This window comes from Ictidomys tridecemlineatus, chromosome 8, assembly GCF_052094955.1.
Source record: "Ictidomys tridecemlineatus isolate mIctTri1 chromosome 8, mIctTri1.hap1, whole genome shotgun sequence".
NCBI lineage: Eukaryota > Metazoa > Chordata > Mammalia > Rodentia > Sciuridae > Ictidomys > Ictidomys tridecemlineatus.
In genome coordinates this window covers 127,753,107-127,825,195 of record NC_135484.1, presented here as the reverse complement: position 1 = coordinate 127,825,195, position 72,089 = coordinate 127,753,107, and the positions used below count along the sequence as shown (strand labels likewise).

The 72,089-nt window shown below is 34.9% G+C and overlaps 2 pseudogenes; one reads left to right on the top strand and one right to left on the bottom strand.

Moving 5' to 3' along the window:
• The first annotated feature begins 36,707 nt into the window (after positions 1-36,707).
• Positions 36,708-37,645, top strand: LOC101977818 (olfactory receptor 2B11-like; annotated as a pseudogene).
• A 33,632-nt stretch (positions 37,646-71,277) lies between these two features.
• LOC101977539 (actin-related protein 2/3 complex subunit 1A pseudogene) overlaps positions 71,278-72,089 on the bottom strand; it is a 1,145-nt pseudogene continuing 333 nt past the window's right edge.

Below are 72,089 nucleotides of genomic sequence, written 5' to 3'. Positions count from 1 at the left end.
AAATCCTTAGCAAGAAAAGTCACACAGAAAATAATACTTTATCTTAAATTATACTAAAGATCTATAGTAACAAAAATGATATGGTATTGACACCAAAAAAGACATGAAGACCAATGGAATAGATTAGAAGACACAGACAAACTCAAATGAATACAGTTGTCTCATACTAGACATACATTGGAGAAGAGCTGGCCTTTACAAGAGGTGCTGAAAAAATTGGAAATCCATATATAGCAAAATGAAATTAAATGCCTATCTCTCACTCTGCATAAAACCCAACTCCAAGTGGATCCAGGACCTAAGCATTAAACCAGAGACCCTTTGCTTACTAGAAGAAAAAGTAGGCTCAATTCTCCGTGTCAGCTTAGGAACTTACTTCCTGAGCAAAACTCTTTAAGTGTAAGAAATAAAATGAAGAATCAATAAATGGGATGGTATCAAATTTGAAAATATTTAAGCAAAGGAAACAATCAAGAACACGAAGAGAGAACATATAGAATGGGAGAAAGTCTTTATCACCTGAACCTCTGATTGATCATTATCTCCAGGATATACAAATAACTCTAAAAACTTAACACAGACAAAAACCAAATAACCTAATCAATAAATGGCCAAAGAAATTCAACAGGCACTTCAATGAAGAAGAAATATGGATCGTTAACAAGTATAGGAAAAAATATCCAGCATCCCTAGCAATTAGAGAACTACAAATTAAAGCTACACTGATACTTCATTTCACTCCAGTCAGAATGGCAATTATCAAAAATATAAGGAATAATAAATGATGGTGGTGATGTGGTAGACAAGGTACACTCATACATTGCTGGTGGAACTGCAAATTGGTGCAACCACTCTGGAAAACTGTGTGGAGATTCCTCAGAAAACCTGGAATGAGCCACCATTTGATCCAGTTATCTCACTTCTTAGTATATACGCCAAGGACTTAAAATCAATATACTATCATGACATGGCCACATCAATATTTATAGCCACTGAATTCACAATAGCTAAGCTATGGAACCAACCTAAGTGCCCTTCAACAGATGAATGAATGAATGAAGAAAATATAGTAGAATATTACTCAGCTGTAAAGAAGACTGAAATTATAGCATTTGCCAGTAAATGGATGAAACTAGAGATCATCATTCTTTTTGAAACAAGCCAACCCCAAAAACCTAAAGGCTGAATGTTCTCTCTGACAATGTGGTTGTTGACATACAATGTGGGGTAGCGGGATGGAAGAATAGAAGTTCATTGGATTAGACAAAGAGGAATGAAGGTAAGGGTGGTGGATGGAAAAGATAGTAGATGAGTCAGACATAACTTTCCTATGTTCACTTATGAATACATGACCCCTGTAATACCACATCATGTAAACCACCGAAATTGGAAGTTATGCATCATATATCTGTTTTATGTCAAAATGCAACCTACTATCATATATATCTAAAAATAACAAAAAAGTTAAAAACAAAACAAAAAGAAACAAAAAACTAATAAGAAATGGGTGCAGTCAGTCTAAGGCATTTTCTAACTTTGGAGCATTCTCAACGAGAGCACTAACACACTAAATCTTGACAGAAAACCATAGTAAATCCCCAAAATGAATAAATCATGAGGTTCAAGGATACCAAGCAGGCCCTAAGCTGAAGACACAAGATGCTTCCTTTCTTATTGGAGCACACATGCATTTCATGAAATAGATTTTTTTAAAAGGCAAAAAGTTTATCTTTTGACTGGAATCTTTCTTTTTTAACTTTATTTTTTACTTTAGGTGGACACAGTATCTTTATTTTTTTTCTGTGTGGTGCTGAGGATTGAACCCAGTGCCTCACACATGCCAGGAAAGCACTCTACCACTGAGCCACAACCTGAGTCCCTGGAATATTTCTTTTAAGAAAACAAAAACTGAGAAAAATATATTACCTAGTAACATTGTCATAGAGAATGCCTTTGAAATGAGCCGACAGTAATTTATGTAGAAGAATCACTGCTAGCTAAAGTTTGCCAAACCTCATTCCTCTAGTGCTGACCCGGAGACTGGGTTGGAGCAGATCAGAGATCAAGTCACTTTTGAGGCATTGGGCACCAGCTCTCTGGAATCAAGTGCCCCAGATGTGGGACACAGCAACACAATCCCCATTAATCAGCAGAAACATTCCTGTTCCCCAGCATCCTGGTGGTGCTGTACAACACAGAAGTCCCACAGACTGGGGCATTGCAGACCTCACTGCTGAGTATATATAATGCCAGTCAACAGAAACCAAGTCTAGGTTGTAAGGCAGAAGCCTGGAAAATGTGCAGCAGCCAGCAAAGGTCCAATCAAACCCCCACCCCAAGCAGAAGTTTCTTATAGCTACTTGCTCCTGCTCAGTACTCATAGTTATCAGCCCACTGACAGTGAGTATGGTAGCTGACAGAAGTCTTGGGAACCACAGCAATTAGGGTAGAGGTACCCACTCATCCCCCACTGGCACATTGCTCCTCATAGCTGCTTGCTCTCACCAAGTGCATGAACAGAAACTGACAGCATGGTCCAGGAGTGGGTATAAGTTCTGTGATTTGTAGCAGTCAGAGGCCCCAGTGCCTAGCAGACTACAGATAGCATGCATACATGGGCCTCACATCTGCTGACCTCTTCCAAGTATCCATCCCATTAATAGCAAGTTCCAGTGGTGGGTGAGGGTCCTGTGATCTGCAGCAGCCAATAGAAGCTTTGTGCCCAACCCCTCTTGCCCCAAAGAAGCAGTCCAAGACAGCAGCTGCCACCCAAGTGTATGTAGCCATGGACCATGAACAGTCGACAGTGAGTGAGCCTGGGTGGCTGGCAGAAACTGTGGAACCACAGCAACCAATGCAGAGGTTCCCAAGCCCCAGCAGGGCTATGAACCACACAGAGATCCCACACGCATGGGCCCCATGACCACTGGCAGCTACCAAATGCATTCAAATGCATGACTATGGATGGCATTCTCTGGCAGCAAGAAGAAACCAGCACAACCTCCACACCTCAGTAGCCAGTGAAAGTCCCCCATACCTCAGCAGCACAGTGCATCCTACTGAGGGTTTCTATAGATCACTGCACAATGTACTAGACACAGGCCCACTAACCTGTGTGCCCGAGCAGGAACATCATCCCTGCCACCCAACAATATTATAGCTGAATCACTGTATCACTGCCTTAGGCTGCTGCTCCACAAACCATGAAATCAAAACAGGGGAGCTAACACCTTATTTGACAGCTCTGGGCAATGAAGCCTTTCTATGGGTCTACATTCCTAACTGGGGAGAGACCTGACTACAAGGATAAATGAGTGTTGTCTTTCTTGACCCATCAGAATGCTATTTAATGCCCAGATATACCAAAGAATGAAGGGAACTTCTTAGATTTATCAGATATGTGCTGGTGAGACCGCTACCTTCACACTCAGAGAAATTTAGAGATTAAGCTGAGAAGATGTGGGCATTTACTAATCTCCCCAAACCTGATAAAGTCCAAATTGGGAAGATCCAATAATAGTCTCCATCTCAATAGCTCAGCATGGAATAATATAAATCTTTTATGTCAGTTCTGATCTCACAGATAGTTTTCATATTGATTGATAGATTTTTCTTTATTATTTCATATTGACTTCCTCAATTCAATTTGGTATATTTCCTTAATGTTTTAAAGCATTGATTGGAATTATTTTTTCCATCTTTTCTTCTCGCTCATGTTTATATTACTTCCTTTTTTGCCCTCTTGCATTATCTGTTTCTGTCTCTATTCCCTGATCTTTCATCTTTTTTTTCTTATTTTCTTCAGGCATGATATAATTTAATAGTAATTTAATTTTTTAATACTTAATTTCTCACCTATTCAAGAACATTACCCCTATTTTCCACTTGCTAGTAGACTTGTGGAAAATATTTTCAATAAGAAGATTTTTTTTTAGTATGTGGCTTTATTTTTAAATGTTTGCAGTTACAGGGGATTAGTATCTCATCTCAAAGTGGTACAAGAGACTGAAAATAGCAGCAGGCTCATGTTGATTTGGAGCACTGACACTTAGCTATATGACCAGACTGGTGCATTTAGTAAAGAGAAAGCAGATTGAAAAAGTCTCTTGTAAAACAGTAGAAAAGAATTTTCCCAGCAAATGAGCAAAAATCAACATAGAAATATAGGTAATATGAGAAAGTAAGGGACTAAGATGCCTCTACAATTTTGTTCACAGTGCTTCAACTACAGACCACATAGACACTGTACTGGAGGAAATACCAGATAAAGAATTTCAAAGTTGAACTGAAATAAAACCTAAGGAATGAACTAAGGAGACACTAGGAGTGGATTAGGCAGAAAATGTAGGATATAAAGAGCATTTCAATAAAAGAGATAGAGAAAAATAAAAAATAAAAGAGATAGATTCTGTAAAATAACAAAACCAAAATCCTGTAAATGAAAAACTCAATAAATAAAATACTAGATCATGATCAGAATATTCAAGAAATCTGGAATGATACTAATAGACCAAACCCAAGAATTACTGGGATTGAAAAGGAATCCAAGATACAAGCTAAGGTGATAGATAAATTATTTCAGTGAAATATCAGGAAATTTCCCAAATCATGGGAATAGACATCTAGATACAGTAGGTTTCAGAACCCTAAATAAACAAAATCAAAAGGATGTTTGTCCATTAACATTGTATTTAAAATAACCAATATGAAGAACAAGGATAGAATTTTATAAGCCTCAAAAGAAAATAGGTCACATTTAGAAGTAAGCCAAAAACTTCTGATGTCTTAGTGCATATATCATCATGTTGAAAGCATTTGCTGCCCAACATAGACTCAGGTAGACCCTAATACATTAGTAGTGGAATATTATAATATAGCTCTCTCACTAATAGGTCACCAATAGGTCATCCAGACAAAAAAGTCATTAATGTCCTAAAACCACTCTAAACCAAAATGGACCTAACAGACATTATTAGAATATTTCACTCAACAACAGCTGAATTCATTTTCTTTTAAGCTACTCATGGAACTGTCTGAAAAATAGACTATATTTTAAAACACAAATCAAGTCTTAGCAATTACAAAACAGCATATATGATAAATATATGCGCCAGGTATGAGGGCATATACCTGTAGTCCCAGCTACTCAGGAGGTTAACACAGGAGAATCATTAGAAACAAGGAATGTAAGACTAGACTGGGCAACATAGCAAGATCCTGACTAAAAGTTTTATAAATGGTCTGGCACAGTGATGCATGCCTGCAACCCCAGCAACTGGGGAAACTGAAGGAAGAGGATCCCACATTTAAAGCCAGCATCAGCAACTTAGCAAAGCTCTAAGCAACTTAGTAAGACCCTGCCTCAACGTAAAATGTAAAAAAAGGCTGGGGATGTGTCTCAGTAATCAAGTGCCCCTGGGTTTAATCCCTGATTATAATTCCATTTATATAACTTTTTTTAATAGTATGCAACCTTATGGGATTGGACTTTTTTTACCCTCACTGCTGGAGATTAAAACAAGGGCCTCTCCCAAGCTAGGTAAGCACTCTACCACTGAACTATATCCCCCAGCCCAGGACTGGAGTTTCTCAATCAGAAATTTATCCAGGTCATTTTTGTGTGTGTGTGTGTTTTAATATTGGGAATTGAATACAGGGGTCCTTTAGTGCTGAGGCTCATCTCATGCCTTTTTTTGGGGAGGAGGGTGAAGGTAACAGTAATTGAACCTAGGGGCACCTAACCTTTGATCCACATCCCCAGCCCTTTTCATTTTTAAATTTTGTTCGAAGAAAACACTTTTGAATGATAAACAGATCAGAGAGAAAATTAAGGTAGAATTTTAAAAATTCCTAGAATCCAAGGAGAATTGGATGTTACATCATAACAGTTACCTAATGTTACATCATAACAGTACCTAGAACTGCCTTCATACAGTTTCCTAAGAGGAAAGTATCTAGCTATGAGTGTCTATATTAAAAAAGGAAAAGCCAGGTGTGTTTGCATATGCCTGTAATCCCAGCATCTTGGGAAGCTAAGACAGGAGGATCCCAGTTCAAAGCAAGTCTCAGCAAAAGCTAGGCTCTAAGCAACTCAGTGAGACCCTGTCTCTAAGTAAAATACAAAATAGGACTAGGGATGTGACTCAGTGGTTGAGTGCCCCTGAGTTCAATCCCAGGTATTACCTGTTCCCTCCCCTGCATCCCCCCTCCAAAAAAAAAAAAAAACAGGAAAAGATCTACATCTCAAGGCCATAGAAAAGCAGAAAAAAGGGAAACATTTCCTATAAAACTGAATGGGACAAGAATGTCAACTCTCATCACTCCTTTCAATATCTACTTGAAATTTTAACTAGAGCAATTAGACAAGAGAAAAAATTAAGGGATACAAATTGAAAAATAAGTCAATTTATCTGTTTGCACCATAGGATCTTTTACTTAGAAGACCTCCCCAAAACTCTACCAAAGTCTTTTAGAGCTTATAAATGAATTCAACCAAGTAGCAGTATTAAAAAGTCAATAGACAAAAATCACAATGGAGTATTTATCACTCAGTCATAATGACTTTATGACATTTGTCAGCAAATGTATGGATCTGGAGACTCTCATGCTAAGTGAAATAATCGAGTCCCAAAAGATCAAAGATCAAATGTTTTTTCCTGATATGTGGAAGCTAATTCACAATAAGCATGGGGATGGGTGCCTCAGTCCCGCTGCAGCAAAATAACCTGGGGGGTGCGGGGTGGGGGGGTTGTGACGAGCAATTTGTGTAGATTGATACAGCAGGAGTAGGAGCCCTTTATTGTAGGACAACAGAGGTATTTATACATTCCACACAGCTTATCTTAATTAACATATACTAGATACAACAGTCAACCAATAAGGAATCTCCACACTTAATGGCTCGCTGGCATTACTTCACAAACCACTCCCTCTGGCATTTTGCCAGGCACCATCCATACTTGTTTACAGACTCTAACATTTCCCCCTTTTTGTTTAATTTAAATAACGACCATAGTGGTTTTTACACAAACACCATAAATAATCTGCTACAAGCAGAAGGGGAGGATACAAAATGCCATAATACCAAGCCAATTGATGGCTCCATGCAAGAAGCCCTTGGAAAAATTATACCAGCAATGACACCATTAGCAAAGATACGGAGTTACAATTTGTTGTAGATTACAGTTTGTTGTCTCAGTCCAGGTAAAGCAGTGTCTCAATACATTAACTCACAGTCCAGGTAAATCACAGTCCAGGTAAGTTCTGCAGGCAGCTAGCTTGATCCGAAGTCTCACCCGTTTTTCAGCCGAAGTCTTGTCTGGTTCTCAGCAACACTGGAAATTCTTCCACTTTCATCTTCACCGGCACTGAGAGGAAGACAGGAATTCCGGATGGCTAAAGAAAATCCTGTAGCATTTCACTAAGAAAACAAACTTCTGAACAATTTAGTACATTATTTCAAGTTTTTTGTTTTGTTTTTTTTTTTACATTTAAAATAAGCCTTAATAGTGTTCATTACTCATTAGCTTCTAGGTGTGGGAGAACCATTGTAGTTACTGGCCTTGGAAATGATCAAACTTCAGGGACACGGGCCATCTTCCACCTGAAGTGTCCTAGGCAGCCCCAGATGGCCCTGGGGAGTGTCCCAGACTCAAACTGCCACTGGGCACAGGGAGCAAAAGCTTATGAGACTGGGCCTCCAGGTCAGGTCTGGATTTGGGCTCTCAGTGGTGTCTGGCTCCCCGGGTGGTGGGCGGGGAAGAGCCGGCTGCAGCAGCTTGGAATGTCTTTGCTTCGCCATGACCGGCTCGCGCACGTGACCAATTCACGCACTCTCCGGTAATGAAAAGTGTTTAGTAGTAGCCTTTTGCTGCAACTTTTTTCCTGATAATCCTTCCTTCTCTGAACTTTCTTCTTTCTGACTAGAGTTCCTGGGCTTCCATCAACACATGCCCTAACTGCTCTTGGTTCCACTGGGGTGCCTCCTTCCCTTAGTAATTTACTTCTCACCCCTTTCATATTTTCATCATAAAGACAATACAATACACTGAGACAAAACAAGACACAAACATACTGCATCAATCCTCTCCATTTTCTCAAAATGACCATTTTTCCTCTCACCCTATCTAGGGACGAGCAGATTTGCTCCCGTCCTATCTATGGACGGGCAGCTTTTTTTCGTCACTTGCCCCCGAGTGTCCCGGGGCTCCCCCCAACGTGCCACCATCTGCCACTGTCCAGCTGCAGCAAAATAACCCGGGGGGTGACGAGGAACTTGTGTAGATTGATACAGCAGGAGTGGGAGCCCTTTATTGTAGGACAACAGTGGTATTTATACATTCCACACAGCTTATCTTAATTAACATAAACTAGATACAGCAGTCAACCAATAAGGAATCTCCACACTTAAGGGCTCCCTGGCGTTACTTCACAAACCACTCCCTCTGGCATTTTTTCAGGCACCATTCAGACTTGTTTATGGACTCTAACATTTCTCTGGCAAAATGCCAGGCGCCATCCTGACTTGTTTACAGACTCTAACAGATGGGGTGAGGGGAAGAATAGAAATGCAGTAAATTAGACAATTGAGTATGAAGGGAAGGGAGAGACATAAGCAAAGGAAAGACAGTGAAATGAATTTGACATAATTTCTCATGTACATATATAAAAACAAAGTGAATTCTACCACCATGTACACCCATAAGAACGGGACTCTAACTAGAATAAGATATATACCATGCTTGTATAATTATATCAAAATGGATTCTACTCTCACATATAGCTAAAAAGAACCAATAAATTTAAAAAATATCTTTTATATGCACCAATAATAAACCCAATGGAAAAAGAAATCAGGGAAACAATTCTATTTACAATAGCCTTACAAAACCAAAACAGCAACAGCAATAACAAACAAGCAAACAAAAAACAAACCTCCCAAGCCACTGAGGAATAAATCTAACTAAGAAGGTGAAAGACATTTTCCATAAGAATTATAGAATAAGGGGCTGGGGTTGTAGCTCAGTGGTAGAGCACTCTCCTAGCACATGCAAGGCACTGGGTTTTATCCTCAGCACCACATAAATGTAAAATAAAGATATTGTGTCCACCTAAAACTAATAAATAAATAAATATTTTAAATAAATGAATAAATAAATAAAATAAAGGTATTGTGTTCAACTGCAATTTAAAAAAAGAAAATAATAAAAAATTGAAAATCTTAGACCCTAAAGGATAAAAATGTCTCCCATATTCTTGGTGAAGTAGAATTAATACTGTCAAAATTGTCTTATTACTCAAAGCAATCTATATATTCAATGCAATACCCATCAAATACTGATGATATTTTCCCAGAACTAAAAACAAAGTCCTAAAATTCATACAGAAGAATAAAAGACCCAGATGGGACTGCATATTTGTACAACCAATCTGAAAAAGTATATGAAGAATTTCTCAAAGGACTATTAATAGAGCCACCATAAATTGATGGAATGGGAGAACACCATGCTGAATGAAATAAACCAAACTCAAAGTCAAGGGTCCAATATTTTCTCTTATATGAGGGAGCATAGACCAAAATAGGAGAAAGAAATAAAGTAGGAATCCCATGGAAATAGAAGGGATATCAGTGGAGCAGAGGAAAGGAATTAAAGAGGAGGAAAAATATTGAGAAGGAGAGCAATTGTGGAATGTAACTAAACAAATTATTCTATCTATGTATATGAATATACCACAGTGAATTTAATATATGTATATATATAAGGCACTAATTCAAAAAACACCATAAATAAATAGAAGAAGACCAGTAGAATAAAGAAAGGGGAACAGAGAGAGAAAGAAGGTGAAGGAAAAGAGCTACTAGGGACTGAAGTGGAATAAATTATATCCTCTGCATGGATGATTATGTGAAAATAAACTCCACATAATATGAAAGTGTAATTTATTAAAGAGAAAAAGAAAAAAAAACAATAGCTAAAACAGTTCTGAGCAATGTTAACAAGCCTGATGATATTGCAATACACAATCTCAAGTTATAGTACAGAGTTGTGGTAACAAAAACAGCATGGTATTGAACAGACATGAAGACTAATGGAGTTGAAGAGAAGACACTTAGGTAGTCATTTGATTGTTGATAAAGAGCCAAAAACATATATTAAAGAAAAGATAGCCTTTTACACAAATGTTAGGAAAACTGGATGTCCACATGTAGAAAAATAAAAGTAGATATCTATCTTACCCTCCACAAATGTAAACCAAAATGGACCAAAGACCTAAGAATAAGAGACTTCACAACTGCAAGAAGAAAACATACACTCATCACTGCAATCTGTATGCACAAGCATCAACTTCCTTGACAACACTCCCAAAGCTCTTTAGCTTTTATTTCTTTAAATAAAATCAAGAATTATTAAATTGGGTGGCATTGAACTAAAAATCTGCACAACAAAAGAACCAAAAGCACAAAGATAGAGCCCACAGAATCTGAGAATGTCTTTGCCAGCTACTTTTCTGATAGAGAATTAATATCTGGAACATACAAAGAAATGCAAAGCTTAATATTGAGAAAACTACCCAAATAGTTTAATCAATAAATGGACAAATTTACGAGACATACATTTTTTCCAAAGAAAAATACAAATGGCTAACAAATATATGAAAAATGTTTAACATCTTTAGCAATAAGGAAAATGCAAATCAAAACTATCATCTCACAAGAATCTAAATAATAAATTCTGGCAAGGATGTGGGGAAAAAGAACACTTATACATTGTTGACAGAAATTTAAATGAGTGTAACCAGAATGGAAATCAGCATGGAGGTTTCCAAAAGACTAAGAAGGAAACAACCATATGATCAGCTATTTCACTTTTTGGTATTTATTCCAAAGAGGTATTTAGTATACATAGTGATACTTGTATTCCAATGTTTATAGCAGCACCATTCATAATAATCAATTTATGAAAACATCTTATGTATCTATTATCAGATGAATGAATAAAGAAAACATGGTGCATGATGCAATGGAGTTTTACTCAGCTGTGAAGAGGAATGAAATTGAGACATTTTCTGGATAGTGGATGGACCTAGAGAAATCATGCTAAGTGTAATGAACCAGACTCATGAAGTCAAATCATGAATGTCTTCTGTTATACGCATATGAGAGAGAGAGAGAGAGAGAGAGAGAGAGAGAGAGAGAGAGAGAGAGAGAGAGACAGAGACAGAGAGAGAGAAGAAAAAGTGGCTCTTCTAACAATCAAAGGGAGAACAGTAAAGTAGAGGAATGGAAATGAGGGAAAAAGAGGAGATGATGGAAAAGAAAAATACTGGGTGATGAAATTGACCAAATCATGCTATGTGCATGTATGACTAAATCACAATGGAATCTCATTTCTAGGTATAATCTGCCAATTAAAAAATTAATAGAAGGGAAGTCAGTAGAGTAGAGGAAGGAAATGAGGAATTACGAGGAAGTACTAGGGAATGAAACTAAGCCAAGTATATCATATGTAAATATGTCACCATGAATTTCATTATTATGGAGTTTGCCTGAGCAATTATCAGTTTATGAATATATAAAAAATGCGATACAATCAAATACTTTAGCCATTAAGATTAATGAAATCCTTTTTTTGGTGACAGCATTAATTGCCCCCCAAAACAATGTGTTGTGAAATAAGCCAAGCACAAAACACATATTGCATTATATTATTTATATGTGGATGCTAAAATGTTTTTGTTACACAAAAGAAACATTAAAGTTGTGATAATTGTGATTATTGGAAGATAGGGTACTTAGGGATCATTGGTGGTGTGGAAGTTTGCCAAAGTATTAATAATTATAGTGAGAAGAAATGAATTCAAGGTATCTATTTTCCAGTATACTCATTATAGTTAATGGAAATATAATGTTGAAAAATACTGAGTAAATGTTTTGTAAGGATTCTGGCTGTGGAAATGTACAAGACAGCAAATTTCCTCTGGTGAGCAAACTCCTGGTGGGTAACAGGTGCCCTGTTTTCCACACCTAGAATATTCTGCAGTTTCTCCCTGGAACCAGTAAGATAACTAATACATGTGCAATGCCTAGCTACTGTAGTAATGTCCTTTGTGAGGAGGCTCTGTGCTATCATCTTATCAGCTTTGACCTTGATCTCAGACACTCAGTTTCTGGGAATAGAGGAACTCTCTTGATAGGCAATCACAATGTTTCACTGCACCTAAACCTGTCCACATAACAGTAACCTTATAAAATGGACTTTCTTGAGAGCTACACAAAGCTCTTAACATTGCACATTGTAACTAAGTATGTATTTGAGGAATAAGCTGCATAATGTTGCTAACTCTGGAACCTGCCTGGTGATATAATGAACAATAAGTACTAATGATGCCAATGACATAATGTAACCTATCGATATGGCAGCTCAAGCAAGCAGCCTTTGTTTGCCTCTGTACTTTTCTTCTGTCTCCTTTTGCTTTTCTTGCAAATGTTAACTATTCTCACTACAAAAATGATAACTATATGAAGAAATAAATTTCTTAATTAGCTAGATTTAACTATTTCACAATGTATATTTACATAAAAACATATTTTACACTGTACATATAGTTTTAGTTATCAGCTTCTAAAATAAATATTAAAAATAAATGATATAGAACAATAAAAAACATGTAATTCTTATACAGTTGACCATGTATATGCCCTGTTTTCTGGTACTGGGGATTGAAATCAGGTGTGCTTTACTTCTGAGCTACATCCTCAAATCATTTTTATTTTTATTTTAAGCAGGGTTTGCTAAAGTGCTGAGGCTGGCCTCAAACCTTGTTGCTGGGATTACAGGTGTGTACCTCTGCACTCAGCTGTATATTCTATTTTAATGTTAATTTTACATTTGTTATCAAGAAGTTAATATCAATAGAATTAGATTACTTTGTATTAAAAATAGCTTGGATTGTGCAGAGGGGAGTGAGGGGTGGGGTGGAGCTGTGGGAATGGGAAGGATGGTAGAATGAGACAGACATTATTACCCTATATGTTTGTATAATCACATTACTGGTGTGACTCTGCACCATATACAACCAGAGGAATGAGAAGTTGTGCTCCATTTGTGTACAGTGTATCAAAATGCATTCTACTGTCAAGTATAACTAATTAGAACAAATTTGAAAAATAATAGAAGGGAGACTAGTAGAATAGAAGTACAGGAAAAGGGAGAGAAAGAAAAGGGAAAGGGGAGGTACTAGGGAATGAAATTGATCAAATTATACTGTTTTATTATGTGCATGTATGAATATATTATAACAAATTATAATGCACCAATAAAAATTAAAAATGCTAAAATATCTTTTGAAACAAAATTTTATAAAGTCTAGAAAAACTTTAATTTGTAGCCAAATTATAAAGAAGACATTAATTACTAATAGAAATGAATTGTAATTGCAAAAATGGAGACTAGGTATTTATCAAAAATAATCTGATCTATAAGAATGGATGTAAAAGAATTTATAGCATTTATTTCTTGTATATACTAAATAAATTCAATCAATTAATAAGATATAATATCTTGGATAAAAGTTTGATGCATGGAATGCTTTGCTGTATTATACAATATATGAATTAATATGAATTAATATAGGATTTAGAAAGTTGGATAATACTAGTTTATACAGACACTTCTAAGTCGAAGACTTCTATATCAATTATCTTCTCCTTGGAGAGTTCTCCACAATGAATTAAACATTGCTAGTGTGATGTGTGAGTGTGAGTGTGTGTGTGTGTGTGTGTGTGTGTATTCCTGTATGTAAAAGAATTCTAAAATCTGCCTACGAAATAGAAGTGTGTTTTCTCATGAGTTCTTATTTTTTAGGCAATTGTAATATTCATGTTTTCCAATGAGAGAAAAGGCAAAACAATTATTGTAAGCAAAAAATGATTATAATAAAATTATTTCTTATTTTAAAAAAACTAACATCAGCTAGTTTTAGAATTAAGGTTCATTGTGTATATGTAATGTGTAGGCTACTGAGGAGGTACAAAGGCCCAAGGGACACTAAGAGGCATTGAAATGCTTTGTCAGGTAAACTATTAAAAATTTTCTTTTCTTTCATGCCAGTAGGCTCCCACTGAGCAAAGTTAATGATACCTTGGGGATTTTACCTCATTCTACTATAAGTGGATTTATTATCTCAGATTGGATTTTAAAAAATTCATAACACATTTAATGTGGAATTGTATGAATGGCACCCTCATTCGCCATATTTTTAAAATATTATAAGTACATAAAATAGCAAACATCACTGAAAATTACTAAGTGCATCAAATCTTTTGGTTATCTCTCTCTAGAAGCTCTTTGAAAGAGACTAAATGTGAGTTTACTAAGTGGTCCTTAGGGGAAAGGAAACAGTAGGGGTAGTCAGTAGTTAATTTTAACTGCTTGTTGAGATGGCTTAATAGCTATTAGAATATATTTTTAAATATTAAACAATATTATTGTTGCTAATTTTTTAATGACTGTACTCCATTATCATAAACCCAATTCTTTGTATGAACATTATGCATTATTATAAGATTATATTTTAAAATTAGTAATTACTATTGAGTGACAATATACATGTCATTCATATATGTCATGTATGTCATAATTTAATTCTTCTTTATGGCTGAGTAAAACTCCATTGTGTATGTACACCACACTTAAAACATCTATTTCTTTGTTGATGCGTACCTAGCATAGTAAAATTACTTGGCAATTGTAAGTTGTGCTGCTATAAACATTGATGTGTCTGCCTCTCTATAGTATGCTGATTATGGATCTTTTTAATGTATACTGAGAGGGATAGCTAGACCAGATAGTGGTTCCATTCCCTACTACTGCACTTCCCTGCATTTTTTGAAGAATTTACATATTGATTTCCAGAGTGGTTGCATTAATTTAAGTCCCACCAACAATGTATGAGTGTATTTTCCCTGATATCCTTGCTAACATATATTATTATTTATGTTCTTGATAATTGCCATTCTGACTGAAGTGAGATGAAATCTTAATGTAGTTTTGATTTGCAATTCCCTGATTGCTAGAGATGTTGAACTTTTTTCCCCTATATTTATTGGCCATTTGTATTTCTTATTTTGAGATCTGCTTAGTTCTTTTGCTTATTTCTTAATTGGGTTATTTATTTTTTGGTGTTAAGATTTTGAATTTTTTATACATTATGAATATTAATTCCCTATCTGAGGAGCAGATGACAAAGATCTCCCATTCTTTAGACTCTCTCTTTATGCTTTTGTTTCCTGTGCTGTGAAATTTTTAATTTTATGCCATTCCAATTATGATTATTGGTTTTATTTCTTCTGCTTTGGAAGTCTTATTAAGGAAGTTGATGCATGTGCCAATATGTTGGAATGTTAAGCCTGCATTTTCATTTTGTAGTTCCAGTTTCTCTTCTAATTGTTAGATCTTTGATGAACTTAGAATTGACTTTTGTTCAAGGTGAAAGGTAAGCATCAAGTTTCATTCTTCTACATAGACTTATCCAGTTTTCCCAGTGCCATTTATTTAAAAGGCCATTTTTCCTCCAATGTAGTTTTTTAAAAAAACCTTCTTGAGCCTCAGATAACTGTAAGTATGTAGGTTTTCCTCATTTTTTTCTATTCTGTTCCATTGGACTTTATGTCTATTTTGGTGCCAATAATATATATTTTGTCTTAATATAGCTCTGCATTATATTTGAGATCAGGCATTATGATGTATCCAGCTCACTCTTGTTCAAAATTGCTTTGGCTATTCTAGGTCTCTTATTTTTCCAAATGAATTTTAAAATTACTTTTTCTCTGTGAAGAATGTCATAGGTATCTTTTTAAAATTTTTTAAATTAATTTTTTATTTGTTCTTTTTAGTTATACATGACAGTAGAATGTTTTTTGATATGTTATATATACATGGAGCATAACTTCCCATTCTTGCAGTTGTACATGCAAGTTACACTGGCTGTGTATTCATATATGAACATAAGAAAGTAATTCATTCTACTGTTTTTCCTATTCCTGTCCCTCTTCCCTTTCCTTCATTACCCTTTGTCTAATTCTAAGTACTTCTATTCTTCCCTCCCCATCTATTGTGTGTTAGCATACATACATCAGAGAGAACATTGGACCTTGGGTGTTTTTGGATTGGCTTATTTCACTTACATGATGCTCTCCAGTTCCTTCCATTTATCGGTGAATACCATAATTTCATTCTTCTTTATGGCTGAACAATATTCCATTGTGCATATATGCCACATTTTCCTTATCCATTTATCTGTTGAAAGGCACCTAGATTAGTTCCATAGCTCAGCTATTGTGAATTCAGCTACTATAAACATTGATGCAGCCAGATCACCATAGTATGTTGATTTTAAGTCATTTGAGTATATACCAAGGAGTGGGATAACTGGGTCAAATGGTAGTTCCATTTCAAGTTTTCTGAGGAATCTCCATACTGCTTTCCAGAGTAGCTGAACCATTTTGCAGTCCCACCAGCAATTGTTATCAGAAGTATTTTGTTGGGGATTGCCTTGAATGTGATTAACACTTTGACAGTATGGTTATTTTGACAATATTAATTCTGCCTATCTAAGACCATTAAAGTTCTTTCTGCTTTTCAAGATCTTTAATTTCTTTTTTTAGTATTCTATAGTTTTCATTGTAAAGATCTTTTTCTTCTTCGGTTATATTTATTCTTAAGTACTCTTTTTTGAGTTTATTGTGAATGAAATAGTTTTTCTAATTTCTTTTTTTAGCAGATTCATTATTGGAATATTGGAAAGTAATTGATTTGTATATGTCAAGTTTATACTCTGCAAAATTTGTTTATCATCTCTAGAAGTCTTCTGATGGAGTTCTTGAATCTTCTAATGCAGAATCATGTCACTGATAAGCATATCCTTTTGCTGCTGCTTTTCCAACTTCTATCTGAATGTAACCTGTCATTTTTCTCTTGCAACTTTTAAAATTAATATTTCTTTCTATTATTCCTTTTCTGTACATTACACAAATTCATTGTTATGTGTTTTGTAGAAGTTATTTTTTGATCCTGCTATTTTTTTAAATAACGTGTTAAGATCATATTTTTGCTTTGAAAAAGAGTGAAGTTTAATGTGCACTTTTTGAGCATTATATTAATTTTAGTAATTTCTCCTGTTTTAAAAATTTTTATTGGTTTTTGGTTATACAAAATAGTAAAATCCATTTTGATATAATTATATAGATATGAAATCTGTCTTATTCTAATTAGGGCCCCCTTCTTGTAAATGTACATGATAGTGAGATTTACTGTGATGATATGTCTCTTGTACTTAGATTTCCATCTTGTTCCTAAGATTTGGAAAAATTTCTAGTATTAACATATTAATTGTGCATTAATTTAGTTTGTATTTCAGATCCTTTGTCTACCCCAGTGGCTCTTAAATTTGGTCTTGATATTATCCAAGATTTTTTTCCTTTTTTTTTTATGGTGCTGGGGATTACACCCAGGGCCTTGTGCATGCAAGGAAAGCACTCCACCAGCTGAGCTATATCCCCAGTCCAATCCCAGGTTTTTGACTATTCTGGTGAAAGTCTTTTAATATTTTATTGTTCACTTTACTGTCAAGATTATATACTTTATCTTCAAGTCCTGAAAATCTCTGCAAAAGTGGTCCAAACTATTGGTGATGTTTTCCATAGAGTTTTTAATATGATTCACTGAGTCTTTCATTTTCAGGATTTCCACTTGGTTATTTTTTCAGAAGGGGCTCCATCTCTTTATTGAAACCTGTATTTTCTAATTATTCCTCACCTCTCCTTTTATCTTTTTGAATATTTTAATTATGAATTTTCTAAATTGTTCAACATTTCTTCTACCATCATATCAGTGGGGTGGGGTCAGTTGTTGAACTGTTGTGGGCTGTTTGGGTTTTTTTTCCCCTACAGGCAATCTTTATCAGAACTGGAATCTCACACAGTGACCAAAAAAGTTTATTGATGCCACACAGTGGTAACTATAATGTAACAGTGGCCTCTGAAATACCATAGGTGACCTCACTCAACCACACAATAGATACTAATAGAATGCAGATGCACTGATTCATGATGAGACTATAGTGTAGAGGTCTCCAAATAGCCACATAGCAGGGAAAAGACTTAATGGCCAAAAGCAGACATTCTGTGCCTCCCATTGTGTGGAAAATATAAAGCTGAACTGCACATCCCATATAGCTGATGGTCTTCTTAGAAGTTCCTAGGTTAAACAGCCTCTGAGGCACAATGCTTGTGGTATAACACAAGTCCAAAAAGGAGAGGTCAGTGAGGGAAAATTACATAGGGCTGTGGAGATGGGGATCTAACCTGGAAACCAGAAAGATAATGATGTTTCCTATCATTGTCATGGGCCATGTAATCAGAAGAACAATGAATAGAGGAAGCTCTAGCCAAGGACAGTCAGCAAACCTTAGTAGAATAAATTATTCAGGGTAGCTTTCATTAATTAAAGCCATTCTCTTCAATTTATACTCCTTATTATTAAAAAAGTGACAAAATTGGTAGATTTATTAGTAGTCATAAATAATTGTGCATTTACCAGCCTAATAGAAGATGATTATATCTTGCTAAGAATATAAATCTTCTGGCAGTAGGTGACCAAGCTTTCCTATATGACAGTATAAATTTAAGCAGTTAACTTCCCCATGTAAGTTAGTAATTTTCAAACTTAATTTGATGCTTTGTTTAATAAGGCTGAAAATAGACATCTTAAGTTCTGATGATGGTTAAATAAAAAATAGACATCTTAAGTTATGTACTTTGTAGACTCCAAAACAATACTTTTCAAACTTTTGCTGGCATAAAAATATAGTGGAATATGTTGTTAAAATGAAGTTTACTGGTTTATCACATTAGGTGTCTGATAGAAGAGTTGTGGGATGGTACACTGGAACATATGGTTAATTTTCAGACACACTGCTTCAATCAGTATAAAATGTAAAGAGTAAAAACATTCAGTTTATAAAAGCTGAAGAAGGAGAACACTTGGTTCTATGAAAATCATCTAGATAGTCTCATTCAACTTCACAAATTACTTGATTAATGTTCATATCTATGGGTAGTTAGAAGACTTGGGTTTTAATAAATATTTCTTATTCTTTGGCATTGAGGAAGAAATTTAAACATTTTAAGTAGGTTTTTGAAGTATAAGTTCAGATAGTTGAGCTATGACAATGTTTTTTCATTGTTTTAAGAATTTCATTTTGCATGTACTTTTTTCTGACATAAGAATTCAAGTTTTTGAGCACTTGATCAGTTTGTTAAATTTATTTTTTTTCTCATGTAGGAATTTTCTATTACAAACTGAGCTTATCATCCTGTTGCAATGTAAGAGTTTAGTTAATTATCAATGAATGACTGTATATTTGTTTATTTAACTCCAGATAATGGCTGTCAGGAGAAAAGCCCCACTCAGGCCCAGAGGCATATTTAGATTTTTAAGCTACTTTACACTTCCAGGATATATTCCTTTGTTTTTTCAAATAAAATAGACACAATATCCTGTAGCTGAGTAAAGCAGCCTTTTTATTATTTTTTTTCTCTTTTTTCCACCCCTCCTCTGGTGACATGCATTACATGAAATCCCCAATCTCTTGTAAGATGGGGAATATTCAGATGAGATTATGATGGTGTCCCAGTAACAAAATTCTGGGTTACTCTTCCACTCACTTAGTGGTTCAGGATATCTTATTATATTCTTCAGGAACAAAGCATAATTTTGATATTCTCTATTTTATTAAATCCTCAAAGCCATCTTGTTAGGTTCACACAAAGCTCTGCAGAGATAAGATGTGAATGTAGCTGTTTGATCATATGCCATTCTAGTTCAAATGTGTGCTATCAAATAATAAATACAACTAATCTGTAATGATCCCTGTGTGCCAAATACTCCAATAATATTTCACACCCATTAAATCATTTAGTATCCATCCCAAACCATATGACAAAGGAAATAGTTACATATATATATATATATATATATATATATATATATATATATATTTACATATGTGTGTGTGTGTAAAATCATTCTTTCTTATATTCTGCCAATAATTGGTAAGGTTTTTAAGTTTAAAAAGCAATTATTTAAATAGCAGAAAGAATAGTAAAGTAGAGGGAAGGGAAAAGGGGTGAAAGGAAGGGAGGCAAAGGGGAAATACTGGGGGCTGAAGCAGAACAAATTATATTCCATGCTTTTATAATTGTGTCATAGTATATTCTATTGTCATGTGTACCTAAAAAGAACCAATAAAGAAAATAAATCACATAATATGTGAAAAAGGGCAATCCTTGCCTGAAATATGATTATGATATATCAGTATAATATAAATTCTGGAGTATAATTCCAGAATTTCAATATTCCACATAAGGTTTCTGTACTCTAGGGATGTTTCCTGGTCACCCTTGTACCTTATTTGAACTTCATATCAATCATGGTGTTGAATGAACACAGAAAATTTAATAATTTTGTCTTGATCCAAGCTCTTTTTCACATGAAAATTCTATGTGTAGATGGGACATTTGGTAAACATTCTTTGAACTAATTAGAGTCTTAAAATAAATATTCTAAAAATTGTAGCTCATTAGGTAGATAGTTTTGCCATGAGCAGGTGGACATGGGAAGAATGATATACAGTTAATTACAAATAGGATATTAGACATATGCATCTAAAAGAATCCATGAGTCACAGGACTATGAAGGATTCTGGCTGTGGAAATGTATAAGACAGTGAATTTCCTCTGGTGAGCAAACTCCATCAGGTAACTGGTGCCCTATTTTCCACACCTGGAATATTCTGCAGTTTCTCCCAGGAACTAGTAAGATACTAATACATATGCAATGCCTAGCTGCTGTGGTAATGCCCTCCATGAGGAGGCTCTATGCTAGAATCTTAAAGCTTGGACCTTGATCTCAGACACGAAGTTCCTGGAAAGAGAGAAACTCTCTTGCTAGACAACCACAATGTTTTACTGAGCACAAACCTGCCCACATAACAGTAACTTTGTACAATGGATGTGGGGACAAGTATATGGGGTACTGCATACATGGTGTACGTTAAGGGCTTCTGAGTGGCAAACCACTCCCCCATGCTAGGCATGTGAGTGGCAAACTGCTTACCCTTTAGGCACAGCCCTGGGTGTGAGGCCATGTGTTGCAGTCCTTGCACTTGCTCAGTGGCCCACTCCTCGATTGGTCAAGGACAAGGACAGTTAGCAAGAAATTGTATTGGTGGCTGCCTCTAATCTGCTTAGCTACTGCCTGTGTGTGTGTGTGTGTGTGTGTGTGTGTGTGTGTGTGTGTGTTAGTAACTGTACAATAAAATCACACCTGCTTCCTGCTTGGTCTCCAGAGGTCTTGATTAGTGACTCCATGGGCACAGTCTCCTCTATCCTCTTATGTGAACCTCCTCGATGGACGAGAGAGAGCCCATGCAGCTGGACTTTTTTGAGAGCCACACTAAGCTCCTAGCATTGCACATTGTAATTTAGTATGTAACCGAGGAATAAGCTGTATCATGTTGCTAAGTCTATAAGCTGCCTAGTGATACAGTGAACAATATGTACTAATGAAGCCAATGATCTCATGTAACCTACTGAAATAAATAAACCTGTCAGCTCAAGCAAGCAGCCTTTGCTTTGCCTCTGTATTTTGCTTCTCTTTCTTTTTGCTTTCCTTGCAGGACTAGGAATTACAAGGAACTTCACTGAAGCAGACAATAGCATTTGGAACATGGAAACTGATATACCCAACTTTTTCTAGCCATTATTAATTCTAACCCCTTAAGGAAATCATTGTTTCAAGATCATGTCACATCTGTCTACCCTCTCCTTGTGACCACATCATCACAGAAACCATGTTGTAACCACACCTTGTGACTAAGTTATCATGGCTTTATAAAGAAAATTTGCTGAGGGCTAACCAAAGGGTTAATAAATTACTTAAGGTGGGGATGGGAAACTAAGTAAAGAACAAAAGATCATATAGCCTCTAAAATCCACAGATTCTGTAAGAGCCACACCAGTCTTTCTGGAGACAATCCATGAATGCCTATACAATGTTATCCTAATTTTTTAACTTTTCTAACAAAGTTCTGTCTAAACTCTGTCCATCTTGCTTGAAATTCTTCCTGTGGAATTACAAGAACTATGAACCCCCCTCTGCCACTCAGGACCAATGGCAGGTCTCTTCTGTAACAGAATCCATCCATATTCTTAAATAATTATTCCATAAGATACTTATTATCTATTCATTTTGTATAGTTCTATTTATTTATACATACATGGACCATCCTTCAGGTTTTTAGAGTAATTTTGGCTTTAATCCACAAGAAACCTTCCATAATTTATTATATTTAACTCTAATGACAGTGATCCCATCCAGTATGCTTATATTAATTTTTATTTGGGATTTTTTTAGTTTTATTGATTTTATTTTTTTTAAATACATAACAGAGGAATGCATTACAATTCTTATTACACATATAGAGTATAATTTTTCATATATAGAGTATGTTGATGCCAATTCATACCTTTATACATGTACTTTTTGCATTACCATTCTAATTATACATATATACCACAATTTTTTATATGTCTATTTATATAATAAAGTATGTTGACACACAATTCAAGTCTTCACACATCTACTTTGGATAATGATGGGTTTCATTTTTAGATTTCATCTTATTTAAGTATAGTTTTGCTTGTAAATTGTTGTACCCCAATACCCTTTTTATTTTTCTTAATATTTTACCAGAGAACCAGAGGGTTTAAAACTAATCCATATGCCTAATTCATATGAGTTACTCTGAATTATTTAAGTGCTATAATTCTATGCTTAGATTGCTCATCCTTTCCATGTCATTCTCATATTTTTTTTACTTTTAGTTCTTGGATTTTGTTTTTTTGGATCTTTACTTCTAGAGTTTTTTCCATCTTTATTTTAATACACAGAGATGTATTTATTCATGGATAAATTTAAAGTCATTTTAATGAATTTCTGGACTCTTTCTATTGGTGTCTTCTTTGTATCTCAATTCCCATTTTCATTCCAGTGTATCCCATTCATATTTTGTTTTCACCACAAACAATGTTTAATTTATACTTACAAAAATTTTTGCCTTTATAGAAAGTAAAAGATCACAGGAAGAAATGAAATCTATTTTTTACCTGACACTAATACCTCTGGTTGAAAAATATGCAAAAATCAATGCATGAAAATTTGATCATATAATAAAAGATTCAGGTTTTATAGTCATGTAATTGAATTAAGTGTTCATATTTCCATCAAGAAAGTACTGTCTAAAATACTCTATTGAAATTTACATGCTTTGGACATTGTTTTAAATAATAGACACAGAAAGAAATTATTAATTACAAAGAAATCTAGTTGTTCTTAGAAATACAGAATGTGGTATTCCCAAATTTTACAAATGATCTCTGGACTGATGGCATAGTTCAGTAGTGTGCCAGGTTTAGGTTACACAAGGCCTTGGATTGCCAAACAATGCTCCAAGCACTGGATCTCATCAACAGCATAGGCATGGGGGAGGTACAACGTGGTGGGAATGGGGAAACTCTCTGATAGGAAATGCTCTCTGTCTTTCAGATGTACATATATCACATTTCAAAGTCCTTGAGAATGCATGGCCCATCACAATAAACATCTTTTTACTTACCTTATTGGACAGATATCTTTCAATCAAAAGGATATACAAAGATACACTTGAATTTTTCAGACTTTGAGAGAAAGACCGAGAAACTAGAAATCACACATGCATATTTAAGAGTTAGCTTTAGAAGAGTTAGTTTTCCATTTGATACAGATGCCAAAGAAAATATCAAGAATGTTTGTGATCATGTTGTTTATATGATTTTCCTGAAATCTCTTGGGCATTGTTTTCATACAGGCCATTGATTCACCCTTTCCCCAGGTAAGTAAGCAGAGAAAGTTTTTGGAACAGAGCTCTCTATCTATTTCTGTCTCCTTCTTAACACATACATTATATCATATGTGTAGATAACATTAAAATGAATACATAATTTTTAAGTACATTACTTAAAAAAAATTCAGTTACATCAGGTAGCAGGTATGGAAAGGCTTCCTTTTTACAACTTCCTCTTTTGGTCCATAGTCTCACCTTTCCCTAAAAACAACCATCATACCATATGAATATGCACATGTTGAATATTTTCTACTCACTCTCATTTGATTGATTCCTTATCCCCCCAAATATCATTTGTTAAAGACAAAATAACAAGTTGGCTACTAGGTTTATTATAACCTTTTTGCACTTTATATTGTTCTTTGTTTTGTTTTCAGGATCATTTCTTAAGTTTTTTTGACATATTTATTATATTCCTATGGTAATCTTATTTGCATTGAATCTCATTGGAGACTTTCAATGATCCTATATCTAGATATTTATATCTATCTCCACTTCTGTGTCTTCTTCTTTTCTTTTGGTTTCTTTTTTCTCCTCTTCCTTTCTCTTTCTCTCTCCTCCTCTTCCTCTTTCTTCTTCTTTTCACTCTTATCTCTCTCTCTTTTCCTCTGTGGTTCTTTACATCAAAGTATTGTGGGTGCTAGGGAATTACTCTTCCATAGAGTTACATCCTAGTCCTTCTGCTATTATTTGTTTAAGTAATCTTTCTCTTCTTTGTCTCTATCTCATCATCTTCTTTAACTATGACTCCAAAATTTGTTTTTCTGACACTGTCCCATAATCTTTAAATATTTTACACCATTTTATCCTGTCTTCTTTTCTCTCCTATGATTATTTTCAGATTATCTGTGTTTGACTTCACAGATTTATTCTGCTTGAACAATTCTGCTGTTGATGCATTCTATTGCATGTCTCATTTAATTCACAATATTCTTCTACTTTGGGGATCTATTTGAAATTTTTATCATTTTAATCTCTGTTAAATTTCTTGCTCTGGTTCACTTGTTCTTTTCTCATTTCTCAAAAAAATTGTACGATGCTAATCTCAATGAAAATAGGAAAATTTAGACTTTAGTTTGTGAAACAAATTTTTAAATGTTTAATTGAATACTAACTAGCCAGTGAAGTTTTATTTCATTATTTATGTTGTATATACATATTTCTGTTCAGGTAAAACTTTGATCATTTCCTTAAAATATCATGTTAATTTTGATAATAATGTGAAAATATTTAGTTAACTATTGATCTAATGTTATATGTTATGTGTATTTTTTAATCTAGTATCCTTACTTCAAACAAAATTGGACATATAATTACTTCCTCAACCATATCTAAATCTTCTCCAGTCAATCCTCAAGCCCCTATCTTAACTGAGACTCTTCTAATGCAGTGGTATCTGAGTGTCTGATATTAAAAAGATATTGGATTTATGTTAGTCATAAAGAAGAATGGGATCCTAATTAGAATAAGTTATACTTCATATATGTATAATATGTCAAAATACATTGTACTGTCATGTATCTGAAAAGAACAAATAAAAAAATTAAAAAGATATTTCAATCAGATTCTTGTTATACATTTATTTTAATTATTCTTTTTAAAAATAGAATGCATGACTAGCTTTGCAGTTATTACTTTATGCATCTGTGAGAATATCTCTAGTATGAAAAATGTACTCCTCCATATTCTATCTATATAAAATTGCTACATGTAGGTGTTGGTTTTAACCTTTTTATTTTATTTTTGATGTCAAATTTAAAAATTATTAAAATTTTTTATGTCAAAATGGTCATACAACCAAAAGCATTATACAGATTTAATGCAATTCCTACTAAAATCCCAATAACAATCTTCACAGAAATAGAAAAAGCAATCATAAAATTTATTTGGAAAAATAAAAGGCCCAGATCAGCCAGAACAAGCCTTAGCAAAAAAAGTGAAGAAAGAGGCATAACAATACCAGACTTTAAACTATACTACAGAGCTATAGTAACGAAAATGAGATGGTATTGACATCAAAATAGATTTGTAGACCAATGTTACAGAATAAAGAACCCATATAAATATGATTATGTCATACTAGACAAAAGCATCAAAAGCATTCACTGGAGAAAAGATAGCCTATTTGACAAATTGTGCTGGCAAAACTGGAAATCTATATATAGCAAAATAAAATTAAACCTCTATCTCTCATCCTGCACAAAAATCAACTCAAAGTGTATCAAAGACTTGGGCACTAGAACACAGACCCTGCAACTAACAGAAGAAACAGTAGACCCAAATCTTCACCATGTTGGCCTAGAATATGACTTTCTTAAGAGTCCTGAAGTACAAGAATAAAAAGTGGGATGAATTTAAGTTAAAAAGCTTCTTCTCAGCAAAGGAAACATACGCTTACTGATTGGGAGAAAATCTTTACCACTTGCACCTCTGATAAAGCATTAATCTCTAGGATATATAAAGAACTCAAAAAGCTTAACACTAAAAACAAAACAAAGCAAAAAACAAAACAAATAACTCAATCAATAAATGGGTTAAGGAACTGAACAGACACTTCAAAGAATAAGAAATACAATTTATCAACAAATATATGAAAAAGTGTTCAAGATATCTAGCAATTAGAGAAATACAAATCAAAACTACACTAAGATTTCATGTCACTCCTGTCAGAGTGGCAATCATCAAGAATACAGGCTTTTTCTATTTCTAAGAGGAATGCCTTTGGGATTTTGACCAGAATTGCATTAACTCTGTATAGTGCTTTTGGTAGTATGGTCATTTTGATAATATTAATTCTGCCTATCCAAGAACAAGGTAGATATTTCCATCTTCTAAGGTCTTCTTTGATTTTTCTCTAAAGAGGTTCATTTGCTTTCATTGTATACATCATATCCTAGAAATAGAAAAAGCAATTATGAAATTTATCAAGAAAAATAAGAGACCCAGAATAGCTAAAGCAATCCTTAGCAGGAAGAGTGAAGCAGGTGGCATTTGTATACCAGACATTAAACTATAGTAACAAAAACAGCATGATATTGGCACCAAAACAGACTGGTAGACCAATGGTACAGAACAGAGGACACAGAGACTAATCCACAGAATTACAATTATCGTATATTAGACAAAGGTGCCAAAAACATGCACTGGAGAAAAGATAGCATCTTCAAGAAATGGTGCTGGGAAAATTGGAAATCCATATACAACAAAATGAAATTAAACCTTTATCTCTCACCCTGCACAAAACTTACAATGGATCAAGGACCTAGGAATTAAACCAGAGACTCCGTGTCTAATAGAAGAAAAAATAGGCTCTAATCTTCATCATGTGGTATTAGGCCCCAACTTCCTTAATAAGACTCCTATAGTGCAAGAATTAAAACCAAGAATCAATAAATTGGATGGAATCAAACTAAAAATCTCTTCTCAGCAAACAAACAAACAAACAAACAAACAAATCTATGATGTGAATAGAGAGCCTACATCCTGGGAGCAAATTTTTACCTCTTACACATCAGATAGAGCACTAATCTCTAGGGTATATAAAAAACTCAAAGCTAAGCACCAAAAAAACAATTGACCCAATCAACAAATGGGCTAAGGACCTGAACAGACACTTTTTGGAAGAGGAGATACAATAAATCGACAAATATATAAAAAAAAATACTCATAATCTCTATCTCTAACAATTAGAGAAATGCAAGTCAAAAATACTCATACATTGCTGGTGGGACTGCAAATTGGTGCAGCCAATATTGGAAAGCAATATGGAGATTCCTTGGAAATCTGGGAATGGAACCACCATACTTTATATACAACATACTTTATATACAAACAGAGATATGAAAAATTGTGGTATATATATGTAATAAGAATTGTAATGCAAAAAAGTACATGTATAAAGACATGAATTGGCATGAACATACCTTATATACAAAGGTATGAAAAATTGTGCTCTATATGTGAAAATTAGAAATCCAATTTATGTGTAATAAGATTTTAGTGCATTCCACTGTCATGTATTTAAAAAATAAAATCAATTAAAAAAAAGAATACAGGCAGCAATAAATGTTGGCAAGGATGTGGGGGAAAAGATACACTCATACATTTCTGATGGGACTACAAATTGGTGTAACATCTATGAAAAGCAGTATGGAGATTCCTCAGAAAACTGGGAATAAAACCACCATTTGACCCAGCTATCCCACTCCTTGTTTTATACCTAAATGACTTAAAATTAGTATACTACAGTAATGTAGCCATCTTAATGTTTATAGCAGCTCAATTCCCAATAACTAAACTATGGAAGCAACATAGGTGTCCTTCAAGAGATGAATAGAAAAAGAAAATGTGGCATATTATCTCAATGGAATATTACTCAGCTTTAAAGAAGAGTGAAATTATGGCATTTGCTAGTAAATGGATGGAGTTGGAGAATACCATGCTAAGTGAAATAAGCCAATCCCCCCAAAAGTAAAGGGTGAATGTTTTATCTAATATGCAGATACTAATTCATAATAAGGTGGGGGGCACTAGAGAAGAATAGCATTACCTTAGGTTAGGCAGAGGGAAGTGATGGCAGGGATGGGGAGAGGATGTGGGGTTAGGAAAGATAGAATAAAGCAGACATTATTACTTTATGTATATATGTGACTGCATGATCAATACAATTCTACAAAATGAGAAATTATATCCCAACTATATGTGATATATCAAAGTACATAAAAGCATTCTACTATCATGTGTAACTAATTAAAACAAATAAAAAATAACAAAACTCAATGTAATATTACAAAGTAATTCAAAAGAAGAAACTACAATTATGTACAATAGCATGCATGAGCCTGAAACAGGTTAAGTGAGAAAAGATACTCACTAAAAGTCAAATACTTCTTAATGTCACTGACATGTGGAATCTAAAGCAGCTCACTGCAAACGAGTAGAGAAGATCATGGTGGTTACCAGAAATGGCATTACTGGCAGATATTAAATACTTGAATGAAGTATAAAGTCTTCCCTCAATCACATGATTAAGTGAAATGAGAGTAGAAGAATAAAATAATAGGGTAGAATTTTGTTGTTTAAGCCATTAGTTTAAAGTAGGCAGTCATATCTATAAGATTTTTGTAAACTTTATTGTGAACACAAAGTAAATGCCTACATTATATACAAAAATATGAAAAGCAAGAAATAAAAATATACATTTGGGGAAATTTTCATAACTGCAATGAAGGTTGTCTGAGAGGAAGACCAATGAAACAACTAGAAAATGATCAATACATGATCATTAATTTAAAAAATGGCAATACTAAGTACCAACATATCAATAATTACCTGTGAAATAAGTCATCATTTGAAACAATCCAACAACTTGTCATGATAAAAATATCAAGGAATTATGTATGAAAGAAAATTACCTTAACACAATAAACACTATATACAACAAACATAGCTAATGTCATATTTCATGGAGAAAGATTTTGCCCATGTTAGGAAAGCTGATTCAACAATAATTAGGAATCTGTGGACAGCTTGAAGAACTCAAGGGAGAGTTTTAAATATGGAGGTAGAAATAATCCCATGCCAAAATTCAGGCTGGTTAAAGAGAGAAAGAGGGAGATTAGGGCTACAAAATGAATGAAGTGAGTAGTCCAGGTGATGATGAGAGTCATCAGCAAGGTGTGCAGGGATATAGGGTGATACAAAAGAAGGTATCAAGTAGAGTCTGGAGTCTAGGATCAGTCCAAGGGCAGAGAGAACAATGGTGAAAGAGACAAGGGAGAGGGTGGAGATCCTAGTGGGAAGAGGGGGAAAGTAGGAGTATATCTCTGAAGAACTGAAATAAAGTCTGCATGGAAATGTGGTCCTGTAGACATAACAGTCCCCCTGTGGCAGAAATAAGCAGGCGATGACAAAAAAGAAACAAAGTTTTTAGGACCAGCCAGAGATAGGATTTTACCTGCCATGAGGCTGGCCAGATACATCTGAGAGACCAAAACTCATGCCATTTTTTGTGTCAGCCTGAGTTAGATTTTAGGTTACTATAGCTGTGACACAGAGAAACCGCCCTCTGATATGTTACTGAGCAATGTCACACTTCATTTCTTTTCTTCTTGAAAGATTTCAGTCAAGAGACTCAGAATAAGCACAAAGTCTATTTAGTAAAATGTAAGTATACTCCACGTGGAGTGGACCATGACCCAGAGAGAAAACAGTCAGGGGTTTTCCACATGGAAGATTTTCATATCTTGTCTGGGAACTTCCCTCTTCATGTATTAAGGACTTGATGTAGTTACTGTGGTTTTTATACAAAGGCTTAGTGTGCCTGCACTAGTTCCACCATGTTGAAAACTTCTTGTCACTCTAAATGAAACCTGTGGGGGTTTAAAGGCAGAATGTAAATTACAATAAATTAGGGGGTCCCCCAGATGGAAGTAACTCTTTGTTTCTTCATTTTTCAAGTTGGAAAGTCCTTTAAGCTGGTTAAACCTGATTCTTTCTGTTCAAGAAGGAGTACCTGACCAAGACAAAGGTTGGTTTATAGGTGGGGTTTCTATCACCTGAGGTGGAATTATTTTTTCATCACTCAAGAGGGTGTGAGTCCTTTTTTTCCTTCTTCTATCTACCTGTTCATGTCTATTTTCCTACTTATTCTAACACAATGAGTAGAATTCAAGTGATACTTTAAAATTTTAAAATAATACTTAATGTTTTCACAATAAAAAGATGAAATGAAAATCTGTTTCTTTTACTTTCTCTTAATACATACTATATAAATTAAATGTGTAGATAATATTATGATCTACTGCTGAAGCATGGTGGTCCACACCTGTAATCCCAGTGATTCAGGAGACTGGGGCAGGAGAATCTCAAGTTTGAGCCTAGTCTTGACAACTTAGTGAGACCTATCTGAAAATAAAAAAATAAAAAAGGACTGTGAATATATCTCAGTGATAGAGCACCATGGGCTCAATCCTTGGTACTGAAATGAAAATGTAAAAATTGGAAACACAATGCAGATTGCATTATTTAGAAAAAAAATCAATTTTATCAAATAGCAGGTCATCACATGTAGGATGTGAGTATATATTTTTCCACATTATGCATTTACTAAGTATTTAAACTTATTCTCCTCTGCTCCAAATCCGTTTTGTATCCCATTATGTATAATTAATTAGCAGATAAAATAATAAAAAATTCAGTTATAGGACTGTTTGTTTTTTTCTGACTTATGAATCAGTGAAGCTTCCATTATAAAAAAAAAATAGAATGAGAGCTCCCACTGGACAAAGGCAGAACACAGGGATTTTTAAATAGGGAACAAAGAAAGACAACAATAGAAAATGTTGATTGGTGAATACCATGTCTCTTCAGGTTACTTTTTTTGGTGAGGGTTAAAGAGATGGAAACGTCTCTATTACGCTCACTCAGGTAGACTGGAATCACTTCTTTGTATTTCAGGATAGATTTGCTTACTTACTAAAACAGACATTATTACCTCATATGTGTGTGTATATATATATATATATATATATATATATATATATATATATGACAGCATGACTGATGTGACTCCACAACATGTACAATCAGAAAAATGAGAAATTATACCCCATTTATGTATGATATATCAAAGTATGTAAATGAATTTTACTGCCATGTATGAATAATTAAAACAAATTTAATTTTTTTAAAAAAGAAGTCATTATATATGTATGTATATGTATTTATGTGTATAAATTCCTTATTTGTATTTTAAATCCTTCACATACCTAAAGGCTTTCTTTGTAAAATGTCTTTCAGTATTCCAGTTAGAATATGTCATCAATTTTCTTCTGGGAACATGGCTGGCATAACTTTGCAATACAGACTGAAGATCATATCCTGCAGGACACTTCTATATTTTATTTCTTATTTTTAGGTGTTATTTGTATTTAATTAATTTATTTTTAAAATCATGGCAAAAATGTATGCATTTGCCATGTGTGCTATGTATTTTGACATATATATTCACGGTGCAATGACTTATTATCCCATAGATTACCTCACATAGTTATGATTATTATTGTGGGAACATTTTACATTCACTCTCTTAGCATTTTTCAGGAATCAATGTTATCAACACATATTTACCATGTTGATATGTTGAATCTATCTTTCTAATATAGCTGAAATTTTGTATTCTTTGATCAATCTGTCCACAACCCTGTCTGTCAAACCAACACACCTCTGTGTAATTGCCATTTTACTTTCTACTTTTATAAGATCAACTTTTTAAAGTTTCACATCTCAGTGATCTCATGCAGTACTTGTCTTTCTGTGGATGGCTAATATGATGTCTCACTGTTGATAAAAACAAACCAATAGTGGAAAACCAGAGCAAGGACACTAAGCCATGGCACAGAAACCAAAGTAACTGCACCAAATACATAATGCATGAGGAAGGAGGTTTGCAGACCAAATATAAAACCTTTCATGTGGAAAACCTCAGTCCATTTCCTCTCTGGAAAGTGGATCATACTTCTATTTCAATTTAAAAACTCCTTTTACTTATTTGATTGGATCTCTTAACCAAAATCTTTCTCAAGAAAATGGAAACTGAAGAGTGATATGACTTGGTAACAATTGTAAAGTTAACTTTTCATTGGCCCAAAGCATTTTTGAGCCGTGTAACTGTTATGTCACACAATATTTAGTTATTTTTCATTGTATCTGAGAATTAATGCAGTAGAGCATTCAATATTTTCTTGTTTAAATTTCCCAGAAGCATTTTTCCCCAAAAGTTCTACTCTTACAGTATACTGTTTATTTATTCATTTATTGTTAATTGTATCTTATTCAAAATTAGTGTTTCATATGTTGAGAAATTGTATGTATTTGTTTCACAGCACATGAAACAAAGACCTCAATTCAGTAGTACCTAATTATATGTAAGAAGCATATCCACGGAGAGCTCTGTCCCCAGGAACTTGCTCTGCTAATTCATCTGGGATAAAAACTAAGTGAATGGCTTCTTTGAAAACTGTTCAAGAGTCTCAAGAAAAGCATACAAATAGCATGCTTCAAAGCATTATATGCATTAACTCCCTAATCTAGGTATTTTTCTCTTTTGTACCCTATATCAACTGAAACACTAACAGCTATCTCTAAATGTACATTTGAGGACTATAGTTTGTTGATCTATTTCTAAAATTTTGAAAAATTGAAATGCATTCCCTCACTATTCTTTTTTTAGGGGGGGTGGGGAGGGGAAGGCAGGTACTGGGTATTGAACTCAGGGTCACTTAGCCACTGAACCACATCATCAGCACCATTTTGTATTTTATCTAGAGATAGGGTCTCAGAGTTGCTTAGCATCTCGCTTTTGCTGAGGCTGGATTTGAACTTGTGATCCTCCTGCTTCAGCCCTGCCCCCTGAGCTGCTGAGATCACTATTCTTTTTTTTAATTGAAGGATATCTATAAAAAAATAAGGTGAGTAAAAACACTTGTTTTCTTAGCCATCTATTTTCAAGAGATGGTTGGAATGTGTGTAGCTCTTAGTGCTAATATTCATATGAAAGACAGTGCATTTAACTTCTGGTAGCCTTTTCTAAACTTTGGAAATATCTAGGTCAGTGGCTCTAGGAACAACTAGGTTTCACTTTATAATTAATCTCTCTCAGTCTCACTTAAAACAGCATTAAAATAACATCTACATTTCATAATGAGTATTCTTGACAGATATATTCAAATGAAGTATAAAGTTTTTATTCAATCATGTGAATATAAAACATGAATCATTTTCTTATTATATGGTCAAAATTTTATGGATTCACTTCACCATTTTCAGTGAGATGTTTTGATATCAGATGAAAATTTCTATGACTACTACTTGTGTTTTTTTCCTCCTTGTAAAACTAAAAAGTGGTGTTAAGTGTAGATAAGATACCATGTGTGATAAAAAAATAAAGTATGAATAAGATACAGTAGCCTAAAAATGTAATGGAAATGCAAAGAAAAATTTAACACAAATTGAATCTGGCAATTTACCAACCTGACTTCCAACATTCATGGATAGAGTACTGTGTAATGAAATAAGAATGTAAAATTACTGCAAATAAAAAATTCAAATGGCAGATGAAATCCAAAAGATAATGAAAGATGAGCAGGACATGGACAGTATGAGATCTAAGGATAAATTTTAAAAGCTTAAACATATTTATGAGTAAATAAAATTGACTAGTCACCCTTTCTCTGGTACCTGTAGGGAAATATCCAGAGAAATGAAGGGACTATGGGTAGTCACCATTCACAGCCTAAATTACCTTGAAGATGAGAGATGGGAACAAAGTTCAAAATACAAATTTAATAAATATCCTTAAGGAATATTGGAGGTATTATTTCACTTAGAGTTAGATGTAATTAATTTAGAGAATATATTCTGAAAGATCAAATCTATAGTTATTGTTTATAAAGCTGAGGTGAAGTTCAGAGCATAAAAATATAAAAATGTGAATTTTGCCTGAGGTGACTGGTATACCATTACCCCAATGTGATCACAACAATTGTATGCATGTATCGAAATGTTACACTGTACCCCATATATATGTAGAGTAATTATGCCTATTAAATAAAAATGTTAATTCTTTTCAACATTTATGAAAAAAATGTAAACGTAAGTATGCCCAATAAATACACAAAAGTGTTATAGAGCAATTATTTAATAATATGGTTATTTTGGAAATTTTTCACAGCTTAAATAATTATGACCATTCTCATTTCATATTTAATCTATGACATAGAATTTTCTAAGAATAACAATGTAGGCCAAGATAATTTCTAAATTCTCTTTACTGATATAGCTTGCAAAATTTCAAACTCAAAGTGTAAGGGAAACACATTCCAAAATATATGCAACCAAAATTAATCATTTTTTTCTTTGAAATGTTAAAACTCTGAGTTTATTATCTCAGTATATCACTACCACATTTAAGGTGCTCTTTAATATTTCAGAGCTCACAGGTATTAGCACACTTTAAGAATGAATAACAGTGTCTTGAAATGGGGATACTAACATTTCCTTTGTTATAGGGCTTTCAAGTGGATACTAAGTGATTCAATGTGTGTAATGAGACAATTGGAAATTTTTGACATATAGACCTCACTTAGGATTACATGGAATTATTATGATTTTATTATTGCATAGTTTCATGCTAGAAAAGCATCTAATCAATCAGTCTTATACCCCTAAGAATATAATCTGATAACCCTTGCCACAAAGGGAAAGAGTACCTCAGGATTTTGTCAGATATAATGTCTGAACTCACCATCTGAACTTTCCCCACCTTATAGAAGAATGTGGAATTTATGATATATATATATATCATAACCTCACCACTAAAACAAAGAACAATATAAATTTATACCTTCATTTACTAATCTTTCTCAAAATGCTGCTTTATTCAACTAATGAAATTTTTTATTATCAGCATAATTTTTATGAAACAAAAATATGGATGCTCTGAAAATGTAAAACAACTGTTGAATCTGAATAAGTCTTTGGGCCTGAACTGGGATATTGATTTTTCTCCTGATGGAAGTTATATAAAGTTCCAAAATATATTTATAACTATAAACAATCAATTGATCACTGATAATTGTCTGAACTCTTACATTGCTGTTGCAATGTATTATCCTGTTGGATAGTAAACTCACTTTATAATGAAAATCTCTACCCCAAAGCATATACCAAATAACCTTTAGTTTAAAAGGCCATATTATCAAGGTTATAACAATATTTTTTACAAGAAAATGGTACATGCAAAAAGAAATTCTTAAACAATTGAAACCCAGGAGGTAGATTCACTATTCAATTTATAGTAGTTCAGGAAAAAAATGCTAAAAGTGTTTGAACTTTCTCAGTTCTTCTCAGAGCTAAGAAGTAGCTCTTTCAGCCCAAACTCTTATTCTTATCTTTGGAAATAATATGATTTATGGACTATCTAGTTTGGTTGGATAAGAATATATTGATAATTTCCATAGGTTCAGGTTTTCTCCTCCTTCCACAATGACTACAACTTCAATGCTTTTAAGCTTTTCAATATTTCTTTAATGTCTCTCAGAAGTATGCCTGAAAATAAAGTATTCTAGCACCCCATGCCACACCTAGTCTATCAGACACCTGGGTAGGGGAAGCCATAATGTAAACAAACTCTTCTGCTGATTTACATGCGAGTATAAGTTTTTGTGTTTTAGAGGTTTATACACAGTTGCTTCAACTTTTTATTTATTCCTCATTGTAACTTAAAGAAATAGCTAGTTTGGGGGGCTGGGGTGTAGCTCAGTGGTAGAGCACTTGCCTAGCATGTGTGAAGCCCTGGGTTTAATCCCCAGCACCACATAAAACTAAATAAACAAAATAAAGGTATTGTGTCCATCTACAACTAAAAATAGAAAAAAAAGAGAAATAGCTAATTTGGCTTATTATAACAAAGTGGAAGTTCAGTGTCAGAATGATTACCAAACATGCTGAAGGTAACTGCTTTTTATTTATATTGTCATGAAGGGAATTTGGTCAACCTGATGCCAGACAATTTATGTTAATTTTGCACAAGTTTTATATTACATCTATGCTTTCTGAAGTTCAAGGCATAATTATGTTCTTATCATTCTTAATTACTCAACTTTTTTTTTCAAATTTCTTACTGTAGGAAAATTAAGAAGAGAATGGTTCTAATTAATGAAAGCTACCCTAAAGAATTCATCCTAGTAGGCTTTGCTGATTATCCTTGGCTAGAACTTCCTCTATTTGTTATTGTTTTTATAATATACTCCATGGGTATGATGGGAAACATTTCCATCATTCTGGTGTCCAAGTTAGACCCGCGTCTCCAAAGTCCCATGTATTTCTTCCTCACCAACCTCTCCTTTCTGGACATCTGCTTAACCACAAGCATTGTGCCTCAGATGCTGTTTAACCTGGGAAGCTCTAAGAAGACCATCAGCTACGTGGGGTGTGCAGTTCAGGTTTATTTTTTCAGCACAGTGGGAGCCACAGAATGTCTTCTTCTGGCTCTTATGTCTTTTGATCGCTATGTGGCCATCTGCGACCTCTGCACTACACCCTCATCATGAATCAGCGCATCTGTATCCTATTAGTGTCCATTGTGTGGATGAGTGGAATTACTTATGGTGCTTTTGAGATCGGTCTAACATTACAGTTGCCATTGTGTGGCATCAATAAACTGGATCACTTTTTCTGTGAGATTCCAGTTCTGATAAAGACTGCCTGTGGGGAAAAGGAGGCTAATGAGCTCTCCCTCTCTGTGGTGTGCATTTTTATAGTAGCTATTCCTCTGTGTTTAATTCTTGCTTCCTATGCTAATATCGGACGTGCCATACTTAAGATTAAATCTTCTGAAGGAAGGAAAAAGGCCTTTGGGACATGTTCCTCTCATCTTATTGTAGTTTTCTTATTTTATGGCCCAGTCATTAGCATGTACCTTCAGCCACCCTCTTCCATCTCAAGGGACCAGCCCAAGTTCATGGCACTCTTCTATGCAGTAGTGATTCCTACACTCAACCCCTTCATCTACACACTGAGGAATAAGGATGCAAAAGGTGCATTAAGTAAGCTGGTAAGGAGCATTTTAACTTCCAAATGAAGCTGGGAGACACAAAATAAATTATTTAAAGATTAGAATTAGTTTATGGGTGCCGGGGGGTGACGAATAACTTCTGTAGATTGATACAGCAGGAATGGAAGCCGTTTATTGTAGGACAACAGAGCTATTTATACATTTTGCACAGCTTATCTTAATTAGCATAAACTAGATACATCAGTCAACCAATAAGGAATCTCCACACTTAATGGCTCGCTTTTGTTACTTCTCAAACCACTCCCTCTGACATTTTGCCAGGCACCATCCAGACTTGTTTATGAACTCTACATTCCCCTGGCAAAATACCATGTGTTATTTTGACTTGTCTACAGACCTTAACATATGGGTTTCCTTGTTATGATGCTATATCATGCTCCATCTTGTTTTCAAAAATGGTAATATTTATAACATTCTTTGTAATCATGTAAATAAAAAATGAAAGTCAGTTAGTATGCACCTACATGGACACTCTAATTGTGGAAACATATTAAAATAGTTCTATTTTGGGAAATACAGAATATAATAGAAACTTTGTTTAGTAATTTTAAAATAACAATAAATTCTAACAAACTGATTAGATTATGATAACAATAGCATTGCAGCCATTCATCAATGAGCTTCCTATCAGTTCATCTGAAAAACATTTCATCATGCTTTGTGACATTTGCCCATGTGTGTGTGCACAACCTGGCTAGACTCCTTATTCTGTGTGAAACACTGTGTGCTTTCAAAAAATCATGACTCTCAAATATTTTTCAACCTCAGTTAAAGTTAATGCTATTGCTTCTGTGGAACTGAAGCTCTATGAAGATTTACCTATATTAAACATTCTTCAGACTCATTCTTGGAGAGCAGAACCATCATGATTGAGGAGAGATAGAATGTAGAGAGCCAAAATTATCTTGGGCTATTTTGTCCCTTTACCACTTTTTTTTCAAAATTGTATGTGACTTCACATCATCACCATTAGGTAAAACTTGGAAGGTATTGCTAACCTTAGCAGACCTCTATCTTTCACCAGCCTTAAAACTAAAAACAAACAAACAAACAAACAAACAAACCTCTAGATAACATCTGAAATCTGTAGAAAAGAGTTCCCTGCTTTTCTATAGCCTGAGTAGCAATGTCCCCACCAATGTATTTGGTAAATACATTGATTTTTTTTAAAAAAATATTTGTTGTTGTTGTTGTTGTTTAAAGTTTAGGATATAATTCAACTGAGATGTTGTTTTAAAAATTAAAACAGATCAGCTTTGTTTGATTGGGTCTTAACAGCATTGAACTCTGAAAAAATTTTAGTAACTTTAAATTTTGTCTAATTTCTGGCAGGTATTGACTTGTTGTCAGAAAAAAACTTTTCAATATTGTGCATGCACACTAAGCACTTAGGGAAATAAGTTAATAAGGAAATAAGTTTCTTTGATGTTAAATAATATCTTATGAAAGTGTTTAAAGATATTATTTATCTATTTTATACAAATGGTAAAATACTTTTGGGAAAATAATACTGAAAGATTTTTGTCAAACACAATATTATATAGAGACACTGGAAACAGTTGTTCCAAATTTTTTCTTAAGTTGTTCTCTGTCTTAGATGAATGTTGATTACTATCACCTAGCCCTGTAGAGGTTACTCATCACAGAAATGTGAATGTCATTCCAAATGCCAGGGCCTTCTAAAATTCTATACAAAAATCTGAAGATCAAGAATACTGAAAGAAGTGGTGGGGAAAAATCATAGAGATGTTTTATTTGGGCTGGACGGTTTCATATCTCCAAGATACATATGTTCAGTATATTATAGCACGAAGGGTGCTTTACTTATCTTTACATAAACTCTGTTGAAAGAAAGGAATATATTTTTATCTGAAGGTGAATATGTGTTGTACCCTTGATAGAAAGCATGACGACTCCTAAGATGGCTTTTGCAATGAGGATGATGAAATATATTTCTCATTGTCCCATGAAAATAGGACATTCCTGGAACAAATGCAAGACAGAAAATCATGTTAATAATTGAAAATTTGGGTATTGAAAAATAAAAGAAAAAATAATAAAAATTTTAAAACACAGAAACCCATTTAGGGAATTTATATCAGTAGAAGTCAAGATGTATTAGAACTGAATTTTTCCACATTAAAGATAAACTAACAGCTGCACAGGCTTATAACTGCAAAGTCAATTGTATACCCTATTCTAGAAGGAGGAATAAAATGAATATACATCAGGAATCTGACTCAACAAATGCCTTTATGATCAATATAATTTAATATCTTTCCAAACTTTTACACTCAGGTCACTAATGCCTTAGAGGAGTCCCAGAGAAGACTGGAGTGTGAGTATTGAGTGGAAAAGCTTTAGCTATGGTATAGTAAGGAAATATATGTCAGATTTGTTGGAAGAAAGGGTACTATATAAAAATATCAATAACTGATGATCTAATGTTTTATTAGAAGTAAATACTTTATTTTCAAATTATTATCAAGCAACAATATATATTTAGGATATGCACAATTTTTACCTGAACAGAAACATATATATAACACATAAATACAAGATGTAACTTCATTGAAGAATGAATATTCAATTAGCCATTTAATAATTTTCTCCAAAAGCATACAAATAGCATGTCCACAAAGCATTCTCTCTGTTTTCTACTATTATTTCCCTAACCAGCTTTCGTTTTTTCCTTGACACACTTGATCAACTGAAAAGTTAACATTAGTTTTTCAGTTGATCAAGTGTGTCAAGGAAAAAACAAACAAAGCTCATTCTTATAGATGCATACGTGGAATACAGTTATTTGGTCTTTATTTTTTTTAAGTTTGAAAAATTCTAGTGTAATTCTTTGCTTATTTTATTGGGGAACATTTATTGAAGTAAGGTAAGTAAAAAGACATTTGTTTATGAGCCATTCATTCTCAAACAAAGTAGGCATATATGTACATCATATTGCCTAATATTATAACTGAAATATGGAGTCCATTTCTCTTCAGTGAGCCTGTCCTAAACTTCAGAAATACCTAGGTCAGTGGCTTTGGGAATAATGGGATAACACTTTTACCCAGTCTCTCACGTTGAATAATATTAAAAGTATTTAAACATTACATAGAGTATTTCTAGCAGATACTTTATTTCCATGTATACAATACACGTGAACACAAAACGAAACTTCATTGGGTAGAGAATGAAATCATTTAAACAGCCATTTAAGAAACTAAAATCTAAACTTCTCTATTTTTATTTAGATGAACCTCAAAAAAAGTTTAAACATTTTTGGTTATATCAATATTTACCTATTGAACTTGAGGTCTCAGTTTCTTGTATATACTGAGATTTACTTATTTTTACACAGACAAAAAATTCATATAACTACTAAGGTTTTATTTTATTTCACATAATAACACTTCCTTTTCAGACAACACAGTACATACCTCCCTTAAAACCATCATCAAATCTCACACCAACCACAATATCTTAGCACTTCCATTTTCTTAACTCTTCTATGTATTTGCTTTAGTTGTCCCATTATGTCTCTTCCAGGTTATCACCTCTGTAAATTTCTTCTTAAGAAAAAAGTGAGCTATATACAACATATAATAAAAAAAAGCACTAAAATGCAAATATATGTTTGTGGAACAAGAAGGAAACTAACTATGTTGGCCTAAAGAAATAGTTATCTTCCAAGGGCATTTGTCAGAAACTAGAACAGGTAGTAGGATTATACAGGAATATAATACTTGCTGGGGGGAATAAAAAAATAAAGGGGATGTACTAGAAAGACAATTATCTTATTTGAAAAAACTGCCATGAGTTTGTGAATATTTTACACATTTTATTTGAAATATTCTCATCTTTTAAAAACCCTTCAAAGTAAGTATAAACCACCATTGTCAGTAATGAAGTAGAGCACAATGATTCTTGAATGTGTATAGTTTATGTTAGGACTGGAATTTGAGAGCCTTTTTCTTTTTCTTTTTTTGTTGTTATTTCCTTTACTTTTGAAATTAAAAATTAATGTTTCAATTGTGGTAAAGTGTGCAAAACATAACATTCAACATCTAACATTTTTGGGATGCACGTTTCACTGGTACTAAGTAGATTCTCATCATGGTAATAATGCAAGCATCACTACCATACTTCTCCAGAAATCTTTTGATATGCACAAACTAAAACTTTGTACCCATGGAAAAATAAATTCAGCCAGGTGGCGCATGCTTGAAATTCCTTGGCTCAGGAGGTAGAGGCAGATAGCTTCAGAACTTGTGGTCTTATTTGGTTTCTTAGTACCTTGCTGTCTCAAAATAAAAATAAAAAGTGCTGGGGATGTGGCTCAGTGGTTAAGCACCCCTGTGTTCAAACCTGGTACCAAAAAACAAAACAAATAAATTCACATACTTTCAACTCTAAATTGAAAGTTAGAAATTATCATTTTACCTTTTATTTCTATGAATTTGACTACATTAGGTAACTCATATAAGTGGAAGAATACAGTATTTGATTTAGTACATATTTAGCAAAACATCAAAATTCATCCAGGATATAGCTTGTGACAGAATTCCCAAACTTTTACTTATACATAAATTGTTTCCATTGAGATAATTGTTATTTATTTACTTACTTTAAATTGAATAATAATGTAGTATAATTTTATTATGTACAACATGGTCAACTCTAATAAATGCATTAATTACAAAAATGCAAGCTTCCTCCAGTATTTCCTATTTGAAAAGATGATGGAAATTTAAGATTATCCATCTCAAATAATGAACATTGAAAAATTTCAAGCTGAACATTACACATATGTAAAATTGAAAATGGCATATCTGTTGAACCACAACAAGAGACCCAAACAATGGTAATATAAAAGAATTTGAACTGCTGTAGTGAAAAACTCACAGTATTTTAAATATTGACATTATGTACAACCTTAAAGTTTTTTTTTAAATATTTATTTTTTAGTTGGACACAATATTTTTATTTTTATTTATTTTTAGATGGTGCTGAGGATCAAACCCAGGGCCTCACATGTGCTAGGCGAGCACTCTACCACTGAGCCACAAACCAAGCCAAGTACAACCTTAAATTTAAGACTTATTTAATAAAACATAAAGCAGATTAAATAGGAAAACAGTTACATTTGATTAATTACAGTAAAAATGTAATCTTTGAATACATTAAGTGCTAAAATTGCAAAATATATGGAAAATTATGAGAAATTGAAGTAGTTAGACACAATATTTTTATTTTCATTTATTTTTATGTGGTGCTGAAGATCGAACCTAGGGCCTCACATGTGGAGGCCCCTGAAATCCATATATTCACAGAGATTGGATTCTAACTGACCCTAAGGGATGGTGATCTAATTTCTCCACCAGCATATGTCACCTGAAAAAATTTTAAATTTCCATTCAGAGTTAAACACTATGCACCAGATGCTGAAACTTCCCATTTAGAAATTTGCATCAGCCCTACCCTGGGAGTACATCAATCTAGTCTGTCCAGATGAACCTCACATGGTCAATAAATCCTATTGCACATTAACTTATACTGGTGATAAGGGAAGCTGAGAGTTTATACAGACACCTTTAGTTCCAGATGGGTTTAACAATCCCCAAACTTAAGCAGTACACAACCAAAGAAAAAGTGGAAAAAGGACAGTAAGACATGAGCAGTGAACATTCATCCTTGTTAAGTTTTGACCATCTCAGAGATAATCCCTGTAATTATCAGGTGCCTCAAGATTTCAGCAAAGCCTTTATTCACCAGTGGAATCAGTTATTGCATGGGCACACTTTCTGGACAGAAAATGGCACTGATTTTAAGGAAATTGTGGGCTTATATGTGTGTCTAAGTTTTTGAGAAGTTTAATAGGATGTGGGCAAATGTTGCAAACATCTGGAACTTGTTTTTACTGAGCATGGTTTTTAATTAGGCAGTTTTTACAGGGCAGGAATGGAGGGTTCAGGGCTCATCTGACATCCTGGGGTAATTGTATTGACACAGGGACAATATTGATGGGTAGTTTCATTGACACTCAGGGAATTTATTTCAGAAAGGAACCCTCCTCCCAGGGACTGCTATCTTGGACTGATGGTTACCTCCCTTCTGGGGCTTGTTCTGTCACTGGGAAATGATTGATTGAAAGGATCAAAATTTGGGCTTTTCTCTCCCTCCCTCCTTCCAGGTTACACATTTTCTTAGAGGGTTTATCAATTTCATTCCCAACTCTGAAAGGATAAAATGAATTGAGGGTGATAATATTGGATCTGGCTACTTTTACTGAGAAGGGGTGATATAGGAGGACCCCTTCTTTCAGAAGAGAACATGGGGATCCTGGTGGTTAGAAAAGGATCCTGGTGTTTGGTGCTTAAGAGGGATATATGTGGGAGGAGGCTTGAGGCTCAGGTGAAGTCCTCCTTTGGTGATCTCAGACTGTCAGGCTGGGAGTACAGGAGGAGCATGTTTTGATGTATTCTGAGAGGCAGTTTGAATTGCACAGATCATCTCCCTAGAAAACTGTTTCTGTACAAAATTAAAAATAGGGAGAAGACAGTTTATTGTAAGAGAAAGTGAAAATTAACTGATTTGCTAGTGCTAAAAAAACAATGTTAGCAGGCAATATAGTCAGGGACTCTATTTTTCGTAATCAAGGCCATTATGACTCAATCAAACTTAGGGTGCATTTTACATGATTTCATAATTTGGGTCCTTTATAGCACAGAAAGCATAATTAACTTTGAAATCATACTTTCCTGATGGTTTAATTATCTCCATCCTGCTTGATGGACTATGTAAAACAAGAACAGAGATAAGATTAACTGTATATTTATAGCTAGTAACCCAGATATATGTCTAGAAAAGTAATTAAAAGGGTTAAGAGAAGAAATCCTTTCATCTAAACTGCCTCAAGTCCCTTCATTATCAAAAGTATGCATTTTTGCATTAACTGTGGCCAGAACCTAAGATTGTAATTTTGAGACATCCAAAGAAGCAATATGCAAAGCATCAAGTCCCATTAAGTAATTACATACATTGTGCCATTGAATCTCAGTATCATTATACGGAACTCTAGTACACAAAATTGGGTAATGTTATAATGGCATTGAGATCTATGAGTCCACCATAAATCATGTACTTGTTTTCCTAGCCAAATAATAGAAACTTTTAGTTGTTGAACTTTGCTCAAAAATTCTGGATCAACATCTACTTCACTTTGCCAGGTCTCAGCATAATTATGGAATTGTGGAAGGTAATGAGTAGTTTAGACATGCTGATGCAATGTTATTGCTGCAGTGGAGGCAGAGGTGATGATGTCAGTCAAAAAAAACAATACCAGCTCTCAGTCACCAGATGAAACATTTAGCAAGGTGTTTCAGATGCTGCAATAATTCCTGCATGAATGCTACTGAAGGGGTCTCCTGCCATGTTTCCTTTAATTTTACAGGGGGCCAGGTGGCTACTGGCCTTTTCAGAATCCTAACAATTTGTTCTGGATTTTGCCATGCTTTGATAGCATACAGTTCTCACATTTGACAAAATAGATACTTTGCAAGGGTTTATATTGTACTTGAATGGGTCCAGATAATAAAACATAGGAATTTAATACACATGCTGTGAGGTAGAATTCCTTATGAAAGGAAATGTTAAGACAAGATAACATTTTTCAACTTTTTATATTGAAAATTACCATTCCAGATTCGAATAGTCTCCTGAGTCAGACCTATTTTCCATCAGTGTCCTGAATTGGCCCCAAATCCATTCTCATGGCTGGCATTGATAATCCTCTCTTAGACCAGTACATAGTGGAATTGGAATTTTAAAAAGTCCTATAAACATAAGAAAATTTTCACCCCAAATCTCTAGATTTAGCATCAATCAGTGAGGATCCCAATCTATAATTGTTTTCCTGCAATAGAAAGATTCTGAGGGTGGGGTGTAACACATTCAGATTATCACAATAATTTATGTGAAAGATCCCAGTGTCTGTTCTAAGAACATAGGGGTCTGCTTAGTGGATAATTAACATTAACTTCCTGTCATGCAGGTGAGCCTTTGCCAGTGAGAAAAATAAGCCTGGTTTCTTGATTCTGTTTTTTCAGTGACATGAATAAGCCATTTTTTTTGAGGTTCAGTGTGATAACAATATGAGTTATTGAGAGAAATGCAAAGTGGGGAGGACAATCTTGAATAGTTAAACAAAAACTGTTGGGAGGACCTAGTAATCAAAAAAGGATGCAGCAAGAAAGTGGTGAAATTAAAATAGATTGAAGGTATATGGGGGCTGTCAAACCATGTTACGTGGTGAACAATGGCAGGCTATGGAATGTGGGCCCAATAAATCTCTGTGCCATTAGCCATGCTCACAGTTATGCATATTATAAAGACCAGCATGAGGAATCTGTTTACAAGAATAATAAATTGACCCATTTTCTGTTTACAGAAATAATAAATTGACCCATTTTCCTAAATCTAGTTATTTTTGTTGTTTTCTTAACCTGTCCCCATGGGATATGCCTTCCAAGCTCAAGACATTAACAATTTCACCTGCAAAGAAAAAATTCTCACTGAATAAATCAGCTGCTTCTTGTCTCCACTATTTCAGCGTGGCTGTTTGTGAAGTAGAAGATGATAAATAGAAAACACAAAGAGAAGAAAGAAATTTGGGTGGGGGTCAAGTCAACAAATTTCCCTTGAAGCCAGAGGTCTCAAATGAGATCAAATGTTTGAAGAGGAGACAGATGAAGGGTGTGTGTGTGTGTGTGTGTGTGTGTGTGTGTGTGTGTGTGTGTGTGTATAAATATGGTGAATTTGAATCATCTGTGAGTGCTGTTAAGAAAAGGTAGAAGGGTCTCTGAGAAGGTGATATTAAGATTCCTGGGTATGAGGGTCAGCAGTTTCCTTGTGAATGGCTGGGAGGTGGATAATTTGTAGATGGGTGGGACCTGTAAGAACAGATTGATAAAATCCATCAGCAGGAATAAGTTTTAAATGGCTTAAATGGATCCAGAAGGGGTGGTATTCTAATTTGGCTGTGGTGGAAGTGGTCAGAATCACCTTAAAAGGGCCCACCAATTTTTCTTGTAAAGGGGCTACAGGTTGGGAAGGGGAGAGATAAACTAATTTCCTTATGGAAGTAGGAGGGACCCCTGAAGATTGGGGCTGGGGAAGATGGGTGTGGGCATATTTCCAGAGGGCAGCACCGAAGTGAGCTAGGAGGGGTTTTAGCACATCAGGAGAAATGTTAGGTAATTGATGTTGAATGATGGGGGGATGATGGGTGGAGCAAACAGAAGTTCAAAGATGCTGATCATAAGAGGCTTTTTGAGCAGTGCTTGGGGATTAAAAGAAGGGCCAAAGGGAGGAGCTTAATCCAATCTAAGTGAGTGTCTATAGATAATTTGGTTAAGATTGCCTTTAAAGTCCTATTTGTCCTTTCAACCTTTTCTGAGGACTATGGTTGATAGGGAATGTGGAAGTTCCATTTTATATTTAAAATATTAGCCAATTCTTAGGTGGTAGAGAAAGGAAACTTGGAACCATTATTGGACTGGAGGGAGGCAGGTAAAACAAAGTGGGGAATTATTTCTTGGAACAATAGGGCTGCAACTATAGAAACCCTCTTATTTTTAATTGTAAAGGCTTTGACCCATTCAGTAAAGGTGTCTACCAAGACTAAAAGATATTTAGTTTTTTTTACAGGGGGCAAGTGAATGAAGTCAAATTGCCAGTCCATGGAAGGAAGGACTCCCCTAGCTTGGTGTATGGGAAATGGGGGTGGCCTCACATTGGAGTCAGTGGTAACCTTGAGACAAATGGTGCAGAATTGAGAAATTTTTGGAGATTCTGTAAATTTGTAGAGGACAGGTTTAGTGAATTCTTTAGAAATATGTGGAGGGAGAGAATTGGGGTGAAATAAGCCATGTAAGTAAGATAATACGGCATTAGTTTCATTAGGGGGAAGCTGGAGCTTAGTAGGCATAGAATATAAAACTAAATTAGGAGTTTGTGATGACTGGGAAAAGGCAATCTGTTTTGCATTTCAATCTGCTTTACTGTTTCCTAGGAAAATGTACTGACCATTGGTCTGATGTCCTTTACAATGCAAGACTGCCACCTTGTGGGGTAAAAGATCAGCTTTAAGCAATTTTTTTAAAAAATGTAATTAGCATTAAGAATGGTCTTCCTGCCTGAGTAAAGAAAAAACAAAAACCCTTTCTCTCCAGTTCAAGATGTTACTGTGAATTGTTGTAAGTGTATTTAGAATCAGTAAAAATATCAATTATTTTTTTCTTAGCTAATTATAAAGCTCAAGTCAGGTTGATTAATTCTGCCTGTTGTGAAGTGGTGTCTGGAGGTAAAGAGGATGCCTCAATGATTTAGGTGAGGATCAAAGGAGAAGCTGCAGTAACTTTTCCTTAAATTATAGCATAACCTGTGAAGTAAGGGGACTGTTTCTGGGAACTTCCATCTATAAACCAGTGTGGGGAGTCAGAGAGTGGCTGATAAGTTGTATGTGAAAAGGGGTTCATTACAAAATCAAGGGTGTCAGGACAAGAGTGAGAAATCACAGGGGCAGAAGGATTTTTTGTCACTGGCTAGGTTTGATGAGGAGTCTTGCTGGAAGGTATTCAGGGGGTTCAGGAGTTGCACATTCAGTAATTAAACTCTAGTTGAGGGAAGGGAGGTAAATAAATGGTGACTGAGAAGATCTGGGAAGGAGTGTGTGGTAAGAAGGAGTGTGTGGTAATTGGTTGATATAATGACAATTTTTTGGCCTCAGGGATCAGGAGAGCTTCTGTCCCTAAAACCTTGAGGCTTTGGGGTCAGCCTTGATAAAATAAGTCTGAGTGTTTGAATAGGAACGCAATGGGGTGTAAGGGGGTATTCCCTGACTTCTGGTAAAGGCTTGTCCATGTTCTGAGTGTAGTGACAGAAAGAAAGGCTTATTAAGGTTTGGTAAATAAAGAGTTGAGAGGAGAATTCTGGAGACTAGAAATAGTATGGGAAAAATGACAGGGAGATGAAAAGGCATCTGAAATGTTCCCCTTGGAAACCTCATAGAGAGATTTGGCTCTAAGGGAGAATTTTGGTATCCCAATGCAGCAATAGTTAAAAAGACCTAGGAGGGAAATTGAAATGGGCATTGTAGGGGAGAGTTGACTGGCAGAGAGGACACATTACCCATGTAAGAAGGAGGGAAGAGGACATAGAGGAGAAGGAAACTGATTTATTATTGGCAAAGGGGGCATCCCCACTAGAGCCAAAAAATCAGGAGTGCCTAAGTGGCAGGTTCCAGCTGCAGAGATTGGTCATCACCGAATCCTGACAGTTGAAGCTCTCATCCTGGATGGAGCCATAGCTGGGGGAGACCTTGGCCAAGGCTTTTTGGGACCCCCTCCTGGAGAGGTTGGATACTCCCCGGGCTGGAAAGAGGGGAGAGGCAGGGCAAGAGAGAGGAAGGGTAAGCATCTCTCTAGCAGTCGAGTCTTAAAGGTGAGAGGACTCTAGGACTTTAGGAATCTGCCCAAGGAAGGAGTCCCTGAGGGCCACTGTAGTCTTAAAGGCTGTGATGGGGTGTGATCTCTCCTCCAGACTGGGCATCAGAGGTTTGCTGGAAGATCACGGTCAAAGCCCCTGTGTAGCCCATCTGAAGTTGGAGACCCGATAGGGGAATTCACTTACTGAAGAGCCAGTATTGTGTGAGTAGCAGCAGCGCTTGAAAGAGTGGATGAGGATGGCAAGCCTTGAGAGAGGGGGGCCCTCAAGCAGCGAGACATTCCCCATTCTGGGCTTTGGCACCAATAAAAGAACAATCAAAGCCCACTGTTGGAGAAAAATGCCCATTTATTGAGGAACAGCTCTGCATATTTATAGAGACATGGGTGGTTTGACAGTTGGCATGGGGTACTTTCTGATTGGTGGGTAAGGATCAGGTGAGCCAGCAGGGCTAGTCTGATTGGTGGGTAATGATCATGTGAGCCAGCAGGGCTCACCATTGGATGGCAGGATCATGTGAGCCAGCAAGGCTCACCACTGGACAGCTCTTCTTGGGGGATGGGGAAGTTAGTCTTTAGAGCCAGGGCAACTCCCAACAGAAATCATGTCCCATTTTACGAAGGGTAGCAGAATATCCTTTAAGTCTTGGTGTCTCTCTTTGGGTATTATGCAGGATGTTGAGGTTAATAGAATGCAAAAATATTGCACCTGAGGGGAGCAGAACTGGGCCTTATATTGAGAAACCCAGTACCCCCAGAAGGCCAGGAGTTAAGGAGGGCAGTAGTGTGATGTGTGGAATATTCTAGTGAAGGGCTACAGAGCACAAGATCATCTACATACTGTATAGGTGGCTAAGGGATAAATTTAAGGTGGCCAGGTTGTGTTGGAGAGCTTGGCCAAAGAAGTGGGGACTCCCTCAGAAGCCTTATAGGAGAACAGTCCAGATGAGCTGCTGAGAATAATTAGTATCTGAGTCAGTCCAGGTAAAGCAAAAAGTGTGAGTGAGGCAGGAAGAAGGGGAATAGTAAAAAATAATAATAATAATAATTTTTCAGGTCCAACATTGAGAAATGTGTGGTGGAGACTGAGATATGATATAAAACAGGATATGTTGTGGCAATGGCCTCAGTGACTTTTCTGAGCTTCAGTACTAGCTGGAATTGCCATTGGATTTTTTTTTGTTATTGTTTACTCTGAGAATGGTGGAGTTATGAGGAGAGTGGGCTGGTATGAGCAGTTTGGCCTGTAATAAATGAAGGATGATGGGTTTTATGCCTCTGAGGGTTAAGGGAGTAAAGGGATATTTGGGAAAGGTGAGTAGGGTGAGTGGGTTTTTATTTAGTTGAATATGAACTGAGGAATGATATTTAGCTATTTTAAGTTGAGAGGTATCCCAGACTATGGGGTTAATCCCAGCCATAAAATAACACTCAGGAGGCATAGGGGGTGAGGGGACAAGATCCAGGCCAGAATGTATTAAGAAGATGGTAGTGGACTTTAAAGGAGGAATAATGATTGAGACTTTAATTTGTGGAGGAGATCCTAACCCAGTAGGGGGACAGGGCAACTTGGGATCATGAGAAGGATCCAAATGTGCAAAAAGGGGAATGTCCTTAGTGGGACATTCCCATAATAGGAGTATCTGCCTTAAAAGTGGGGCCATGCCATTGAGTAAAAATGAATAGTCTTGCCCTAGTATCAACCACAAATGAAATTGTGTTATGATCCCTGTAACCTCGGGCTCCTCAGAATTACCACCAGAGGTGGTAAGGGTAGTTGAACCTAGGCCCTCTCATTCTCACAACTCAATGAGTGAGACTTGGGAAGTGGGAAGCTGCACCAAGGGGAGGGTTGTCCTTCTCTGGGGACAGTCCACCTTCCAATATGCTTATTGCCCACAGTTGTGAAAGGGTTTGGTAGGGGACTTTGGGTTAAGGCAGCCTCTTGCCCAGTGTCCAGTCTGCCCATATCAGAAGCAGGTCCTGGGAAGTGGATTAGGGGGTCTAGTGGAACCACAAATCATAGGGTCATTTTTAGGGCTCTGGATAGCTGAGGCCAAAAGCTGATATTTAGCTTTAAGATGGTTATATCTCATTGGCATCATCTTCCATGCTGTTAGAAAGTTTCAAAACAGTGTCTAAAAGCTGTTGTTTGGAGATGGGGTTGTGGCCCAATGGTAAAGCACTTGCTTAGCATGTGTGAAGTACTGGGTTTATTTCTAAGCACTGCATACAGATAAATAAAGGTCCATTGACACCTCAAAAATATTTTTGAAAAAGCTGTTGTTGGGGGTCTTGGAGCCTTTTTCTAAGTAAGTTTTTTTTTTATGAATATCAGGTGCAACCACTGATAGTTAAAATGGAAAAAGAGAATACCACCAGGACTATTCAGGTCTGGGTTTGTATATTTGGTAGCAGCCTCAGAAAGCGGGGCCAAAAAGAGGGTAGGGTTTTCATCAGTTTCTTGGTTAATTTCCTTTACCTTCTCCCAATTAACCTGAGTATGAGATTTTTTGCCATTCTTTTAAGGAGACAAGTAATCCTTCTAACCCCAGTATCTTGAGGCTGATATGTCCAATCAGATTCAGCTGTGGGAATGGAAGCTTCTGCTTCAGGGTAAATATGGGGTTTTTGTCTCTGTAGAAGGTCAGCATGTGCTTTAGTCACCTGACAAATATGGATGCATTCATCAGGGGTCAGGGTGGAAGTTAATATGTAGTACATGTCTGCCCAAGTAAAGTGGTAAGCTTGAGTCAGGTGGATAAAATCCTTCCTATACTTAGTAGGCTTTTCAGAAAATGAGCCTAATTTGCCTTCTATATGGAACACATCTCTCATGTGGGGACATGGAGTGGACTGTCTCTTCAGTCCCTGCCACCTCTTAGAGAAGGAACAGGTGTTTTGCTAGGAAAGTTTTAAGTCATGTATGGGGAAGGGATGGCAAAGTAGAGGGGAAACGTAAATGTGAGATCTGAGGAGGAAGATCCAATGGGGGAGCAGTGGGGCTTTCGGGAGACTGTGGGACCCCAAAATCTGTAAGGAGGGGGAACATTTGCTATTTCTGGGGCCTCACAGCTATAAGTCTGTGAGGATTAATTATAAAGAAGGACAAGGCTGACATAATGAGGGCTTTGAGCTGAGGAAAATGAAATCCTGGAGATAAGCTATCTCAGACCACTTGCCATTCTTAGGAGGTAAGTTTTTAAATCTTGGAGATTTTATTGATCAAAGGTCCCATACTTTTGGGCCATTGGTGTAAATCATTTAATTTATATTTAAATATAGTTATATTTAAATATAAACCAAGTGCTGAGCCTAATGAGGCGTTTGATTTTGAGGTTAGTTTGGGCATAATGGACTGAGTAATTCCCAAGTTAGAGTTGCTTGACTGGAGTATCAGTTGGAGATTAGATCATCCCCCCAAATCTTCCTGATACTAGACTAGATGGTTCCACTGGAGAATAGGTAGAATGTCTTCACCCCAATCTCAATGGTGGGGGAACCCCCTGGGGTCCCAGGGTGCCAAAAGGTGATGTTTTGGGGCAGGGTGTCTATCCACTGGAGAATAAATGGGAAGGCAGTTTTTGGATATAGGAACAAAATGGCAAGGAGGTCTCTGAACCAGAGGTCTGCAGAAGGGAGAGATTGGAGAGAAGATGGCAAGGATGTGGGAAGGGGGTGAGAAGGGGGATGCTTTCAGCACCAATAAAGGATTTGATACAAATCTTTTCTCCATTTATGTAGCATAAAGCCACAAAAATCTAGCCCAAATTTGAGATTGATAACGGGTTGCCGACTGGCATCTGAGAGCGAAATTGGACTTACAAAGTGTATCTTTCTGTAGGATGGGAGACAGTCAATTTGGGGATTCAGCTGTAGATGTGTGAGTAGTGGCTGGGGGTGCCCCTAAACTCAGAGAACCATAAGGAATGCTAGATGCTCAATGGTCATTTCCCAGGTCTCATTGGATATTTAACTTGACTCTGAGGAAAAGAAGTGGGTATGGGGGAAAAGAAAAGGGCAAATATTACTTCACTCCAGTTTCCTGGTCAGGGAACCAAAATTTAGGCCCCAAAATAACTGAAGTGGGTGCAGACCTTACGAATTCAGCAAAGCCAAAATCAATGAGATTAAAACAAAAAATTCAAAAAAATTAACAAAACAAAAAGTTGATTCTTTACTAAGGTTTTGTCAATTTTATTTATTTATCAAAGTTAAAAAGAAAAAATACCTCAAATTATTAAAATTCATGAAGAGAAAGAAAACATTACCATGGACACTATCAAAATAGAGATGATAATTAGAAACTATTTTGAAAATTTATACTCTAGTAAAATAGAAATGTCTGAAGACATTGACAGATTTCTAAAGGCATATGACCTAACCTAACCAAATTGAATAAGGAGGACATAGAAAATTTAAACAGATAATTTTTAAAAATAAGAATGGTATTTTTTTTCTTTAAATATCTTTATTTATTTTTATGTGGTGCTGAGGATCAAACTTGGTGCCCCACATGTGAGAGGCAAGGGCTCTGCCACTGAGCCACAACTCCAGCACTAAATAGATCAATTTTAAACAATGAAGTTGAAGATGCCATCAAAATCATAAAAACAAAGAAAAGTCTAGGACCAGGAGGATTCTCAGCTGGGTTTTACCAGACTTTGAACAAAGAACTAAAACCAGTTCTCAAATTATTCTATGAAACAGAAAAGGAGGGAATTCTTCTAAACTCATTCTATGAAGCTAGTATCACCCTGATAACAAAACTAAACAAAGACACATCAAGGAAAAATAACTTCACACCAAAAACTCTGGTGCATAGGTTTATGCATGTTGACTCATTAATTTTATATGATAGTACAAAGGATACCTTGGAGAGTTTAATGAAACAGAATATGAAAATAATGTCTTATACCACTAATATTATAATCTCACAACCCTTGCCACAAAAGGAAAGAAATAGTACTTCATATTTTTGTCAAAGATATGCTGTCTTTAACTCCTCAACTTTCCCCCATCCTACAGAAAGCTGTGGAATTTATGAAATGCACATCACCACTAAAGCAAATAACAATATAAGTTAAAATCTCTATTACCTTATTTACTTTTTCTCCAAAGGCTCCTTTACTCAACTAATAAAATTTGTTATTATCAATATAACATTCAACTGCAAAACAAACAAATATGGATGTCCTAAAAATGTCAAATAATTGTTGAATCTGAGTAAGTCTTTGGGCCTATACTGTTATATTGATTTTTCTCCTGATGGAGAAATGTACAGTTATGTACACTTACAAAATATATTTATAACTATATATAATCAATTGATCACTGATATTTGTCTTATATTGAAATAATATAATAAGTTCACTTTTAAATGGAAAATTGCTATGAAAGCATGTATTAAAAAACCTTATATTTTTCTATCCCAAACTACACTTCAGTTTTGTAAACATTAATTATAGATTTAATCTTTAAGAACATACTTTCTAATTAATTACATCTAACTTCAAGTTAAATAATATCAGTATGCCTTGAGGAAAATTATTAAATTTGTATTTAAAACTTTGTTCCTGTCTTTCCTCTTAAATGTAATTTAGCCTGTGAATGGTGATTGCCCATAGTCATTTAATTTCTCTGGATGTTTTCCTAAAGGTATCAGAGAAAGTGTGACTAATCAACTTCATTTACTCAGAAATATATTTGAGATTTTAAAATTTATCTTTAGATTCCCAAGTATTTTATTTTTTTGAGGCTATTGTAAGTGGGGTAGTTTTTCTCATTTTCTTCTCAGAGGATTTGTCGCTGATATACAGAAATGCTTTTAATTCATGGGTGTTGATTTTATATCCTGCTACTTTGCTGAATTCATTTACTAGTTCTAGAAGTTTTCTGGTGGAGCTTTTTGGGTCTTCTAGGTATAGAATCATATCATCAGCAAATAGTGCTAATTTAAGTTCTTCTTTTCCTATACATATTTCTTTAATTTCTTTCATCTATATAATTGCTCTGGCCAGTATTTCAAGAACTTTGTTGAATAGAAGTGGTGAAAGAGGGCATCACTGCCTTGTTCCAGTTTTTAAAAGGAATGCCTTTAATTTTTTTTTTTTTCATTTAGAATGATTAGCCTGGGGCTTGGTGTAGATAGCCTTTATGATATTGGAGATATGTTCTGGTTATTCCTAGTTTTTCTAGTAGTTTGAACATGAAAGGATGCTATATTTTGTCAAATGCTTTTTCTGAATCTATTGAGATGATCATATTATTCTTATCTTTGAGTCTATTGATGTGATAAATAACAGTTATTGATTTCCTTATGTTGAACCAATCTTGCATCCCTGGGATGAATCCCATTTGATCATGGTGCACAATCTTTTTGATATGTTTTTGTATTTAATTTGCTAGAATTTTATTGAGATTTTTGCACCTATGTTCATTAGAAATATTGGTTTAAAGTTTTCTTTCTTTGAAGTGTCTTTGCCTGGTTTTGGGATCAGGAATAAGTTTGGAAGTGCTGCCTCTTTTTCTATTTCTTGAAATAAATTATAAAACTCAGCTGTGTACCCAACTGGCCCTGGGATTTTCTTGGTTAGCGAGCTTCTGTTGGCATCTTCTATTCTCTCACTTGATATTGGTCTGTTTAAATTGTGTATATCTTCCTGACTCAATCTGGGCAAATCGTATGACTTAAGAAATTTGTCAATGCCTTCAATGTCTTCTATTTTATTGGAGTATAAGTTTTGAAAAATAATTTCTAATTATACTCTATATTTCTGTAGTGTCTATTGTGATATTACCTTTTTCATCATGTATGCTGGTAATTTGAGTTTTCTCTCTCCTTCTCTTCGTTAGCATCATTGGAGAAGATAATGCTAAGTGAAGTTATCCAACCTCAAAAAACAAATGCCAAATGTTTTCTCTGATATAGGAGGCTGATTCATAGTGGGGTAGGGAGGGGGAACATGGAAGGTATAGATGATATCTAGATAGGGCAGAAGGGTGGGAGGGAAAGGGAGGGGGCAGGGGGTTAGCAAAGATGGTGGAATGTGATGGACATCATTATCCAAAGTACATGAAGTGAATTAGTGTCAACATAATTTATATACAATCAAAGATATAAAAAATTGTGCTGTATATGTGTAATAAAAATTATAATGCATTCCACTGTCAAAATCAATAAAAAAATTATCCTTAGAACTCATGCTGTCCCTGTCCTGCTCATTGCAAGAAAATAAAATCAGCATGCAAAAGAAAAATCCACACTGCCATGTGTGTTATAATTCTGTTCACAATAGCCATGAGAGGGAATGGGGAATGAATAAAGAAAATGTGGCATGCATTCACATGGTAATATAATTCATTTATGAAAAAGAAAAAATCCTCTCATTTGCAGCAATATAAATGAAAGTTAACGATATCATATTATATAAAATAGCCATACACCAAAAGACAAATAGTGAATGAGACCCTTCAGTTGTAGAACTTAAACAAAGGTTGATATCAAAAAAGTAGATAGTAAAATGTCAATAACTAGTATTGTAGAGGTTTTGGAGAAAGAGTGTGAACATGCTGCTCAAAGATTATAAATTTTAGTTATATTAGACAGGTATTTTCAGAAAATCTCTTATATAACATGGTGAATATTGTTTAGAATATACTTACTCATGAAAAATGTTAAGATAGTAGATATAGTTGTGATTTTTATGTTAAGAACAATTTATAACAGAGGATCAAAATGGCAGAATAGACAAGATTACTTTGTTAGTTGTTCATAGTGTGAAACAAAGAAAGCAGACAGGAAGCTTTCAGCAAGGCAAGTGAAGAAACAGAGAGGGGAAGTTTACTGAAAATTAATTCTGGACTTCAAAGCAGATTGGGGACTTAGGAGGTTGGATATAATAAAATAAAGAAGAAATCCATAGTGCTGCTTCAGCTGGTAGTAGTGCCTGGTGGAGAAATCATGTTTACAAAAAAAATGAATGATAGTTCAATTAAAGGAACATGCATTTTTAGGAGGCCTGAGGTGTGTCTTGGTGTAGAGAGAACAGAGATCAAAGACATTGTCTGACTAATCTGAAATGTGTGCTGCACGATAGTCTTGTGTGGGAAAGAAGCCATATCTCTACCAGCTTTTCAGGGAGAATAAAGATAGAAACCATTTTATAGTTTCTGCATGGGGGCCAGCACCTTGAGGGAACTGATTCTTTGCTAACTTATCATGGCCTGATATACAGGCCTGGCAAACCTGCACTACACAAGAATGTGCTAAGTGACCAGAAGAAAATCAAATGTGAAGAGGGATTTAAAGAGAAGGAATACAGATCAAGGAAACCCACCTGGCTCCCCCCTCCCTTCAGACCAGCAGCTTGAATAACTGGCTGAGAGAGATGTTCCCAGCTGGGAATTTGAAAGGGCTGGGATGGGTTTGATTGAGTTTAGAGACTGAATCCAAAAGAACAGAAAAAACAGGATACATGGGTGACTGAGAGGACTAAAGATTGGTTCCTCCACCGCAGGAGTGGAACCCAGAGGATCTCCCTGGGGCATAGTTTCTTTGCATACACTAAAATCTTGTAGGCCTCAGAGATTTGCTGATATAAAAATCTTCAGATCAATTCCTGTTCAACCAAGAAACTGGAGCATATGGAAGCCTAAACCCCATCTCCAGGAACTCTGCCTATGGGATTTTCTCTCACACTCCAGAAACCCCACCTAACACAGCTGAGAAGTGAAGCTGGAATTATAAACTCTAATAGAAACAATTGTTCAACTTTTTATTGAGATCTTTTTTTTCTTTGTTCAGTTATGACCTGAATGGTTCAAGGACACTTATACATATTCATATCAGTTTCTTTTTTTCTCATTTCTAACATTTTTTAAGGGCAGTTATTTTTCATGGATCAGTATTTTGAGAAATAGGATGTTTGATTAGTATATTTCACTCTTGTTCTTATGGTCTTTTATTTTTATTTTTAAATTTTTATATTATACATTTTTTCTCTCACATTTCCCTTGATTCTCTTTCTTTTTTTCCCTATGCTACTAGTCAATCTCTACTGATCTCTTTTACTCCTTCTTTTTTACTTCTATTATCTCTACTCCTCCCTCATAATAGTCACATTCTACATCACTTCTGTTCTATTCCTGTTTACCACTTAAAATTGTAAATCCTTTTGCAAACAGTATTACTATTTTCATCATGGGAAATACTGATCATGTCATTTCTGCTTATTACAACAATTAACATTATAGATAACAATGTTTAATGCTATTAACTTTTTGCATTGGTTGTCATTATTATCTGTGTCCCCATAAACTGTGATGTACTGGAAACATTCAGGAACACACAGCACATGGATCCTTCTCTAAAATAGACCATATCTTTGGCCACAAAAAAACTCTTAGGAAATATAAAAATACAGAGATAATGTCTTACATTATATTAGATAATAATGGAATAAAATTAGAAATCATGAGTAAAAAAAATAGAAGCTACTATTAACACATGGAGACTAAATAATATGCTACCGAAGAACAAATGAATAGCAAAAGAAATCAGTTATGAAATAAAAAAGTATTGAGATGTAAATGAGAATAGTGACACAACATACTGAAATCTCTGGGACACTATGAAGGCAGTTCTAAGAGGAAAGTTTATTGCATTGAGCTCATTTACTAAAAGAATACACTGTCACCAAATAAATAACCTAACATTACCTCTCAAAGGCCGAGCAAAAAAAAAAGTCAAGACAAAAAGAAATAAAATATTGGAAATAATTAAAATCAGAGCCAAATCAATGAAATAAAAAAAACAATTAAAAAATCAATGACACAAAGTGGTTCTTTGAAGAAAAGTAAATAAAATTGGAAAACTCATAGCCAAACTAATAAAGAAAAAGAGAAGAAAAACTCAAATTACTAAAATTCATGATGAAAAAGAAAGCATCATGACAGACATTATTCAAAATATATATTCCAATAAAATAGAAAATCTTCAAAATGTTAGCAAATTTCTAGACATAACCAAATTGAATAAGGAGGACATAAAAATTTAAACAGATCAATTTCAAGAAATAAAATTGAAGACATAATCAAAAGCCTACCAACTATGAAAAGCCCAGAAGCAGATGGATTCTCACCTGAGTTTTACAAGACCTTAAGCAAATACTTACACCAATACTCCTGAAATTATTCCTTGAAATACAAATGAAGGTAACACTTTCAAACTCATTATAAAATGAGTATTACCCTGATAACAAAACCAGACAAATATACATTAAGGAAAGAAATCTTGGACTAATATCCCATGAACATAGGTGCAAAAATTCTTAATAAAGTACTAGAAAATTGCACACAAAACATTAAAAAGATAGAGTGCCATGATAAAATGTTCATCCCAGGGATGCAAGGATGTTTCAACATCCTAAAATCAGAAAATGTAATTCATCATGTCAATAAATATAAAGACAAGAATCACCTGATTTTCTCCATAGATGCAGAAAAAGAATTTGATAAAATACAGCATCCATTTTTGTTCAAAGTACTATAAAAATAAGAACAGTAGGAACATACCTCACCAATGTAAAAGCTAAATGTACGAAACCCAAGGCCAACATCATTCTAAATGAAGAAAAATTGAAAAAATTTCCTCTAAAAATTGGAACAAGAAAAGGATGTCCTCTTTTGCCAGTTCTATTCAACATAGTTCTTGAAACTCTAGCCAGAGCAATTAGGCAAAAGAAAGAAATTAATGGAATATGACTAGGAAAAGAAAGTTCAAACTATCCCTATTTGCAAATGGCATGATTCTATATTTAGAAGACCCATTAAATCTCCACCAGAAAGCTTTTAGAACTTATAAGCAGGTTTAGCAAAGTAGCAGGATATAAAATTAACACTCATAAATCAATTGTGTTCATGTATTTTTATGATGAATAAGTTGAAAGGGAAATTAAGAAAACTATATCATTCATAATAATATCAGGGAAAAAAAACAGCAACAACAACAAAACAACAACCTTGTGAATCAATCTACCAAAAGAGGTAAAAGATGTCTACAATGAAAACTACAGAACAATAAAGAAGGAAATTGAAGAACACCTTAGAATATGAAAAGGTCTTCAATATTCTGGGATAGGCAGAATTAATATTGTTAAAATGGCATTACTACCAAAAGAACTATACAAATTTAATGCAATTCCTATTAAAATTTTAATGATGTTCTTCATAGAAATAGAAAAAGCAGTCATAAAATTTGTTTAGAAAAATAAGAGGCTCAGCATAGCCAAAGCAATTCTTAGCAAGAAAAGGGACAAAGGAGGCATCACAATACTAGGTCTTAAATTATACTACAGAGATATAGTAACAAAAACAGTATGATATTGGCACCAAAACAGACATGAAAACCAATGGTATAGAAGAGAAGGCACAGAATCAAACCCATATAAATACAGTTATCTCATACTAGACAAAAGTATCATAAACATACATTGGAGAAAAGAAACAAATGGTGCTGGAAAAACTAGAATTTCATACATAATAAAATAAAATTAACCCCCATCTCTCACCCCACACAAAGCTCAACTCAAAGTAGGTCAAGCACCTAGGCATTAGACCAGAGACTCTGCACCTACTCAAAGAAAAAGCAGACCCAAATCTCCATCATGTCAGCTTGAAACCAAATTTCTCAATAATATTTATAATGTATAAGAAATAAAATCAAGAATCAGTGATTTGCATTTGTTGGAGTTTTTAGCTTCTTCTATCCACTCCATCCCGCAGAGAGGCTTAGGAGAGCATGCCCCAACCTGGATGGATCAAGAAAGGTGAGGGTCGGCCAGCCACCCATCCAGCCCTCCCCACTGGAGGACAATCAGATGCACCAGGGAGACCAGTCCAAGCAGGATCTCATTTATTGAGGAAACACACACAGCTTAAATAAGGAGTAAAAACCAATCATTTTAAAACATGGAAAAGTGGGAACCAATCAACATAAAGGTCAAATCAGCAGGAGGAATTCACATGTATACCCATATCTTAGTTTCTAATGAAGAGCACGAGCTGTGCACCAGCACGGAAGAGAAGTAAGCCAATCAGGGAGGTTTCAAAACAATTTCAGTGTCCTCCTACTGGCATTTAGCCAGGTGCCATCTTAGTTTTCAGCCCCACAGGTATTGTATCAAACAGAAAATACACTCAGCAAAGGAAACAATTAAGAACGTGAAGAGAGAGCCTACAAAATGGGAGAAAACTTTTGCCACCTGCACCTCAGATAGAGCATTAATCTTTAGAATATAAAAACTCAAAAAAAAAAACCAACTCAACACTAAAACACACACACACACACAAAAACCCCCAACAAACCAAATAAACCAATCAATAAATGTGCAAAGAAACTGAACAGATACTCCACACAAGAAGAAATACAAATATGTATTTCAGAAATACATGAAAAAAATGTTAACATATCTGCAATTAGATAAGTGCAAATTAAAACTACTCTGAGATTTCATCTCACTCCAGTCAGAATGGCAATTATGAAGAATACAAGTAAATGCCAGTAAATGCATAGAACTGGAGGTTATCATGTTAAGCAAAATAAACTAACGCTCAAAATCCAAAGGCCGAATGTCCTCTTTTATATAGAGATGCTGACTCACAATAGATGGAGGGTGGGGTAGGGAGGAGTGGAGTTTCACCAGATTGAACAGGGGTAATGGGAGAAAGAGAGAGGGGATAGGAATGGGAAAGACAGCAGGCTACATCAGACATAACTTTCCTATGTTCATATATGAATACACGTTCATATACACACACTCATACATATGAATACATATTCATATACATACACGACTAGTGTGACCAGTGTAACTCTATATTATGCACAACCACAAGGATGGGAAGTTATTCTCTATGTACGTGTGATATGTCAAAATACATTCTACTGTCATATATAACAAAAAAGAACAAATTAAAAAATAATCCAAGCTTCCCCCCACCTAAAAAAAAATCCAGTATCCTACAGTGAAGAGCCACATCAATGTTTATAGCTGCTCAATATATGATAGCTAAGCTATGGAACTAATGTAGATACCCTTCAATAGATGAATGCATAAAGAAAATGTGGTATATATACAGAATGCAATATTACTCAGCCATAAAGAAGAATGAAATTATGGCATTTGCTGGTAAATGGATGGAACTGGAGACTATCATGCTAAGTGAAGTAAAGCAATTCCCAAACACCAAAGACTGAATGAGCTTTCTGATATGTGAATGCTTACACACAATTAGGGGGCAGAGAGAAGAATAGAAATTCATTGGATTATACAAAGGGGAATGAAGGGAAGGGAGGGGGAATGAGAATAGGAAAGCCAGTAGAATGAATAAGAATAAATTTCATATATTTATATATGAATATACAACCACTGAAACTCTACATCATGTACAACCATAAGAATGGGATCCTCAGTTATATTCCAAGTATGTGTAATATGTCAAAAAACATTCTACTTTCATGTATATCTAAACAGAACAAATTAAAAAAAGATTTAAAAATTTTAAAAAAGAAACATTGGTTGGTAAATGTCTCCTTGCTTCTGGTTAATATTTGGTGCCTGTTAAAAAGAAGAAAACATGGCTATCATGCTGTGTCAGGTAGATTGGAATGCCCTCTTTCAGGAAAATCTTTTCTGTTTGGGGATAGGTCTGCTTACTCAATGTTGTATTCTGATTGGGTGATAGGTATCATGAGTGACTACATTTTGGTTTGATCTGGTATATTGGAGCTAAGCATGTGCCTAATGCAAAGGTAATAGCCTCTCTTATGTTTTGTACAGTTTGTACTCTGTTGTGCCTTAGGAGGCTGGATCAATATGGCTACTTGATATCTTACTTCTGGTTGAGTTCAAATGATTGGAATTGATATGGATTAGATATGAGGTATTCCCTGAAAATTTATGTGTGAGAAAATGCAGAAATGGTTAAAGGTGAAATGATCAGGTTATGAAGGTTTAAATTAATCAGCAGCTTAAACCATTTGATGAATTAATCATTTGAATGGATTAATGGGTTTCAACTATAAGCAGGTTGATTATGAGAGGAAGAAGTAGGTCACTGGGGGTATGTTCTTGGGTATTATATTGTTCTTGGCTCCTTAACACTCAAGGTCTCTACTACAGTGAACTGAGAAGCTCTCCTCCACTATGCCTTCTGCTTATATGTTCTGAGTAGGTATTTTGACCATGGAAATAGACAGGGAAACATTCCCCCATGAGCAAAAGGCCAGGGGGGCAACTGAAACCCTAATTCCCATGATTGGAATACCCGACATCCTCCTTCTGAGGTAATAAGACAACTATGCAGGCACTATCGGGTTTCCTTAGGAATGTCCTTGGAGAGAAGGAATTGTGTTTGTATTAACCTGGACCTTATCTCTGTTAGATAGCACTTGGGTTAAAGAAATACTAATTAGAATATAGTTATGGTAATGGGAGATATGTGTTCTTTGAGTTAATAAGCTCCCAGCAGGGAGGAGTGAACACTTCACTTCTGCACTTATTCTTCATCACTTCATTTCACTCCTCTCCACTCCATCCTATCTGCTTGCATTATTTGTGTCTGTCTGGTGTTAAGCTATTTGAGTTCTTTATATATTATGGATGTTAATTCTTTTTTAGAGGAGTAGCTGGCCAAGATTTTGTTCCAGTCTTCTTTGTCTTTTCTCACATTCAATAATTTCATTTGCTATGTAGAATCTTTTTAATCTGATGGCATTTTATTTCTTGAGCTTTAGGGGTCTTGTTGAGGAATTTGGTGAGAATGCCAATATGATGGAATTTTAATCATTTATTTTCTTCTGGAAGTTCCAAAGTTCCTAATTGAATTCCTGAGTCTATAAAACACTCTATTTTGACTTTTGTGAAGGGATATTTTTTCATTTTCTGCATTTGGACACTCCTTTTCCTGCCACTATTATCAACACATATTTTTGGTAACTTTGTCAAGTATCAGATGACTGTAAGTGCACTGATTTTTCCCTGTATCTTTTATTTTATTCCAGTGACCTTTGTGTTTATTTTGATGCAAATTCCATGCTACTTTTGTTACTATATGTCTGTAATATAATTTAAGGTCAGGTATTGTGATGATTCCAGCATCACTGTTCTTGCTAAGAATAGCTTTGGCTATTCTGGGTGTCTTATTCTTCCAAATGAATTTTAGGACTGCTTTTTTCTAGTTTTGTGAAAAATGTCTCAAAACTTAAATGTTTAATTCTGGGCATGATTTCTTGTTTTCCTTTTGTTTCTCAGGACTGTATTGCTTGTTTGGAACAATGAGAAAAGAATTTTTGTCATCTTTCTTGAAAAAGCAATTTCAGGAATGTCCATGATTTTTATCAGGTGTAGAGCACACTTTCACATTCAGATAAAAATATGACTTTTTAAAGACATAGCTTTGATAAAATTAACTAATTCATTTTTCATGTTGGAATAAATAGAATACAGACTTGCTTAGATGTGAAAGTCCTCACCGAAATAAACACTTCTGTGGTGTTTCCCCACCAATTCTCTCAGTATTCTTTATTATGAGATTTTTAAAAATGTAATTTTAGGAGCTTCTGATTTTTTAGAGTGTGAATGACATCCATATTTCCATAAGGAGTAATCTTTTAGAGACTTAGAATGTGGTAATCACATTCACCCAGCACACAAGATAACTAAAGACAGGAGTCAGAAAAAAATCTTACTAGTCTCTCTAACTATGATTTTGACAGAAATCTTTGTGTTATTTTCCCCAATCTAAAAACACTATATCTCTCAGTATATAGTCTAAGGTAGCCAAATGACACCTTAGCTAATAAAAATGTTTAATAATGTTATTTTATATCAAAGGATTTTAAAATTTTTTCCTAAGTAATTTGTGTACTTCTTCTGACAATGAGCTTGCAACAGCCACAAATATGGCCATTCAAAAGTTAATAAATTTTTCCCAATTAAATCTACCAAAGTTCAAGACTTTTGAGAATTGGTGAGCATTAGCTATCTGACATTTTTAATGAGTGTGTCTGAGTTACAATTGATTCTTCTTCATGATAAGATTTAATTTTTCTTCCAGTGATTTGTTTAGATCTTGATCATACCAGAAGACCTGCCAGAAAATTCCAAAAGATCTTTTTGTTTCCCCTTGTAGTATATACAATGCACAGCACATTGAACAGTAAACATAGGAATTAAACTCCACATGACTACACACTTAATTTTCTGTCACACAACATACCTAGTTCTATAATAATATTTAAGTTTTGTTAGCTTCCTTGTCTGTTTCTGCTACAGTAATAAAATACTCCAGGCTATGTAATTTATAAATGATACCTGTCTATTTTATAAAAATACCAGCTTGTTTCTCACAGTCCTGTAAGCAGACTATCCATGAGATAGACACCAGTAGGTTTGATGTCTATAAGGACTCAGTTTCAGCTTCCAACTCTGCACATTGTTGCTCTAGCCTTTTGAGGGTAGAATTACTGTGTTCTCACAGAAAAGAAAAAATGGAAAGGGGCAAATCTCTCTGTCAAGTCTCTGAGAATCTTCAAGGCCAATCAATCACCTTTCATGTATTTCCCATATCAAATGATACTCATATTAACTGTTGAAGTAATCAAATTGCTTTTCAGAAATGCAGATTATTTATTTCTCATAGTTTTCACAGATAAGAAGATCTTCCTGGCTGTTCCAAATTTGTACAGATATTTTTCCTGGTTGTGATTCTTTGTTAATATGACTTTGGTGTCTTCTCATTCATTAAGAAGACTCATGATTATGATAATGAAAAATCATATTAAATATCTCTTTATTCTATTCATTTCAGTATTAAAATATAAATATTGTATTCCATTTTAATTTTGAAAAATTATAAGTTTCCATTTTATGTTCTTTATTTAGCTATTGGCCACTCAAGAATATCTGGTACGATTAATTTCTACATATTTGTGAATTTTCTAAATTTTCTTCTGTTATTATTTTCTCATATTGTCCTGTTATTGTCAGAAAAGATACTTGATTTCACTCATCTCAAAAAATTTAAGAGCTGTTTTGTGGCCAAACCTAGTTCTTTCTGTTCTGTAGAATGTTCAATAGGCAGTTGAAAATCTGTACATGTCAGGTGGAATATTATGCATATTTATCTGATTCATTTGCTCTACAGCATATTCTAAGTTTAAAGTCTTTTGTGGTTTATTTTTCTCTATGAGTGATATGTTATGGCTGAAAAGTGGATTTTTTAAATCACCTATTATTATTGCATTGCAAGTTATCCCTCTCTCTAGATATCTCAATATTTTAGTTATAAAAAGAGGCTCTCTGACATTTAGTTCATATGTATTTACAAGTGTTATATCCTGTATATCTCTTTATCATGATATAGTAGTGTTCTTCATTTCGATTTACTGTTTTTGAGTTAAAGACTATTTGGTCTTATATAGGTATAGCTATTTCTACTCCTTTTTGTTTGTATTTGCATGAAATATTTTTTTTTCATCACTTCACTTTCAGTATTTTGTGTCTTACATATTTTGGAGGCAACATGTATTTTGGTATTTTTTAAGTTGATCCAATCACTCTATATCTTTGGAGAATTTAATAGATGTATACTGTAGATTTTGTGTAGAATTTCTGAAGCGATCCTTGATCATTTGCTGTCTACTGCCATTATAACTCCTGGTCTTCCATGGCAGACACCATGCTGGATTGGAATCTTATGGCCCTCAATGTTTGTGAAATTTAGATGTACCTAAAGTACATGACCCCCGAGGCCGTAATTGCACTAGGGTGTGTCTGAAGCCCACAACCACTGAAGCATGCCTATATTTTGGTTTTACTGGAGCCTAAAATGTCCTATATTCTTCCATCTGTTACTTTTTTTCAGAAGAATAAATCTCTTTCCAAATGGCTATTTCCCACCTGGCACTGGGGCAAGACTGAAGTTTTACTATATGAGTCCTGGCCTGTGATCAGGCTCTGTAGATGTGTACCTCCTCTAGGATTTTACTTGATGGCCCAGTGTTGGGTTTCAAATAAAATCTATGCTAGCTTTCCCCTCCTCTCTTCAAGTACATGGTAAATATCTGCACTGTCCTAACCTTGGAATAGATAGTGGTGACTTGGATAATATAAAATTATCTTTCCTATAATCTTAAATTTGTCTCATTATAATTACATAACAACCAAAACCTGATCTCTCACCTGGTTCCTTAGTTCTGTTGTTTTTTTTTTCTTTTTCTTTTTTCTTTTTTAGAGAGAGAGAGAGAGAGAGAGAGAGAGAGAGAGAGAGAGAGAGAGAGAGAAATTTCTTAATATTTATTTTTTAGTTTTTGGCAGACACAACATCTTTGTGGTGCTGAGGATCCAACCCGGGCCGCACGCATGCCAGGCAAGCACGCTACAACTTGAGCCACATCCCCAGCCCTGGTTCCTTAGTTCTTGTGAATAATTTTCATCTTTATATTTCTATGGAAGAATATTTATTGGAAAATCCTCATCTATCATCTTGCTCTACCTCCCTGTCAGAATCTACATTTTTATTGACTCACTGAAATTGTACATAGTAGTACCAAACTTATTATATGCTATGTTTATTATGTACCAAAATTAAGCCATATTTGTACATGCACATAATATAATTTGATCAATCTCATTTCCCAATACCTTCCTATTCCTCCTCTCCTCCCTTTCCTGTTCTGCTTTTTATACTCTATTGCTCTCTATTTTATTATAGTTATTGTTATTTTATTTAGTGCAGTGTGTGTGTGTGTGTTTGTGTGTATCCAGTTCATTGTGATATATTCATACATAGATATAGCGTAATAAGATTTCCCTTGTCAGAACTTCCCCAAAACCTCCTCTTCCCTATGCCCTTGATTGGTCTTCATTCTATTTTCATAAATTTCTCCCCCTTTAAAAATATTCCTTTATTTTCTCTTTCTAACTTTTTCATATGAAAGAATATATTCTATCTTTGTTTTTTAGAGTGTAACTTATTTTATTTACCATGATTTTCCTCTATACCATTCATTTATGCATGAACAATTTAATTTCATTCTTCTTTATGACTCAGTAAAACTCTGTTGTGTACAAATACCACATTTTTGTTATCTATTGCTCTTTTGAGGAATATCTAGGTGATTCCATAACTTGACTAGTGTTAATTGTACTTCTATAAACAATAACATCCATGTATTACTACAGTATACTAATTTTAAATCTTTTGGCTAAACATCAACGAGTGATGTAACAGGTAATATGGTAGTACCTTTCCTAGTCTTTTGAAGAATCTGCATATTGCTTTCTGAAAAGGTTTTTCAGTCTAATTTGCAGTCTAGCCAACAGTGTATAAATATACCTTTACCCTCATATTCTCACAACACTGTCTTTTGCATTCTTGATGAATGCCATTCTAACTGTAGTGAAATGAATTATTATGTACTTTTGATTTGCATTTCCCTGATTGCTAAGGATATTAAACATTTTTCAAAATATATATTTGGTAGCCATTTGTATTTGTTTATTTGAGAAATATCTCTTTGTACTTTTCCCCATTAATTGATTGGGTTATTCATTGAAGGGAATAACTTCTTCAAGGTGGTTGATGCATTGACCAGGATGGTTGTTCACTGTCTATGCACTAATGTCCTTCTTTCCATTTTTTTGGGGGGCTGTGTACTACTTATTGTTGAGGATTGTCAAACTAGTCCTCTTTGTGTTGCTTACCAATCTGCCTGATGAAGTAGTCTGGAACTGAAGCTCTGTGTAAAAACTCTCAGTTTCCAGTCTCACCATTATAAGGTAGGACATAATAGGAAGTTCTGACCATTGGAAGGTTGTGTCTCCAGAACAGATTGATGCTCTCCTAGGGCAGGACTGATGCAAAGTTCTAAATGGGAGTTCCAGTGATGCACAACTGGTGTTTAGCTCTGATCAGAAATTCAGAACTAGGGCCAAGCAGAGTCCAATCTCTGCTGGGAATCTGGATCTCACAGCCTCTAGAGAACTTCATTCACAAGGTATGATAACTTACCTTCCACAGTTCTCACATACTTCACCATCCATGAATGTGGACATCCATGGATCAAACCCCAAGTACAATTGTGCCTGCCTGACCAGCTTCTGGACTTTCTGCAGCTGGTCCTGTGAACTACAAGACCAAAAGGAAAACTGAGTCATAATCCCTTCCATGTCTCCAGCCTGAATTTCTTGGGTACCATTTTTAATATTACATACATGTAATCTTCAGTTTGAAATATTGAATCATTCATTATTTTTGATGCATAATCTAAAATTTTCATTATCTTTTCAAATAGCTTTTTGTATGTTGGGAAAAGCATTTTTTTTTGTAATTGTATGCATTTCCTTGAATTGACCATTCCAAAAATGAGGATGTACCTCAAATATCATGTTTTTAATAATATTTTATCATTCAACTCAAAGTAAATAAATAACAATTATCTCAATGAAAATGAAATTTATATATGAGGAAAAGGTTGAAATTCTGACACATGCTATGTTCTGGATGAATCCTAAAAACATTGTGCTAAATCAAATATTGTGTGATTCTACTTACATGAGTTACTTAGGGTAGACAAATTTGTAGGAATAGAGTAGAACAGTAGTTGCCTTTTGTTGGAGGTGGATATAATGTGAATTTATTTTTTAATGGTATAGATTGTCAGTGTGTAAACATCAAAAGATTTCTGGAGGGGCTGGGGTTGTGGCTCAAGCAGTAGCACAGTCTCCTGGCATGCGCGGGGCTCTATCCTTAACACCACATAAAAGTAAAATAAAGATGTTGTGTTCACCGAAAACTAAAAAATAAATATCAAAAAAATTCTCTCTCTCTCTCTCTCTCTCTCTCTCTCTCTCTCTCTCTCTCTCTCAAAAACAAATGAACAAACAAACAAAAAAAAAGATTTCTGGAGAGGGATGGTAGTGATGGTTGCACAATGAGATTCTATTTATAGTACACTGAGGTGTATATCTCCCAAATATAAATGTTATGTTTTGTAAACTTTACCAAAATTGAAACATGAAATGATATTTAAATTTTAAAAGATAAAAGTAACAAAACCCCAAAGAATGATAAAAGAAAGGCTTTCAATTCTAGTTCTAACAAACTATGCACACTTAAGAGGCATTGTGGCACTACTTTATTATTGCCAATGGTGGTTTACTTACCTTGAAGAGTTTTTCAAAATTTTTTTTTTTTAAATTGTACAATATTTATCTAAATGAAAACAGAGAAGTTTATTCTTTAGTTTGTGGAGCAAATTCTTCAACAGCTATTTGAATACTCTCTACAATGAAACTGATTTTGTGTTTATGTGTGTTATATATGTATTTCTATTGGATTAAAATATGACTATTCCTCAAAAATCATGTTATTTTGATTATGTGAAAATAATGCATGTATATCTCAGATTTGATTAGGACAATAGTTGTGTTTCTATATGGTATCTTTTCTTCCAATAAAACTAAGCATACATTTCCTTACTGCACCATATCTAATACTTCTCTGGTCAACCATCATGAGTTTTCTCTGGAAATTTTCCAAGACATTGTCATCCTGAGTGTAACAGTTTTGAAAGATTTTGAATTTACATAAATCATAAGGGCATTTTTTATCAGAATTTTGGTGTACATTTATTTTAATCCTCTTTCTTGAATATGTTAATAGCTTACAGTTTTATTGTATGCAGCTTGGAAGATATCCCTAGTGTGGGAAACTGCAGCTTTTTTTTTTTTTTTCACATTTGGGATTTTTACTTAATTTTCTAGCAGACATTTTACATATCTCCCTCACTCTTTCCTTTAAGTTAATGTGACAATTTTTCATAATGAACTACTTGAACAGAAGCTTTGGTCAAGAATGGAATGAAATAGCAAAAACAAAACAAAACAAAACAAACCACTGTTGCCTTTGAAAAACCAACACTTTCACCAATTATATTTAAACAGAAACACACAAGGTTTGCGTAATATGTGTTTACAGGATTTCCTGTGGCTGCTCTCCTCACCGTCACGCTGGGGGCAGAGGGCCAGGCAGCCATGTTTCTCCTGCTGGACACCGGAGGCTCACACAGCTTCACATTATCCGGAGACCCTGGATCAAAGACTATAAGGTCTTGAAATCCCAAATTGTCATGGTTCCATGATGCCAGTAGTGCAAAATTTGCGACAATCTTGTTTGTCCACCTCATAAATAGACACTTGAGTGATGCTGTTCTGGTGCAGCGTTTCCAAGGCTGTATTGCAGTCCTGGGTGGTGGCCCTCTTGTCCATGTTATGGAAGCTTTCCATGACACACATGTTGCATTGGATACTCTGCTTTAGAATATCCAGCTTGGAGACAAAGGTCAAACAGCCGTGGTCATTATATTTAAACAGCAACAGGCAGAAGTCATGGTCAGCAGCCACAACACTATTCTTCGAGACAAATGATACACTCAGGAGTGGCAGGAACTCCGTTTTCAGAGTTGAGACCTGGATATTTTTTGAGGCATCAGCAACAGACACGGTGCTGTCTGGCTGACCCAGGCCAGATAGCTCCCACTGGCAGAGAAGTTGACCCCATGGACCCAGCCGCCAGTGCCACTGCCACCAAACTCTGACATCAACTGGCCAAAAGGCATCTTGCTGCCCCAGGGTGCACTGGCTGGCTTTTCATCCACTTCTTTAATGTAGGCAGAAAATACTCTGCATTTGAAGTCGCACGATCCTGCTGCCAGCAAAAGTTGTTGGGATGGCAATCCAAGTTGAGGATTGTGGAGCAAATTGGCTTTTTAATGTGCTTGCTTACCCATCAGTCATTTTCAGACTGGAAGTAGCAAACAGAAATGAGTCGTGCTCCATTTCCCACAGCAAATTTGTTCTCTTGAGGGGACTATTTCACAAAAG